Consider the following 72,089-nt stretch of genomic DNA (forward strand, 5'->3'; position numbering starts at 1 on the left):
GGCCTTGGATTATAGAACTGAGAATGTTAAGCCAGCAGTGCAGTGAGTGTGGTGAATGAGGTGGACATGAAGGAACATAAGCCTATTGGTTGAGGATTTGGGGCCCTTGTGTGGAGATGAGGCAAATTAACTACATCAAAACCATAAACATGGAAGACGTAGCTGCGGGTGCCTGTGTTGCCTGCGTCCAGCCAAGAATTTCTGAATCAGTGATGCCAACGGGATTTGTCCTCATCAAAAACGTGGTAAATTTTGCCAGAAGTACCGGCTGTAATAGATGTGGTCGGCAACAAGCAACTGAAGCTAAGCTGATGAAAGCTCAGTGCACTGAAACAGAAAAGACATTTTCAGGAAAGAACCCAGTGCTGATTACTTTTTTTTTTTGAAGTATAAGCAAATTTTTATTTGTCAACAATTATTTGTATTCTTTTTTTTTAATTTTTTTCCCTTTATTTTATTTTATTTTTTTAAAGTTGTAGATTTACAATTTTTTGTGCTTTGGTTTCAATTATACAATGATCAGATACCCATCCCTCCACCAGTGCCCATTTTCCACCACCTTGGATAATATCCCTCCCACCCCCATCCCCCCATCCCCCCTGTCTCTGTGGCAGGGCAATCCCCTGTGTTCTCTCTCTCCTTTTGGGTGTTGTGGTCTGCAAAAGAGGCATTGAGTGGCAAACATGTTCAGTCCAGAGTCTACTTTCGACATGCATCTCCCCTCCTGGGAGGATCCTCCAAACATCCTTTATTTGGTGCTCCCTTCTCTATCTGAACTGACCTTTCCTCTAGGATACCCGGCTGGCCTCTAAGTTATGGAGTAATCCTCCTGGTGCTGATCTCAGCTATTCTTGGGTATTAATCTCATACTTTGTTACTTTATATCCCCCAGATGAATGCAATCTTTCTATGTCTATCCCTATCTTTCTGACTCATTTCGCTTAGCATGATACTTTCCATATTGTACCACTTGTATGTAAATTTCATGACTTCATCTTTTCTAACAGCTACATAGTACTCCATTGTGTAGATGTACCAAAGTTTCTTTAACCAGTCATCTGTTCTTGGGCATTCAGGTTTCTTCCAGTTTCTGGCTATTGTAAAGAGTGCTGCCATGAACAAACAAGTGCAGATGTCACTTCGACTATACATTTTTGCCTCTCTGGGATATATTCCCAGGAGTGGTATTGCTGGGTCAAATGGGAGCTCAATTTCTAATTTTTTGAGAATCGTCCATACTGTTTTCCAGAAGGGCTGAACCAGTGGACATTCCCACCAACAGAGAAGGAGTGTCCCTTTCTCGCCACATCCACGCCAGCATCGGTTGCTTTTGTTCTTTTGAATGTGGGCCAGTCTCTGAGGTGTGAGATGGTATCTCATTGTGGTTTTGATCTGCATCTCCCTGATGATTAATGATGTAGAGCATTTTCTCATGTGCTTTTTTGCCATTCGGATTTCTTCTTTGAGAAAGTTTCTGTTCATTTCATTGCCCCATTTTTGGATGGGGTTGGATGTTTTCTTCTTGTGGAGTTTAACCAGTATTTTGTATATCCTGGATATCAACCCCTTGTCAGATGTGTATTCGGTGAATATCCTTTCCCATTCTGTAGACTGTCTTTGTATTTTGGTCACTGTTTCTTTGGAGGTGCAGAAGCTTCTTAGTTTAAGATAGTCCCATTTATCTATCTCTGTTTTCACTTGCTCGGCCAGTGGCGTGGCATCTTTGAAGATACCATTAACTTCAATGTCATGGAGGGTTTTGCCAACTTTATCTTCAATGTACCTTATGGTTTCTGGTCTGATGTTGAGGTCTTTAATCCATTTTGATCTTACTTTTGTACATGGTGTTAGGCAGAGTTCTGAGCCTATTTTTTTGCATGTAGCCGTCCAGTGATGCCAACACAATTTATTAAAGAGGCTTTCCTTACTCCACTTCACATTACTTGCACCTTTATCAACGATTAGATGAGCATATGATTGAGGAGAGATGTCAGTGTATTCAACCCTGTTCCATTGGTCTGCAGTTCTGCCTTTGTTCCAGTACCATGCTGTTTTAATTATTACTGCTTTGTAGTACAGTTTGAAGTTTGGGAGGTTGATTCCTCCCATTTTCTTTTTCCCAAGAATTGCTTTAGCTATTCGTGGGGGCTTATTGTTCCATATAAATTTCAGGAGTGTTTGCTCCATTTCTTTGAAGAATGTCATGGGTATCCTTATAGGGATTGCATTGAATTTATACAATGCTTTCGGTAGTATTGCCATTTTGACAATGTTAAGTCTCCCGACCCATGAGCAGGGGATATCTTTCCATTTCCTCATGTCTTCTTTTCTTTCCTGAAGTAGCGTTTTGTAGTTTTCTTTGTACAGGTCCTTTACTTCCTTAGTTAAGCTGATTCCTAGGTACTTGATTTTCTGGGGCACAATTGTGAATGGGATTGTTTTTTTCATGTTGCTTTCTTCTCTCTCACTGTTTGCGTATAGGAAAGCCATGGACTTTTGGGTATTGATTTTATAACCTGCAACTTTACTATACGAGTCTATTGTTTCTAGGAGTTTTTTGGTGGAAGTTATTGGGTTCTCTAAGTAGAGTATCATATCATCTGCGAATAGTGAGAGCTTGATTTCTTCCTTTCCTACCTGAATGCCCTTAATATCTTTTACCTGCCTAATCGCTATTGCAAGTACTTCCAGTACTATATTGAACAGCAGTGGAGAGAGTGGGTATCGCTGTCTCGTCCCTGATCTTAGAGGGAAGGCTCTCAGTTTTTCCCCATTGAGGATGATGCTTGCTGTAGGCTTGTGGTAGATGGCTTTAATTATGTTGAGGAAGGTCCCCTCTATACCCATTTTGGCTAGGGTTTTCATCATAAAGGGGTGCTGGATCTTATCAAATGCTTTCTCTGCATCTATTGATATGATCATATGCTTTTTATCTTTTCTTTTGTTGATATGGTGGATTATGTTGATTGATTTCCGAATGTTAAACCATCCTTGCATCCCTGGGATGAATCCTACTTGGTCATGGTGTATGATCTTTTTGATGAGTAGTTGGATTCTATTTGCTAGTAGTTTGTTGAGGATCTTTGCATCTGTGTTCATCAGGGATATCGGCCTGTAATTCTCTTTCTTTGTGGTATCTCTGTCTGCTTTTGGTGTCAGTGTGATATTTGCTTCGTAGAAACTGTTCGGAAGTGTTTTTGATATTTCAATTTCGTGGAAAAGCTTAAAGAGCATCGGGAGTAAGTCCTCTTTAAAGATTTGGAAGAATTCACTAGTGAATCCGTCTGGGCCAGGACTTTTGTGCTTGGGGAGACTTTTTCTTACCATTTCAATTTCCTTGATGGTGATAGGTCTGTTCAGGTATTCCAGGTCTTCTTGGTTCAGCCTTGGGAGTCTGTAGGAGTCTAGGAATTTATCCATTTCCTCGAGGTTTTGATGTTCCGTGGCATAAAGCTTCTCAAAGTACTCCCTGAGGATCCTCTGAATTTCTGTGGTTTCTGTTGTAATGACCCCCTTTTCATTTCTGATTCGGTTTATTAGGGTTTTCTCTCTCCCTTTCTTTGTGAGTTTTGCTAGAGGCTTATCGATCTTGTTAATTTTCTCAAAGAACCAGCTCTTGGTTTCATTGATCTTTCAGATTGTTTTTTGGGTTTCCATCTCGTTAATCTCTGCTCTGAGTTTTATTATTTCCTTTCTCCTGTTCGGGTTGTGCTCCTTTTTTTGGTCCTTCTCCAAGCTCTTAAGCTGTGAGGTTAGGTTACTTATGTGTGCTCGCTCCTCCTTCCTGAGGAATGCTTGTAGAGCTATAAACTTTCCTCTTAACACAGCCTTTGCTGTGTCCCATAAGTTTTGGTAACTCGTGTTCTCATTTTCATTCGTTTCTAGGTATCTTTTGATTTCCTCTTTGATTTCCTGTCTAATCCACTCGTTGTTCAATAGTGCACTGTTTAATTTCCAGGTGTTTGATTTAGTTTTCTGTTTTTGTGTGTGATTTACTTCTAATTTCAGCGCATTATGGTCTGAGAAGATTGTTGATACAATCTCTACCTTCTTAATTTTATGGAGGCATGTTTTGTGGCTCAGCATGTGGTCTATCTTGGAGAATGTTCCATGTACGCTTGAGAAGAATGTGTATTCAGCTTTTTGTGGATGAAGTGTCCTGTATATATCTACTAAGTCCCTTTCTTCCATTGTTTCCCTCAAATGAAGTATGTCCTTGCTAAGCTTGAGTCTGGTTGATCTATCAAGAGGTGACAAAGCAGTGTTGAAGTCTCCCACTAATATACTTTTTAAATTTTTTAATTTAAATTTTTTTTAAAATGTTGCTCAAAGTATATGATTAAATTTAATAAACATCAATTCTACCACCGTCACACCTTCCCACAATCGTATTTCCATCCTGAACCAGAAACTCTGTCCCCAAAACAGAACAAAGTAATTGATTTTGTAATGCATGTTATGACTATCCACTAAAAATGATTCAAAAAGTTTCCTTAGAGGAAAGTAGATTGTTCTATTTAAGAAGCCATTAATTAAGCCTTTCTATAAGAGATTAGCAACATGTTGTTAAAGGTTGAAACTTGTGTGTGTGTGTATATGTGTGTGTGTATCTGTATATATATATATATATATATATATATATATATATATATATATATTTCCCCCTAGCATTGGTTGCCTTCCACTTTAAATCCCGTCAAATGTGATGTGCTACTCTTGGCATATCAGTCGTTTAAAATATATGATGTCCAGAGCAGGATCACTCATAGGTGAGAGTCACCTGAGCGTTTGGAGAGCAGTCAGGTGCATGGTGGTGGTTGAGTTCTGGAGGTTTTCAGCTGCTGGTTCTAGCTCTTTTGTGTTTGCGAGGGGCCTCTTCCACTCTCCCCACCTGGGTTGCCCTGAATGAAACAGCTTGGTGCAAGGTATGGCAGCCTGGCTATGGCGTATCCCAAAGGCCTGTTTAGTACTAATGACTGGTAGTGTAAAACCTGTAGGAATGTGAATTGGAGCTGAAGAACAGAGTGTAATGTGTAAAACTCCAAAGTGTGCATGATCACTTGAACACTTGACATCCCGTTACTCATTGATTTGCTCAAGAGGGCACCAGTAATGTCTCTATTTGTCTCTGTCTCATGCTAGTGTAGCCCAGTGGCATCTGCTCGCTCCAGGAACACGAAGAGCCTCAAACCGATTGTTCAGGGTCTTGACGATGAAGTCTGACCCTCGTGTTGGTGGGTGGCCACATAATCTTTTTTTTTGTTTTAAATATTATTGAATCACCATGAGATAGTTATAAGCGTTCATGGTTGGGTTACAATCACATGGTAATCAAACCCCCATCCCTCCACCAGTGCACATTCCCCACCACCAATATCCCCCTTTCCCACTCTCCCTCTGCCTCCATTGCAGACATGATTCCCCATAATCTCTCTCTACTTTTAGGCATTATGGTTTGCAATACACGCCCTGAGAGGTTATCATGTTTGGTCCTTTATCCACTTTCTGCACACATCTCCCATCCTGATTGATTCCTCCAGTCATCTTTTTCTTAGTGATCCCTTCTCTATTCCAGCTGCCTTCTCCCCTTTGCTCATGAGGCAGGCTTCTAGCTATGGAGCAATCTATCTTTCCCGTGGATCTACTGTCCTTAGGTGTCAGCCTCATGTTATGTTGTTTTATACTCCACAAATTAGTGCAGTCCTTCTCTGTCTGTCCCTCTCTTTCTGACTCATTTCACTTAGCATGATACTCTCCATGTCTATCCATTTTTAAGCAAATTTTATGACTTCATGTCTCCTGACAGCTGCATAGTATTCCATTGTGTAGATGTATCAAAGTTTCTTTAACCAGTCATCTGTTTTAGGGCACTTGGGTTGTTTCCAGATTTTGGCTATTGTGAACTGTGCTGCAATGAAAATAAAGGTAAAGATGTCATTTCTACGGTGATTTTTTGCATTCTTTGAATATATTCCCAGAAGTGGTATTGCAGGGTCGTATGGAAGCTCAATTTCTAGTTTTTGACGGACTGTCCATATTGTTTTCCAGAAAGGCTGGACCAGTGTGCATTCCTACCAACAGTGAGAGAATGTCCCCTTTTCCCCACATCCATGCCAGCAGTGGTTGCTTTTCTTCTTTTGAATGTATGCAGTCTCTGTGGTGTGAGATGATAACTCATTGTTGTTTTGATTTCCATCTCCCTGATGACTAGCGATGTGGAGCATTTTTTCATATGCCATTTGGCCATTTGTATTTCTTTTTTGAGGAAACTTGTGTTCATTTCTTCTCCCCATTTTTTGTTCATTTCCCGGAATCTTTTGATTTCTTCTTTAATTTTCTTTCTAAGCCACCAATTGTGCAACAGTGAGCTGTTTATTTCCGGGTGTTTGATTTAGTTTTCTGTTTGTGTGTGTGATTTACTTCTAATTTCAGTGCACTGTGGTCTGAGAAGATTGTTGGAACAAACTCTATCTTCTTAATTTTATGGAGGTATGTTTTGTGGCTCAGCATGTGGTCCAAGAGGAGTTGTTCCAGGCACACTTGAGAAGAATGTGTATTCAGCTTTTTGAGGATGAAGTGTCCTGTATATATCTACAAAGTCCTTTTCTTCCATTTTTCCCTCAGATGAAGTATGTCCTTGCTTGAGTCTGGTTGATGTACCAAGAGGTGATAACGCGGTGTTGAAGGCTCCCACTAGTATTGTTTAGCTATCGATGTCTTTCTCCAAGTCGGTGAGCAGTTGTTTTAAGTACACTGCTTTTCCCTCATTAGGTGCATATACATTTAGTATTGTAAGTTTTTCCTGTTGTACTGATTCTTTGATCAATAAGAAATGGCCTTCACTGTCTCTTGTGACCTTCTTCAGTCTGAAATCAATGTGGTCAGATACTAGGATGGCTACTCCAGATTTTTATGGGAGTTGTTTGCCTGTAGGATTTTTTTCCAGCCTTTGATTCTGAGCTTATGTTTGCTTTGACTATTGAGATGTGTTTCTTGGAGGTAGCAGAATGTTGGGTTCAATTTTCTAATCCACCCTGCCACTCTGTGTCTTTTCATTGGTGCACTAAGTCCATTGACGTTGAGAGATTATGGGGTTTGGTCCCATTTTTCTGTTAATATTTGGTGTATTTGAGGGGACTGTCTTGTCTTAAAGTAGCCCGTTTAGTTGCTCTTGTAACCATGGTGTTGAAACTATGAAGTTCCAGAGCTGTTGTTTGTCTGTGATGTAGTTTGTTTTTTCTTCTGTTATGAATGAGAGTCTCGCTGGGTAAAGTATTTTTGGTGAGGCGTTTATTTCATTGAGTTTTTTCACTATATCCCACCACTGTTTTGGGGCCAGGAGGGTTTCATCAGACAAATCAGCTGTGAATCTTAAGGTTGCTCCTTTGAAGGAAATTTCTTTCTTTGCTCTTGCTGCTTTCAGAATTTTGTCTCTATCTAAGGTTTTGGTCATTTTGATCAGGATGTGTCTTGGGTTATTTTTATTCGGATTTCTTCTAGCTGGTACCCTTCGGGCCTCCTGAATGTGGTAGCTTGTTTTCTTCATCTCTGGAAACGTCGTAGCATGATGTCTCTGACAGTTTCTTCTTAATCAGGGTTTTCTTCCTGTCCCTCTGGGACTCCAATAATTCTTATGTTACTCCTCGTGGCTTCATCACGATCTTCTGTTGCCATCTTTTCCCAAATTGTGAGTCTCTTTTCCTTTTTCTCCTCTTTTCTAGAGAGTCTCTGGACTTCATCTTCAAGCTCACTGATTCTGTCCTCAGCAGCTGTTACTCTGCTGCTGAGACCTTCCACTGAGTTTTTCAGTTTGCCTACCAGGATTTTCAGGTCTGACATTTCTGTTTGTAATTTTGTTTGCATTTTCCTCATTTCCACCTTCAAATCCTATTGCTTTTTATTGGCATTGTGATCCATGTTTTCTTTTAGCTCCCTAAGCATCCTTAGTAACTCCCTTCTAAATTTCTTTCAGAGAGGTTGTCTAGTACTTCATTGCTGTTGGTGTCTTCTGGCTAACCTCTTTAGTAAGTAAGCTTGGTGGGCTTCTGCATTGCTTTGCCGTTGTGACCTGTGTAGTTTTAGATCTTCACACTCAGCGTTACTATTCTGCTTGAGATGCAAAATGAATTGAGATGGGCTTAATAAATATTTGGCTAATGTGTTTCTGGTGGTTAAGCTAACCCAGTGAAAGTTCCATCTAAGTGGGTAACTTATGGTTCCTATGAGATATGTAGGGGGAGAATAACTTGCAGCCACCTTAGTAGCCGCAGGTCCGGGAAGGGGTCCTGCGTTGCTGGGTACCTGGATGAATGAATGAGAAGAGGGTGCCCGGAATGTTTCATCTTTGGTTTTGCACCCTGTGGTTCAATTCCCATCCCCCGCAGACAAAGGGTGAAAACCAGCCATTCTCAGGGGAACTAGTTAGCTACGCATAACCAGGAAGGGGCCTTGCTACCGGGCGGGTACCTGGATTAATGCTACGTGATCTTTTGACATCCCTTGGAATCCAGTCAATAATGACTCTAGTCCAGCAGTCGTCTCCAAATCTCATTACGTGTTTGGCCCATCCGATTTTGGATGTCTCGGAAAATGAGACAGCATCCCTGATTCTAGATTGTCGACAGATGTCGATCTCCAGACTCCTTTTCTCATTTGAGTGAAGCATGATACTCCAAGAATAGCTCTTCCTATTCCTCTTTGGGAGACCCAAATAGTGTTCTCATCTTGTTTTTGTAGGGCCCAGGTCTCTGAGGCATATGTTAATGCAGGAAGAACTGTCTAGTCAAAGAGATGTGCCCGATGCCGGAGATTTTCATCCTCTTCACTATTTCTTTGATGCTCTTAAAGGCATTCCATGCCTCTCTCTTCCTCCTGTGCAACTCAGGTGTCAGGTCATTCGTCACGTTGACTTCTTGACCTAAGTATACACAACTGTTGCATTCGGAGATGGTCGTTTTGTTGAGAGTGAATGGAACATCAGGAACAAGACTGTTTCTCATGAACATTGTCTTTGTAAGATTCAGCTGTAATCTGACCTTTCCAAACTCACAGTCGAAGTCAGCCATCATCTTGCCACTTGGCTAATGTTTGGTGTTATAAGAACGTTGTCATAAGCAAAGCGGAGGTGGTGTAGTAGTCCGCCATCTATCTTCAATCCAATTCCTTTCCATTCCAGTCATTGCATGACATTCTCAAAGGTGACACTGAAGTGTTTCAATGAAATGGTATCGCCCTACCGAACCCCTCTCTTTACTTTTATGATCACTTCCTTGTAGATTGGTGAGATCGTGGTGGTGAATCCATAATATAGCTCACCTGGGATCCTGATGTATTGAGTTTGAACGACCTGTTTGGCTAGGGCTCGATGACCACTTCAGTCTCAACAGAATCAAAGGCCTTCTTTGAATCAATGAACATTAGACAGAGCAGCATCTTCGACTCCCGAGATACCTCAGTGAGCTTAGTAACCATGTCCTTTTCAGAACCCGGCTTGCCAGCATGGTTGTCCTTCATCTAGTGTTCTGTCAATCCTATTCAGGATGACTCAAGTGAACAGCTTGCATATGACAGACAACAGAAAAAGTGTGCTATGTTAGAGGAAAGAACAGGATATAGTGGTGGTTTTAATGAAAGAGAAAATGTCAAATATACAGAAAGAGAAGAATCTGATGGTGAATATATCTTTGCATGGAAGAAGAGAAAATAGAGAAAAAAGAATGAATGCAAGGTTCCGTCCCAATGGAAAACCAGCAGGACCGTACTACTGTTCAAGAAGGGAGACATCCATGACATTGGCAACTATCGCCCGATCTGCCTATTGTCTGTCATCTACAAGTTGTTCACTCGAGTCATCCTGAATAGGATTGGCAGAACACTAGATGAAGGACAACCATGCGAGCAAGCAGGGTTCCGCAAAGGATTCAGCACCATCGACCATATCCACACGATAACCAAGCTCATTGAGGTTTCTCGGGAGTTCAAGATGCCGCTCTGCTTAACGTTCATTGATTTAAAGAAGGCCTTTGATTCTGTTGAGACCGAAGCGGTCATTGAAGCCCTAGCCAATCAGGGCATTCAAGCCCAATACATTAGGATCCTCCGTGAGCTGTATTGCGGATTCACTACCAGGATCTCACCATGCTACAAAGAAGTGATCGTTGATGTCAAAAGAGGGGTGCGGCAGGGTGATACCATTTCACCAAAACTCTTCAGTGCCACCCTCGAGAACATCATGCGACGACTGGAATGGGAAGGAATGGGAGTGAAGATAGATGGTCGGCAACTACACCACCTCCGCTTTGCTGATGACATTGTTTTAATAACACCAAACATCAGCCAAGAGGCACAAATGCTGGCCGACTTTGACCGTGAGTGTGGAAAGGTAGGACTACAGCTGAATCTTACGAAGACAATGTTTATGAGAAACAGCCTTGTTCCTAACGCCCCATTCGCTCTCAATGGAACGACCATCTCTGAATGCAACAGCTATGTGTACCTAGGTCGAGAGGTCAGCATGACAAATGACCTGGCACCCGAGCTGCGCAGGAGGAAGAGAGCGGCTTGGAACGCCTTCAAGAACGTCGAAGAAATAGCTAAGAGGGCGAAGAACCTCCGGCTCCAGGCACATCTCTTTGATTCCACTGTTCTTCCTGCATTAACATATGCCTCAGAGACCTGGGCCCTACGCAAACAAGATGAGAGAAAAAAGGATATTCAATCCTAATCCATCCAAGACTATTTCATATTCTGCGGATCTGTCTTCATTCTTATATTATGCTGTATTAATTGTTACTGCTTTGCAGTACAGTTTGAAGTGGTCACCCCACACACTTTATTTAAACACTGTGGTTTACAGAATTGTTCATGAAGATTTTTTACAGACATTCATCCCTCAAGCCTATCACATACAATCATCAAACACCCATTCACTCAGCAGACCCACGATAATTTACTTTATATGACTTGTTACCACTATATGGATGATCATAAATTGTATCTGTGAAAGAAAATTTGTGAAAAATGTTGTGTCTCAGTTCCTTGTCTGAACTTTTATTTAGCTATTGCTACAAGTTAACTTCAATGTTAATGCTTTTGTTAGTCAAATTTGGTTGGTTTCTATATAATATCTCATCCATCCACTACTGGAAGTCAGTGTTGTAGATATTGGAGATATTCACATGGTCGTGTGCTCCAGAAAATCCAGAAATTTTAACTGGGCAGTTCGGCCAGAGTTACATATCTAACTAGACAGTGGCTTTGGAGTGTGGGAGCTGGTCTAACCTACTCCAAGAGTGCCCCAGAGGTCTCAGCTGGCAATGGTGTCTGAGAAAATTTTGAAGGTAGTTGATCTCTTTCAAGATATATTTATGTGTCTTTGGAACAAGGCCGGTAGATGAGCTTACATGATAGTGGTGGTGGACATGGGTGTGACTGCTAGTTCTTCCAGAAGTTTGGGGAGGTAGAGGAGGTCACTCATCTTGACTCTGAGTAGGTCTGAAGTTTTCAGCCACATGGTCCCATGTACCTGAAGTTTTCCACAGATCAAGTTCTTTCTGATACTCATTCTTAAGGTGATAAAGTATGACTGAAGTCATGACAGTGGCTTTGGAATGTGGGAGCAACTGCCGGGGACTTAAATCATGTAAGTTTTGGCTAATGGATATTATTGTAGGTTAGCATGCTGAGCAAAGTCAGAATTAGAAGAGATAAGACTGGGGGAATGACACAGAGTTTTCTGGATGTTACATTCTATCCATAACAAGCAACACAAAACAAATTGTCTAGCATTTCCTTTTTGAGTGGTGGTGAAGCTGGTGTCGAAATACCAAATGTAGCCGAAGTAGAGAGAAAGTATGGGGGAAATTGTCTGCCACACAGGCAGGGGAAGGGTTGGAATTTGGTTGCGGGTGAACACTGGGGATTTTTGAGGTAGGAAATGTGCACTGCTCAGGGGATGGGTGTTCGATGATTGTATCACCATAGCTCAAACATGAGAGCTTTGTAGCTGTATCTCATAGTGAAACAAAAAAAAAGTTCGTAAAAATCACTTGATCACTTGATCACTTGACTTCCCGTGAATCATCGATTTGCTCTAGCGGGCGCCAGTAACATCTCCATTCATCCCTGTTGCATGCTATTATAGCCTAATGGCATCTGTTCATTCTAGGAACACGAAGAGACTCAAATCAATCATTCATGATCTTGATAAAGAACACTGACCATCTGGTAGGTGGGCGGCCACGTGGTCTTTTGATGTCTCATGGAATCCAGTCGGTAACGGATCTAGTCCAGCGGTCGTCTCCAATCACATTACGTGTCCAGCTCATCTGATTTTTGACGCCTTGGCAAACTAGACAGCATCCCTGATTCTTGATCATCGACGGAGGTTGGAACTCTGGATTCTTTCACTCATTTGAGTGAAACATGATACTCCAAGAATAGCTCTTTCAATTCCTCTTTGGGGGACCTGAATAGCGTTCTTATCCTGTTTGCGTAGGACCCAGGTCTCTGAGGCTTATGTTAACGGTGGAAAAACAGTGGAATCAAAGAGATGTTCCCGGAACCGGAGGTTCTTCGTCCTCTTAGTTATTTCTTCGATGCTCTTGAAGGCGTTCCAAGCTGCTCTCTTCCTCCTGCGCAACTCACATCATGTTGACTTCTTGACCTAGGTACACATAACTGTTGCATTTGGAGGTGGTCATTCCATTGAGAGTGAATGGAGCGTCAGGAACGAGGCTGTTTCTCAAAAACATTGTCTTGTAAGATTCAGCTGTAGTCCAACCTTTCCACACTCACAGTCGAAGTCGGGCAGCATTTGTGCCGTTTGGCTAATATTGGGTGTTATTAGAACAATGTCATCAGCAAAGCGGAGGTGGTGTAGTTGCCGACCATCTATCTTCACTCCCATTCCTTTCCATTCCACTTGTCACATAATGTTCTCGAGGGTGGCACTAAGAGTTTCGGTAAAATGGTATCACCCTGCCGAACCCCTCTCTTGACATCAATGATTACTTCTTTGTATAATGGTGAGATCCTGGTAGTGAATCTGTAATACAGTTCATGGAGGATCCTGATGTATTGTGTTTGAATACCCTGATTGGCTAGGGCTTCGAAGACCACTTCCATCTCAACAGAATCAAAGACCTTCTTCAAATCAATGAACGTTAGACAGAGCGGCATCTTGAACTCCCGAGAAACCTCAATGAGCTTGGTTATCACGTGGATATTGTCGATGGTGCTGAATCCTTTTTGGAACCTGGCTTGCTCTCATGGTTGTCCTTCATCTAGTGTTCTGCCAATCCTATTTAGGATGACTCGAGTGAACAGCTTGTAGACGACAGATAATAGTCAGATTGGGCAGTATTTGCCAATGCCGTGGATGTCTTCCTTCTTGTATAGTAGTACAGTCCTGCTGGTTTTCCATTCTTCTTAACAACGAACCAATAAAATAATCTCATACAATAACAATTTTTCTTTAAATATATGCACATAAAATATTCTCAATCAGTATCAGTGTAGAAAGAATGATGTTTAGACAACAAGCTCTTGACTTTACTTCTGCTTATTTCTCTGACTTAATGCTACTAAGTTCTCCCAGCAGAAGGAAAGTGGAGAAAACGTAATATGGCATGATTTTATGTGGTAAGTGTTCTCAACTACCTTATTTCTTGAGGGCTCTTAAGAAAAATAAATGCATATAGTGAAATGATTGATACAAAGTGAGAAGAACAGGAAACTGTTGTAGGATAAATTTCACCTATATATTTTTTCTTTTTTTGCTTTTTTTGGGGTCACCCCTGGCGATGTACAGGAGTTACTTCTGGTGCATGCACTCAGGAATTAATCCTGGTGTTGCTCATATGGGATGCTGGGAATCGAACCCAGGTCAGCCATGTGCAAGGTCAATGCCATACCTGCTGTGCTATGCTCCAGCACCTAGCCTTTAGATATTTTTAACAGATCATTTCAGATCTGGAGAGACAGGTCAGTGATAAAATGAAAATCTTTTCATGGCTGATGTTGGATTGATCCCAGGTACTTTATATGTTTCTCAGAGCACTGCTGGTTGTGGCTTCAACTCAGTGTCTGGTGGTGGCTCCCATTAAACCAACAAACCATTAAAGAAACACTTAGAACATTTTAAAAGCATTTAAAAAATTTTAACAAATTTTAAAACTTAAATTTTCTAAGTATTGGAAAATTACGTGGAAACAAAAGAAGTTAGTAACATTCTCAGTAACTATGTGAACTTATATTCGTTTGCTATAGAAATGAAGAAAGTAATGCTACTGTAGAAAACAGATGAATACTGTCCTTTTCACGCTAGTGTTATTACAGAGCAGTCTAGTCAGAGAGAATCTGCAAATTCTTTGATATGCAAATGGTCTCTTAAGCATTAGTTTTCATGAAAAAGTATATCAAAATCAGATATTATGAACTAATCTGTTTATTTTAATAACCTATTCTTTTATGTAATCCCATAAAATCGCATTTTAAATGTTTTAGTAGGATTTTATATGGTGAAAAATATTTGAGGAATATTGTTGTACAACGCTTGTGCAAAAGCTGTAACAGTAATATTTCCACATTTACTTCCAATGAAATATTTTCCCAAAAGAGGACTTTTCCATTTAAAGTTTCCAAAGAAATTTTTCAGTATTATTTTCTTAGGTAATATCTACTATTTTCATACTCAACTTATGCTTCTCAAAGAGCATTTAAGATAATTTGTTTCTTCTCATGTTCTCCAATGATTGGCATTAGCAATAATTTGTGTATCTTTTAGTTTTAATAAATTAGAAAGCAATTTTTGTAGATTTCTAATCTTTTAAGTATTATTTCTACTATTGTGCTATTTTTCTTAGCTTGTCTTTCCCTTTATGGTTTTTAGAAGCATTTCAATGATGCATCTATTTTGCCAGTTTGTGTTTTGTTTAGAGATTATGCAGACTTATTGGTAAACTGTCTTTACTGTGTTGTTTGGAAGCCCAGTCTATTAATCTTATTTCATACCTTTTAAGTTCTTTTTGTCTTGCTGGAAAATACTTCCCCCATCATAGTAGTTGTACAATTTCTCCAGCTTTCTCTATACATGTTCATTATATACATAGTTTTGCTTTGTCCATAGCACTGTCCTCACACACTTCATTGATTTGCCAGGAAGCCAAGTAACATCTCCATCGTGAGACTTGTTGTTACTGTGTTTGGCATATCGAATATGTCACAGGTAGATTGCCAGGCTTTGCTGTGCGGGTGAAATACTCTCGGTAGCTAGCCGGGCTCTTCGAGTGGGGCAGAGGAATCGAATTGGGGTCAGCTGTATGGGCCGTGTGCAAGGCAAATGCTCTACCTGCTGTGCTATCCTTCCAGCCCACTTTTTACATAAAATTATAATTTGTGTAATGCTGCATTTTATTTAAAATATGGTTTTTGCGTGCTATTTTGTAAGAGCATCAGCGTATAATTTAAGTAGTTTTTGCTACTGTTTTTGAAATCTACCTTTTTACATAATAAATTTCCACAGTCTTTCCCTTTGATTTTCCAATATTTCTATTTCTGTAGTTGATACAAAGTATGCATATTTTTAAAACAAGAATTTGTACCAATTTTTTATGAAACAACAGTTATATAAATTTTTTGCCAGTCATTTTCCCAATGATATTTAAATTTCCTCTTCTTATATTTTAATTTTCAACTAACTATGATTATATGATTTAGTTTGTATTTCTCTAATGATTAATGAGATTTAGAATAGTTTTGTATGTTTGTTGATCGCAATTTCTTATTAAATAGTATTTTTGTTTATTTTTATCTAATTTATTATATATTTATATTACTGATGTGTTTTACGTGCATATCCTGGAAACCAATCTGTTACTAATCGTATGGGCTGATTTGTTTCACATCAAGCTTCTTTTCACCAGCACCATCTATTTAAACTTAATGTATTCAAATAGAATAACTTTTTTAGTACAATCTTTTCTTGATTATAAAACACTTCACCAAAAAAACAAAATAACTTTAATATCAGTTTTACTTACATACTTAAATCCTTAATCCATTTGCAGTTTTTAATAGTATTTTATTTTTATGTATTTTATTAGTATTTTAAACCATCCTGTTTTTGTTTCTTTGCTTTATGGGCCACAGCTGGTGGTGCTCAAGGCTTACTCCTGTCCCTGCGCTCAGGGATCATTACCGAGGGGAGATCAGGAGACATATTGGGTAACAGAGATTGAACCCAGGTTGGACATATGAAAGGCACACACGCTAACCACTGCATCTATATTATCTCTTCAGCCCTTTTTGTACCTTTTAATTAGTTTTTGCTTTAGTCACTATTTTGCAATGAATCTTTGCATATTAAATCTAACTTAATTTTCTATGGGACTAATTTGGTATGTTAATAAAATTCATATAAATAATTTCACTTTTTGAAATTTGTTCTTGTACATATGAATTGATAAGTGACTGTCTATTTGATTTTGTCTTTAAAATAGTACTACCTATTGACAATATAAATTACCATGATTAAATGAAATAAATAATTATGCATTCATATCATGATATGTTATATAGGAGTTTAAGAAACTGGGCTTAAGTCAGGACATGCTAAAATTATTTTATTCTTCTCTTACAGATTGTATATATCTACAGAAACCCCAAGGATGTTATTACCTCATATTTTCATTTTTCAAATTTTGTGGCAGTATTAAAAGGATGTGAAAATATGGAACTTTTCATGCATAATTATCTAGAAGGGAAAGGTAATTGAACTTATTTAGTGTTAGCCAAATTTGTGAATTTAAGGAAAATATTTTGGAAGATGGAGAAAAGCAAATGATAGGTGGGAGGGATCTTATGTTACTACATTAGGGTAAATTAACCTGCCACCTCTTGATTTTTATCATCATCTCCTTATGATGGAGATTTTCAACCACGTCTTGCAAAGTCACGTGCTGCTGAAATAGTATTTTGACTAGATCATAAGAGAACTTCCCATGAACTTGCCATCCTAACTAGTTAAAGCCAAAGCTAGAAGGATATGTTTGTGCATAGCTATGAATAGTATTATTGTGCCTTTTGCAGTCTGTCATCATCCTGTGTAGGAATCACATGGTAGTGTGGTATGTTCATCTACTACAGAGTGCAGAATGATGCACAAAGCCTGTTGAATGTAGAACAGGGATGCCATTCATTTAGAAGATTATATTCAGGTTCTGTTTTATTATGGATAGCTGAAATTGTTTAGCACAGATTTAAAAATAAACATAATGAGGTGTTTGAATGTGGAAGAAGTAGTAAAAGGATCCTGCTTAACCTAAAGAAAATGTCTGTTTTGGGGGCTTACTATTTTTCACTGGTTTTTCATAGAGAGAGTGGCTAGCAAAAATAGGTTTTATAGTTAAGTCATATTATTCTTTCCCCAGACTTCATTTTAAAAGTAAACACAGTTGTCAAGAGCTGGTAACTTTCTTTAGAAAGCCTTCTGCTCAAAAAAAAAAAGGCAAAATTAGTACCAGGAATTTTGCTCCATGGCTTGGATGCCAGCCACACATCCTAGGGGAAAAGGGAGTTCAGTTAGAGATGGGAGCACCAATAAAGGGTGTTGGGAGGATCCTCCCAGGATGGGAGAAGCATGCTGAGACCAAACATGATTGCCACTCATTGCCTCTTTTGCAAACCACTACGCCCAATAGGAGAAATAGAACAAAAGGCAATTCCCTGCCACAGAGGAAGCGTGGGATAGGGGTCATGGGGGGTGGGAGCGATACTGGGATCTGTGGTGGTCGGAAATGGGGACTGGTGGAGGAATGGGTATTTGATTATTGTATAATTGAAACCCAAGCACAAAAATTTGTAAGTCTACAATTGTACCTCATGGTGTCTTACTAATAAAAATTTTAAAAAAAATTAAAAAAAGACAAAAAAATAGCAACACACCTTGCTATTTATTCCTATTTATTCATTTTCCTCACAGTGGTAGGAAGCATTTGGTTTGATCACATCGAAGGCTGGTATGAACACAGACATACATTTAATATTCTGTTTTTGTCATATGAGCAGATGAAAAAGGTAAGAGAAGTATCAGTAGTATATGTTTCTTTGAAACCTTTCTTATATTTGTACCAATGACCTACATTTACTCAGTTATAGTCATATCTAATAGACTTTTTTGTGAACTAATTTCCTGCTCAGCTCTCAATTATTGGTCCTTGTATGGGTTTTCTTCTCAATACATAGATATATTTTGTGATTAACTTTTCTGTAGGCAGTGAGAGCAAAATGGCAGGCTCACATTTCTAGGGCAGCAGTTTAATAAACAAGAGTGAGGGCACTCTGGAGCCCAAGGACAAATAGTCACTAAAATATGACTGATTAGCCAGAAGAGATTATAGGTACTGTGAATAAAATCTTGATTTTATTAAAATAATTATTATTCCTATTTTTCTTTTATTTAGACTGTGATTTACATAGTTATTTACATGAGTTTTAGGCACACAATGTTCCCACCTCCACTATACTACCCTGTTTTCCCATCCCAATAGCACTTACTCCAGTTTACAACTCCCTTGAAGTCTCATACCTTGACAGCAGCAAATCTAAGATTCTTTGCTGTAGTTTGGGTCCCCTGCTACAATAATGTGCAGTAAAGTACAGTGAACTACTTTATATATATATATGTATATATATATATGTGTGTGTGTATCTATCTATCTATCTATCTATCTATCTATCTATATATGGTTATATAGACACTTTGTTTCTATACCATAGATAAACAGATGACAAGTTGAGAAACTATGGCAGGTTTGAGTGGGGTGGGGGTTGTGCCATGGAAAGGAACATGGGAACACTGTTGAAGGGACGTTGACACTGTTGGTAGGATTTATGTAGGAGTGTTGTATGCCTAAAACTCATCTATTAATAAATTTTAAAATCACAGCTCTTCAAATAAAAAAATATATGTATATATTTAAGACTACAGAATATGTACACAATGAGATACACTCAGTTATAAGGAAAGATTAAATCATGCAATCTCCACCCACCAAACACACACAGTTTTAAAAATCTTTTTATTGAATCACTAGGTGATAGACCTTTTTTACAAAACTGTTCATGATTGGATTTCAGTCACACAATGTTCCAACAACCACCTCTCCACCAGTGTATATTTTCCAGCACCAATGTCCCCAGGTTCCCTCCCATCACCCCCACACCCACCCCTGCCTGACTATAACAGGCACTTTATCTCTCTCTCTCTCTCTCTCTCTCTCTCTCTCTCTCTCTCTCTCTCTTCTTTTGGGCATTGTGGTTTGAAATATTAATACTGGAAGGTTATCAAGAATATCCCTTTACTTTCTTTTAACCTTCAGATCTTGTCCAGCATGATCATTCCCAGCTATTATTGTCATACTGTTTCTTCTCTATCCTACCTACTCTCACCCTCATACACTTGTGGTTAGTTCCAACTGCTGATCAGTCCTCCTAACCCCTGTTTTCCCTGGCCATGGATATTAGTCTTCTACTATATATATTTTTTACATACCACAAATGAATGCAGTCATTCTATCATTCTATATCTGTCCCTCTCTGACTCATTTTCCTCAGCATTATACTCTCCATGTCCATCCATTTATAGGCAAATTTCATGACTTCACTTTTCCTAACAGCTGCATAGTATTCCATTGTGTAGATGTGACATAGTTTCTTTATTCATTCGTCTGTTCTTGGACACTCAGGTTGTTTCCAGATTCTAGATATGGTAAATAGTGCTGAAATGAACATAGAAGTACTGATGATGTTTCTGTATGTGTTTTTGGGCTCTTAAGGTATATTCTACAAAGTGGTATTGCTAGGTCAAATGGGAGCTCAATTTCTAGTTTTTTTTAAATTTATTTATTTTGAATACCCAACCCTCCACCAGCGCCCATTTCCCACCACCACGGATCCCAGTATCCCTCCCACTCCCCATTCCCCCCCCCATTTTATCTTGCCTCTGTGGCAGGGCATTCCCCTCTCTTCTCTCTCTCCTTTTGGGTGTTGTGGTTTGCAAGAGTTAAGTCTGATTTTCAAGGAGAAACGTTGGATGATTTACTTTCCATTGATCACTTTGTAGATAAGGAGGGGAATAAGCGGTCACGCGGTTTTTGAAAGAATGTCCTGGTGCCCGTTTGCAGGCTCACGGTCTTTAGGGTTCCATCTGGAGAAGGCGGGATGCAGCACCTACCCCATCTGCGACCTCTGGGTGATATCGGCTCTGTTTGGGAGCTGGAGCATTCTCCAAGAACTGTGGCGCCCCCCAGCCGGTTTTCTTCTTTGTTGCGCTGTAAGATGGCACTGAGGGGCAGGTTCTCAATTTCCAGTTTTTTGAGAAACGTTTATATTGTTTTCCAAAATGGCTGGACCAGTTGGCATTCCGACCAACAAAGAAAGAGAGTCCCTTTCTCCCCACATCCATGCCAGCACTGGTTGCTTTTGCTCTTTGGGATGTGTGCCAGTCTCTGTGGTGTGAGATGATATCTCATTGTTGTTCTGATCTGTATCTTCCTAATTAGTGATGTGAGATTTTTTTCATGCGCTTTTGGCCATTCGAATTTCTTCTTTGAGAAAGTTTCTGTTCATTTCATAGGCCCATTTTCTGATGGGATTGGATTTTTTTTTCTTGTGGAGTTTAACCAGTGCCTTGTATATCTTTGATATTACCCCCTTATCAGAAAAGTACTGGATGAATATCCTTTCTCATTCCGTAGGCTCCTTGTATCCTGGTTACTGTTTCTTTTGAGGTGCAGGTGATTCTTAGTTACAGGTAGTCCCATTTGTTTATCTTTGCTTCCACTTACTGGTCATTGGTGTTTCATCTTTGAAGATATCTTTAGCTTCAATACTGTGGAGGTTTTTGTTGAACTTTTCTTCAATGAACCTCATGGATTCTTGTGTGATGTTGAGGATTTGGATGTGACTTTTGTGCATGGTGTTAGGTAGAGGTCTGAGCCTGTATATGGAGAGCCCAGCAAGCTTCCAAGAGTATCTCGCCACCATGGCAAAGCCTGGCAAGCTACCCATGATGTATTTGATATGCCAAACACTGTAACAACAAGTGTCACCATGGAGACATTACTGGGCCCACTCAAGCAAATCGATGAACAATGGGAGGGCAGTGCTTGAGTGCTTTATATAGTAAAATAAAAGTAAAGTAAAGGCCCTCCTGTTGATCATCAATTTGCTCGAGCGGGCCCAGTAACATCTCCATTGGAGACTTTTTGTTGTTACTGTGTTTGGCATATCGAATACGTCACGGGAAGCTTGCCAGGCTCTGCCGTGCGGGCGAGATACTCTCGGTAGCTTGCCGGGCTCTCCGAGAGGGGCGGAGGAATTGAACTCAGATCGGCCATGTTGGCTACGTGCAAGGCAAACGCCCTACCACTGTGCTATCGCTCCAGCGAAAATATAAAGTTATATATATATATTGCACATATAGCTGTCCAGTTTTGCCAGCACCACTTGTTAAAGAAGCATTCTTTGCTACACTTCATATTTCTTGCTCCCTTATCAAAAATTAAATCATCATGTATTTGAGAGCATGTATAAGGATATTCAACCATAATCCATTGGTCTGCGGATCTGTCTTTATTCCAATACTATGCTGTTTTAATTATTGCTGCTTTTTAGTACAGTTTGAATTTGCCCCCAAATGCTTTATTTAGACATTGTAGTTTACAAAGTTGTTAATAAAGATTTGTTACAGGCATTCATCCCTGAAGCCTATCTCATCAGCAGACCACAATAATTTACTTTATATGACTTACTGTCACTAAATGGTTAACAAGTTGATCAAAAATGTTTCTGTAGAAGAAAATTTGTAAAACATGTTGTATCTCAACATTGGGGAGATTAAGTCCTTGTCTGAGGTTTTATTAAGCTGTTGTTGCAAGTTAACCTTCTATGTTAATGTTTTTGTTAACTGAGATTGGTTAGTTTCTATACAATATCGCATCCATCCACTACTGGAAGTGAGTGCTGTAGATATTGGAGATGTCATGTGCTTGTGTACTCCAGAAAATCCAGAAATTTTAACTGGGCAGTTCAGCTAGAGTTACATATCTAACTAAACAGTGGCTTTGGGGTGTGGGAGCTGGTTCGACCTACTCCAAGAGTGCCCCAGAGGTTTTAGCTGGGAATGGTGTCTGAGAAATTTTGAAGGTAGTTGATCTCCTTCAAGCTATATTTATGTGTCTTTGGAACAAGGCTGGTAGATGAGCTTACGTGACAGTGGTGGTGGGACATGGGTGTAACTGCCAGTTCTTCCAGAAGTGTGGGGAGGTAGGGAAGGTCACTAATCCTGACTCTGAGAAAGTCTGAAGTGTTCAGCCACATGGACCTATGTACTTGATTTTTTTGACAGATTAAATTCTCTGTGAGGCTCATTCTTAAGGTGAAAAATTCTGACTGGAGGCATGGCAGTGGCTTTGGGATGTGGGAGCAATTGCTTGGGCTTAAATCATGTAAGTTTTTACTACATGAATATTATTGTAGGTTAGCATTCTGAGCTAAGTCAGCCATTAATAGAAATAAGATTAATAAAATAATCTCTCTAATATGAGGGATATAAAGAATCATTGTAATGTAAATCGGTCACGGTCATGGTCCTCCCATTGTTCATTGATTTGCTCGAGTGGGCCCAGTAACGTCTCCATCATGAGACTTGTTGTTACTGTGTTTGGCATATCAAATACGTCATGGGTAGCTTGCCAGGCTCTGCCATGCGGGCGAGATACTCTCGGTAGCTTGCCGGGCTCTCCAAGAGGGGCGGAGGAATTGAACTCAGTTTGGCCGTGTTGGCCGCTTTTAACGCAAATGCCCTAAAGCTGTGCTATCACTCCAGACCAGTAATGTAAATCAAACTGATTAAATTTTTTAAAAAAGAAAACAATACAAAGCATCAAAGGAAGCAGAAGCTGGATCTTCAAAAGAATAAACAAGGTTGAAAAATCCTTTGACTAGACATGCAAAAGAGAGAAAACAAAAAAATGGATCAGGATGTAAGAGAAGAAATTATAAGAAATATCTCACAAACTCAAAATTCCTTATGAACTACTGTATGCTAAGCTGAAAAACTTAGAGGAAATGGATAAATCCCAGAAACATAAATAGCCTAAGATTGAATGAAGATGAAGAGGAAAACCCAGAATGATCAATTTAATTGAAGAAATTGGAATTAAAAAAATCTCCCCCAGTCCCGCCCCCAACACTGCTCCGCTGGTCTCCTCCCCATCCAGGTCAGTCCACCCACCAGCATTTGAATCCAGGACTTGGATTTTGCCCTGCAAAGGCCCAGGCGTCCTCTCAGATCCTGGAAAAAAAGCGGACCTCAACACCATCCTCCTCACCGGCCCCCAACGCTGCTCCGCAGGTCTCCTCCCCAACCCAGCCTTCACTCCTCACACACACCTGGCTCCCGTGGGGGCTTAGCCTTTTCAGAAGGGGCGTGGCTTCGGTAGAAGTGGACGTGGTTTAATTTTAGGCTGGCATCCACTACCGTGGCCGCACGTATTTTACTATACCAAGACATCTACTGTGACATCCCAGTTCCTATACCTACACAACAACATGAAGAAACAACGCAAATCCCCACCACATGGAGAGGACGATGTAAAGAGTCCAGAAGCCTCAGTAGGTGCTACTCACCTAAGGGACCTGTCTGACAAAAAATTCAGATATGAAGTCATGCGGATGTTCAATGAACTCAGTGAAACAGTCAGAGAGATATCCAGTAAATTCAAAGAGGACATGAAAGAAATAATGGATTGCACAATCGAGAAAATACAGGAAGAAATGAGAGCAGAAATTGGAAAGCTACGCACAAAAATGTCATGAATCAAAGATTCCATAGATGAAATAAAAAACTCAGTCTGTGCCCTCAAAAGTAGAATGACCCCGGCTGAAGAAAAAATCAGTGAGCTTGAAGATCAGCTGCATCAAGCCAACAGAAAACAACAAACAATGCAAGAGACCTCAAAATAGCTCAAGAGCGAATCATAGTCCTAGGAGATGATTCCAAGAGGAACGACATTAGAATCATAGGAGTCCCAGAATCTCAGGGAAACAATCCCAATGAAAAATCCATGGTCAAACAAATCATTGCCGAGAAATTCCCAGAATTCGACAATGCAGCCATTCCGATTCAAGGAGCCCGAAAGGTGCCAGCTGAAAGAGACCCTAACAAAAACACTCCAAGACATATCATAGTTAGAATGATGGATGCCGTCGATAGACACACAATACTACAAGCAGCAAGGTCAAAGAAGAAAATCACATACAAAGGAGTACCCCTTCGATTCACAGCAGACCTATCAGAGGAAACCCTCCAAGCCCGAAAGCAATGTTGGGATATAGTGAAAAAACTCACTGAAATGAATGCTTCACCAAGAATACTCTATCCCGCTAAATTCTCACTCAAACTCGAAAGAACGATACATTATTTTCTACATAAACAGCAGCTCAGGAACTTCATAGACTCAAAACAAAACCTAAACCAAGAGCTAAAGGGCCTGCTGTAAGACAAATGCTACAAGCACATCAGACCTTTACAGAAAGATGACAAAAAAACCCATAACAATAATATCTCTCAATATCAATGGTCTAAATTCACAAATTAAGAAACACAGAGTAGCAAAATGGATTAAGAAACAGAACCCAACATTCTGCTGCCTACACGAAACTCATCTCAACAGTCAGAGCAAACACAGACTCAAATGGAAAATAATCCTGCAAGCAAACAGCTCCCTAAAAAATGCTGGGGTGGCCATCCTAGTATCTGACAACATCAATTTCAGGTTGAAAAAGATTAGAAGGAACAGTGAAGGCCATTTTTTATTCATCAAGGGATACATACAAGGGGAAGAAATCACACTCTTAAATGTATATGCACCTAATGAAGGAACAGCTAAATATTTAAAACAACTACTAACATATTTTAAGGAGGACATTGCTAACAACACAATAGTAGCCGGAGAATTCAACATCGCGTTATCACCTCTGGATAGATCAACAAGAACGAAACTCAACAAGGAAACATAGGCTTTGAAAGAAGAAATAGAAGAGAAAGGGCTTATAGACCTATACAGAGCTTTACACTCCAAAAAGAAAGAATACACGTTCTTCTCCAGTGAGCATGGAACATTTTCCAAAATAGACCACATGCTAGGCCACAAAACATAACTCAATAGAATCAGGAAGATAGAAATAGTATCAACAATCTTTTCAGACCACGATGCACTGAGGATAGAAGTGAATCACATACAGACATGGAGAACCCAATCAAACACCTGGAAATTAAACAACTCAATGCTGAACAATGAGCGGGTCAGGAACAAAGTCAAGGACAAAATCAAAAGATACCTGGAAACAAATGAGAATGATGACACGAGCTACCAGAACTTATGGGATGCAGCGAAAGCCGTATTAAGGGGAAAATTTATAGCTTTGCATGCATTTCTTAGGACGGAAGAAAGGATGCACATAAACAACTTGACTTCACAGTTCAAGACCTTAGATAAGGATCAACAGAAAGAGCCCAAATCAGGCAGAAGAAAAGAGATCATAAAACTTAGAGCAGAAATCGATGACATGGAAACCAAAGAAACAATCTGAAAGATCAGTGAAACCAAGAGCTGGTTCTTTAAGAACATAAACAACATAGATAAACCAATAGCAACACTCATAAAGAAACAGAGAGAAAGAAGCCTGATAAATTGAATCAGAAATGAGAAGGGGGATATCAGAACAGAAACCAAACAAATTCAGAAGGAAAGAGATCATAAAACTTAGAGCAGAAATCAATGACATGGAAACCAAAGAAACAATCTGAAAGATCAGTGAAACCAAGACCTAGTTCTTCGAGAAAATAAACAGGATAGATAAACCACTAGCAACACTCACAAAGAAGCAGAGACAGAGAAGCCTAATAAACCGAATCAGAAATGAGAAGGGGGATATCACAACAGAAACCAAAGAAATTCAAAAGATTATCAGAAACTACTTTGAAAGTCTGCATGCCACTAAACAAGATAACCTAGAAGAAATGGATAAATTCCTGGACTCTTATCATCTCCCAAAGCTGAATCAAGAAGATCTAGAGTGCCTGAATAAAACTATTAACATCAAGGAAATTGAAACTGTAATCAAAAGTTTTCCCAAAAGCAAAAGCCCCTGAAGTTGTTTTAATTTTCAAGTTCATTTGTTATTTCTTGCACTGTAGCACTGTCCCCCCCCCCAGCCCCCTCCCCCCCCCCCCCCGTTGTTCATCAGGCCCAGTAATGTCTCCATTGTGAAACTTGTTGGTACTGTTTAGCATCTGACTACCATGGCCGTCCAACCTCACCAATTTGTGTTCTGTGTGAAAAGGAAGAGAGATGTTAAAAAGCACACACACACACACACACACACACACACACACACACACATACACACACACACAGTTTTTCACTCGGAAGCAAAAGCCCAAGGACCAGTCCTCTGGTGTCCGCCTGTTGTTCACTCCTCTTGGGAAGAAGCACAACTTACAAACTCTCTTTCTTGATGATGCTTTTCATCAGCATCTTTTATCAGCTGTGTCATATGCTGAAGTTTGGCATCCACCAGTTGCTGCTGCTGTTTTTATGATTGAACAGTTTGTCAATATGCTCCTCTAGTTTCCAAAGTTAAGTAATATGACTACCATTCCTCTTCATTACAACTTTTGAAACCTTATTTGTTCTGGAACAAATAATCAATAGGCTTCTATGTACGTCACAATGTGTTACTTAATATGTTAATCCAAACTGAGCTACCTGCTGACTACTCCAAACACTTCTCATTGGTCAAGAAAAGTCTGCATTGAGTATTTATATCTCTGCAATATGTCAATTCCTAATAACCTTAAAGTTGTAACCGAAGTGGATTTTGCTTCAGCAGATCTGCAAACAGTGAGTAATAAAAGGGTAGACTTACATACTGCCATTAAAGTCTTTCTCATCAGAATACAATAGAATGCATTTTCTTTCACCTTAACATTCTGTTTTTTGCTCACCTTTGGATTTCAACATAAGAATAAGAAGAGGGCTGGCAGATAGTAGTCTGGTTTAGGGTAGATGCCTTAGCATGTTATTGACCTAGTTTGAATATTGTGCAGCCCTGAGTACTGGTTGGATGAGAATCACCATCGGTAACCTCAGGCCTCCTGAGCAACACTTGGAGCTTCCTTCTCCCACCTACCTATTCCCCCCAACCTGTCCAAATAGCAGTGGTAAGGAGACACATGATATTCATTATCTCTGTAAATTTCTTTCTCATATGATCATCAGAAATGCATGAAATATGTGACATATCACTACCAAGAACTGCATGGTTCTACTTGTTACCCTATCTCTTTTGCCTTGTTTTATAAACACTACAGCGTTCTCTTGTGAGAAAAAACATGACAGAGAAAACATAATATCAAAATGCACTCTTAAGTAATGTTCGGATTATGTGGTCTACCTGGTGCTCTTTAATCTTTGCTTCCAGTGTCTAGAATTGATGACTTGAGGAGCATGTTTAGCATTGTGGAGTATCAGATACCATGTGATTATGACTGAGTCCCTTCTAAACAGTTACTTACACTTCAACTGATAGTGAGAGAATCTTTTGTAGTTAGTTGGTTCTTAAATAGATGCTTCACTAGAAGTTAAATAAAACCCTAAAAGGATTCTCTGAAGGTTGAGATAAAATATCTATCTAAATAAATTTATCCACTTTAACCAACATATATTTTTTGTGTGAGTACTAGAATTATTAAATGGTGTTACTAGGTCATATCATCCAGATCCTTTCATCCTGTTTTTCTGTTTATAAGTTAGAAAAATAAATGTATACTTAAAAAAACATGTGATTTCCACATAAGTGATTGCTTACTTTGATATTGCAAAACTTTAAACTAACTTTACTCTTCAATCAACTCTTTAGTCAAGTGAGTTATTATTTTTAAAGGCATTTGTAAGTTTTAATTTTTAAGTACTTATCTAAAATCTCTAATTTTCTAACCTAACATTATTCAAATTTCTGAGATTCTCTTACCTATTTCACATTAAAAAGCAGATTTCTCAGGCATAGCTAATAATTTTTTTTTGTTAAATTATGGAATGCTTCAGAATAATGTACCATATTTACACAGGAATAATACTAATCTTATTGGCATTCCAATTTTGGTATCTGTGCTACAGAAGGAAGTATTTATGCTAATGTGAGCAGATTTATTTTGTGCTCTTTGCTCCCAGTTTTTATTTTATTTTTTTATTTAAATTAACTATAGGTATGAGCAAATAAAGTTGTAATAAAAATATAGTGTCGTGGAACCATATGAGGGTAACATTTACAAGGTAAAACAATTTTGTTCATGAAGATATTGCACCATAATTCATTTGGAACAGTGAATCATATCCCAAAGCCTAAGATGTGTTTTTCAAGATAGATTATTTATGAAATAAAGAGGAAGGAAGGAAAGAAGGAAGGCAGGCAGGCAGGCAGGCAGGAAGGAAGGAAGGAAGGAAGGAAAGAAGGAGGGAAGGAAGGAAGGAGTGACAGTACAGCATGTAGGGTATTTGCCTTGTACATGACCAACGCAGATTTGAAACCAGCATTCCATACAACCCGCACCCCACACTCACCCAACCGTGCACCATCAGGAAAGAGTATCTTCTAAGTGCAAAGCCAGGAGTAACCTCGGAGCATTGCCAGTGTGACCTTAAAGAAAACAAAAAGAAAAGACAGAAGTAAGAACGAAGGAATGAAAGGAAGAATAAAAGAAGAAAAGACAGGTGGGAAAAAGAAAGAAAAGGAAGGAAGAAAATCCAGTAAACAATTTCCTATTTTTTTATGGGGAAGTGGCAAAAAGATGTAAAGTAGTAAGAAACTAAATGGTCAAGTTATTGGAGGACGTAGCACTGTAGCACTGTCCTCCTGTTGTTCATTGATTTGCTCGAGCAGGCACCAGTAACGTCTCCATTGTGAGACTTGTTGCTACTGTTTTTGACATATCGAATATGATACGGGTACCTTGCCAGGCTTTGCCATGTAGGCTGAATACTCTTGGTAGCTTGCCGGGCTCTCCAAGAGGAATGGAGGACTCGAATCCGGGTTGACAGCGAGCAAAGCAAACACACCAAAACAGCTATGCTATCGCTCAGGCCCTAATGAAGGATACTGACCAAATTGTAAGCAAAATCTGTCATCTACCACCAAGACAATTGGGATTAATTTTCTGATACTCTCACCTTTGGGATGTTGTGATAGCACAGTGGGCAGGGCATTTGTCTTGCACACTGCCGACACGGGCTGACTCCGTTTCGATTCTTACATCCCTCTCAGAGAACCCAGCATGCTACCTAGAGTATCGCACCTGCACAGCAAAAGCCTGGCAAGCTAACCGTGACATATTCGATATGCTAAAAACAGTAACAAGTCTCACAATGGAGACATTACTGGTGCTTGCTCAAGCAAAATCATGAACAATGGGAGGACAGTGCTACAGTGCTCTCACTTTTATTTCTTCATCAGACATTCAAAAACTGCAATCCTCTCTTGTGAAGTTTCAAAGGAGGCCTTTTAATTTTCTATTATCCTAGTTCCCTTCTCTTTCACATAGTAATAATAGTAATACTGCTATCAAACAGAGTTTCTATGTATGTTAAATGACAATGTATGGCCGGCTTCTTTTTTTTTTATTTGGATCACCACGCGAGACACCGTTACAAAGCTGTTCCTGATCTGGTTTCAGACATACAATGTTCCAGCACCCGTACCTCCACCAGTGTACATTTCCCACAACCAATGTCCCCAGGATCTCTCCTACCATGCCCCTCCCCGCCAGTCTGCCTCTATGGCAGGCACATATTTTCTTTCTCTCTTTCCCCTTTTGGGTATTTTGGTTCGCCATACAGGTACTGGGAGGTTATCACATCTGGTCTTATCCAGTGTGATCATTTCAAGTATCATTGTCATAGTGGTCCCTTTCTATCCCAATTGACTTCTCCCGCAGCATTAGATGTAGGCTTTTAATCTTGGACCATTACTCCTGGCCCTTGTTTCCACTGTCCTTGTTATTAGTTTCGTACTGTGTTTGGGTATTAGTCTCATACTATGTTGTTTATTAATATATCTACATATATGTATATACATATATCCCACAATTGAGTGCAATCATTCTATGTCTGATTCTCTCCTTTTGACTCATTTCATTCAGCATGATACTCTCCATGCTGATCCTTTTATTAGCCAATATTATGACTTCATTTTTCCTAATAACTGCATAGTATTCTATTGTGTAGATGTACCACAGTTTCCTCAACTAGACATCTGTTCTTGTAAACTTGTGTTGTTTTCAGATTCTGGCTATTGTGAATAATGCTGCATTTTATACTAAATGAGTTAAAACATATCTGACATTTAAATGGAGCTTGCCACAGCTTTAACACTCAGTAAGTGCCAACAGATTATTATAGAATTCCAAGAAAATGAAATAATTTTCTCTCTTTTTCACTTGTAGGTGAATAATTATGGACAGCGATGAGTATTTGCTGCACTTTAAAGGCTATAATTTTGAACGTTCCTTGATTGATATTGACTTCCTAGAGAATCTAGAGGATTTTGAAATTAGAGATGATGATGTCTTCATAATTACATACCCCAAATCTGGTAAGTTAGGAGTATGGGGCCACATGTTATTAGTCTTCCTTCTGGTTTTGTAATAAATATGAATGAATGTAACTTTTCCAGGGTATTTTATGTATGCATTTATTTGTTAAGCTTTGCAAGGAAAGAGTATGCTATGGTTTAATTAAAAATTAATGTATGAACGGGGTCTTGAGCTCTCAATTTGCCTATACTTTTGAAAGATTAAATTTCAATAAGGGGAAATACGAAAAAGAAACAGAAACAGGAAGCCACATAGAAGTATAAGAGAAAGTATGTGAAAAAACAGGAAATTGAGAAGTTTTAATATAAATCACTGTAAAGGAAATATAACAACTATGATTCTCCAGCGAGAAAAAGGAACTAAGAACTCTTGCTTTATTCTTTTCAATTTCAATGTAAGGTAGCAACAAACAGGTAAATTCACAAGGCTACTAAGAGCATAAAAGAAATTAAAAACTTCAAGTACTTTAGAGATGTGTGGCATTAAAAATGATATTTATTATTAAAAATTAACTTCCAAGCTTATTCTTTTTTTTTCTCAAGTATAGAAGTTTTTTTTAATTAGTGAAACACCATGAGGTATAGTTGTAGATTTACAAGTTTTTGTGCTTGGGTTTCAATTATACAATGATTGAGTACCCATCCCTCCACCAGTGCCCATTCTCCACCTCCAGTGTACCCAGTATCCCTCCCAACCCCTATTCCCCCATTCCACCCCACCCCTGTGGCAGGGCATTCCCTTTTGTTCTCTCTCTCCTTTTGGGTGTTGTGGTTTGCAAAATAGGCATTGAGTGGCAATCATTTCGATCTATAGTCTACTTTCAGCATCCTTCTCCCATCCTGGGAGGATCCTCCCAACACCCTTTAGTTGGTGTTCCCTTCTCTCTGAACTGCCTTTTCCCCTAGCATGTGTGGCTGGCCTCCAAGCCTTGGAATGAACCTCCTGGTAATTACCTCAGCTATTCTTGGGTGTTAGTCTCCTATTTTATTACTTTATATCCAGAGTCTCCTGCCCCCGCACCTGGCTGTCCTCACCGGGGACCCTTGGAGGGGGGAGGGTTGAGTTTCTTCCCCCCCCCCCCCGCCCCGAACAGAGCCCCAGCAGCTGAGGGCCTCCGGAACCAGCCACGGCCATGCTGGGACCACTCTCCACATGTCCGGATGGGCCTCATGCGTGAAAGAACTGGCAGAGGAACCCAGGCATGCAGGTCCCGGGACTGAGGTCTCCAAACCTACTCGGATTGGAACTGGGTCTTCTCCACCTAGACCTTCCATCTTCCAGTATGTAGGTGTCACACCCACCAGATGCTGCCAGCTCCAGGTTGATCCCATCAACGGCCAAAACGCAGAGACTATAAAACCCAGGTCCCGAAAGCACGCGGCCAAATTTGCAGCCGCACGGCATCTTATTATTTTATCTTTCCTTTGGAGAACCTGTTAGGCTACCAAAAGTATCCTGCCCACATGGCAGAGTCTGGCAAACTTCCCTTGTCGTATTCAATATGCCAAATACCAGTAACAATGATGGGTCTCATTCTCCTACTGCTGAAAGAGCATTGAAATGGCTCTTTTAAAATCTCAGGGCTAGGAAAAAGGAGACGTTACTGGTGCCTGCTTGAGGAAATTGACGAACAACAGGATGATCGTGATCGTGATTGTGATATCCAGATGAATGCAATCTTTCTATGTCTCTCCCTCTATTTCTGAGTCATTTCACTTAGCATGATACTTAGCATGATACTTTCCATGTAGTAGCACTTGTATGTAACTTTCATGACTTCATCTTTTCTAATAGCTGCATAGTACTCCATTGTGTAGATGTACCAAAGTTTCTTTAACCTGTTCTCGGGCACTCAGGTTTTTTTCCAGATTTTGGCTATTGTGAATAGTGCAGCAATGAATATAGAAGTGTGAATGTCATTTCAACTGTACTTTTTTGCCTCTCCTGGATACATTCCCAGGAATGGTATAGCTGGGTCAAATGGGAGCTTAATTTCTAATTTTTTGAGAATCGTCCATACAATTTTCCAAAAGCCAAGCTTGTTCTTCAAGTCCGGATTCTCCCTTAAACACATATTTCACTTGCTTTTCTCTATGTTCCTTCACTTGCTTATTTCCATTCTGGAGATGCCCATGTTCTCAAACATGTACTTTGCTTTTCTCTCACCTCACATGTTTCTTAATAAGTTTCAATAAAAGCTTCCTTGCTTCACCAAAAAATAATTAAATAAAAATTAAAATCAGTTAAAATGAACTTAGAGTTGAAAATGATTTCCTATTTTCACAGGTACCATCTGGACTCAGCAGATATTAAGTTTGATTTATTTTGAGAAATATCGTAATCAAACTGAAAATTTGAATACAGTTGACCTAGCCCCCTTCCTAGAATACAACATACGCAAGGTGGACTTCACCAAGAGACCATCCCCTCGCATTTTCTCTTCTCATCTGCCGTATTATTTAGTACCAAATGGTCTCAGGAACAAAAAAGCTAAAGTATGTCATGGAAATATCTTTTAGCACAAACAAAAATACCTGCAAGTCTCTTTCTCTATCTCCACTCATCCAAATCCTTTAAAAATTATTATTACATCCCTATATTATTATTTTATACTGTAGGGGCTAGCAAATGGTACAAGGGTTAGGTGCTTGTCTTAATCCCAGTGCCACATGATTCCCCAAAGGACACTGTAGAGTGATCACTGCAGTTCCCTGATTCTGTAGTAATGCTGTATGCTCAGGCCCCTGCATTAGACTGGTCACCTGATGCACTAATAAATCTCTGGAATAGACACTCTGGCCTCTGTAGAATCACTTGCTTGGGAGACCCCAAACATAAATAAGAGTAATGTGAAATTTTAAGCAATTAAATTATGTTATCATGCAGATTTTTTGCTTTGTAATCTTAAAACACATAGCAAATTTTCTTTTATGTATACCCATAAAATTGAATTTTAAATGTTTTAGTAGTATTTCATATGGTGAAAAGAATATTTAAGGAATATTGTTAGACAACGCATGTGCAAAAGTAGTAACAGCAATATTTCTACATTCATTTCCAATGAAATATTTTCCCAAAAGAGGACTTTTCCATTTAAAATTTCCAAAGAAATTTTTCAGTATTATGTTCTTAGGTACTTTTACAGTTTTCATAATCTAACAATTTATGCTTTAAAAAAAGCATTTAAGATAATTTGTTTCTTCACATGTTCACCAATGATTGGCTTTAGCAATAATTTGTGTATCTTTTAATTTTAATACATTAGAATGCAATTTTTATAGATTTCTAACCTTCTATGTATTGTTTCTACTATTGTGCCATTTATCTTAGCTTGTCTTTCACTTTATGGTTTTTAGAAGCATCTCAATGATGCATCTATTTTGCCAGTATGTGTTTTGTTTAGAGATTATGTAGACTTCTTATTTCTAAACTGTCTTTACTGTGTTGTTTGGAAGTCCAGTCTATTAATCTTATTTTCATACCTTTTAGCTTTTGTGTCTTGCTATAAAATACTTCCCCCATCATAGTAGTTACACAATTTCTCCAGCTTTCTCTATACATGTTCATTATATACATAGTTTTGCTTTTTACATAGCACTGTTCCCCTATTGTTCATCGATTTGCTTGAGTGAGCCCGTAACATCTCCATTGTGAGACTTGTTACTGTGCTTGGCATATAAAATATGTCACGGGTAGCTTGCCAGGCTTTGCAGCGTGGGTGAGAAACTCTCGGTAGCTAGCCTGTCTCTCCAAGAGGGGCAGAGGAATCGAACTCGGGTCAGCTGCGTGGGCTGTGTGCAAGGCAAACGCTCTACCCGCTGTGCTATCCTTCCAGCCCACTGTTTACATAAAATTACAATTTGTGTAATGCTGCATTTTATTTAAAATATGTTGTTGCATGCTATTTTGCAAGAGCATCAGTGTATAATTTTGGTAGTTTTTGCTACTGTTTTTGAAATCTTATTGTTACATAATAAGTTTCCACAGTCTCTCCCTTTAATTTTCCAATTTTTCTATTTCTATAGTTGTTAACTATAGAAAAATATAAGTGTTTATAAAAATATTCTCCATTCATCCATTGCTTTAACATATTTGCCATTTTTTTTAGTTTTTCTTTGTTTGCAATGGACTTTAGGAACATATATGCTGATAATTTCTCTACTCTTTTTTTAGTTGAAGCGTACTTTTGTTTTTGTTTTTGCTCTTTTTTCAGAAAAACCCTGATGTGAAATGACTTTTTTTTGCAACAATGAAGAAAACCAATATTTCACCCACTTTATTCTTGAATGCAATAAGACTCACTAATAATTTAATCACTTTCTGCTTATGGATTAACTCCAAACTGCCTGTAATACTTATTTTAACACACCACTAAAAATTTTGTAATTCTTCTCATTAATTTGTTATTGTAATATATTAAAATTTTAATTGGATTAATTTTTATAAGACAATGCTTTAGAATTATAATTTCATACCCATTTAGTGTATGATCCAAGAATAAAATTGCAAAGTCACAAAGTATGCATTTTTTTTTTCTTTTTGGGTCACACCCGGCGATGCTCATGGGTTACTCCTGGCTCATGCACTCAGGAATCACTCCTGGCGGTGCTCGGGGGACCATATGGGATGCTGGGAATCGATCCTGTGTCAGCCATGTTGGCTGTGTGCAAGGCAAAAGCCCTACCTGCTGTGCCATCACTCCAGCCCCGATGTATGCATATTTTTAAAATAAGAATTTGTACCAATTTTGCATGAAACAACAGTTATATAATTTTTTAAGTCATTTTTCCAATGATATTTAAATTTTCTCTTCTTATATTTTAATTTTCAACTAACTATAATTATATGATTTAGTTTGTATTTGTCTAATGATTAATGAGATTAGGAGTATTTTTGTACATTTGTTGATTGCAATTATTTCTTATTAAATAGCATTTTTGTGAATTTTTATCTAATTTATTATATATTTGTATTATTGATGTGTTTTACATGCATATCCTGGAGATCAATCTGTTACTAATCGTATCCGCTGATTTGTCTCACATTAAGCTTCTTTTCACTAGCACCATCTATTTAAACTTAATGTAATCAAATCGAATAATTTGTTTTTAAGTACAATTTTTTCTTAATTACAAAACACTTCACCAACAAAGCAAAATAACTTTAATATCAGTTTTACTTATATACTTAAATCCTTAATCCATTTGCAATTTTTAATAGTATTTTATTTTTATGTATTTTATTAGTATTTTAAAACATCCTGTTTTTGTTTCTTTGCTTTTTGGGCCACAGCTGGTGGTGCTCAAGGCTTACTCCTGTCCCTGTGCTCAGGGGTCACTACTGAGGGAGGATCAGGGGACATATTGGGTAACAGACATTGAATCCAGGTTGGACATATGAAAGGCATGCATGCTAACTACTATACCATCTATATTATCTCTTCAGCCCTTTTTGTATACCATTTAATTAGTTTTTGCTTTAGTCACTATTTTGCAGTGAAACTTTGCATATTAAATCTCACTTAATTTTCATGGTAGGAAAATTTACTATGGGACTAATTTGCTATGTTAATAAAATTCATATAAATAATTTCTTTTTGAAATTTGTTCTTGTACATACGAATAGATATGTGAATGTCTATTTGATTTTGTCTTTAAAATAGTACTACCTATCGACAATATAAATTACCATGATTAAATGAAACATATGATTCTTCATTCATATCATGATATGTTATATAGGAGTTTAAGAAACTGGGCATAAGTCTGGACAAGCTAAAATTATTTCATTCTTCTCTTACAGATTGTATATATCTACAGAAACCCCAAGGATGTTATTACCTCATATTTTCATTTTTCAAATTTTGTGGCAGTATTAAAAGGATGTGAAAATATAGACCTTTTCATGGATAATTTTCTAGAAGGGAAAGGTAACTGAATTTATTTAGTGTTAGCCAAATTTGTGAATTTAAGGAAAATATTTTGGAAGATGGAGAAAAGCAAATGATAGGTGGGATCATATGTTACTACATTAGGGTTAAATTAACCTGCCACCTCCTGATTTTTATCATCATCTCCTTATGATGGAGATTTTCAACCACGTCTTGCAAAGTCACGTGCTGCTGAAATAGTATTTTGACTAGATCATAAGAGAACTTCCCGTGAATTTACCATCCTAAATAGTTAGAGCCAACGCTAGAAGGATATGTTTGTGCATAGCTATGCATAGAATTATTGTGCCTTTTGCAGTCTGTCATTGGCCTGTGGAGGAATCATATGGTAGTGTGGTATGTTCATCTACTACAGAGAGCAGAATGGTGCACAAGGCTTGTGGAATGTAGAACTGGGATGCCACTCATTTAAAAGATTATATTCAGGTTCTGTTTTATTATGGATAGCTGAAGTTGTTTATCACATATTTTAAAATAAACAAAGGCAAAAATAATGAGGTGTTTGAATGTGGAAGTAGTAGTAAAAGGATCCTGCCTAACCTAAAGAAAATGTCTGTTTTTTGGGCTTACTATTTTTCACTGGTTATTCACAGAAAGAGTGACTAACAAAAGTAGATTTTAGTAAAGTCATATTATTCTTTCCCCAGACTTCATATTAAAAGGAAACACAGTTGTCAAGAGGTGGGAATTTTCTTTAGATAACCTTCTGCTTAAAAAAAAAAAAAAAGACAAAAAAAAATAAAGCAACACACTTACCTTGCTATTTATTCATTATCCTCACAGTGGTAGGAAGCATTTGGTTTGATCACATCAAAGACTGGTATGAACACAGACATAAATTTAACATTCTGTTTTTGTCATATGAGCAGATGAAAAAGGTAAGAGACGTATCATTAGTATATATTTCTTTGAAACCTTTCTTATCTTAGTATCAGTGATCTACGTTTACTCAGTTATAGTCATATCTAATAGATTTCTTGTGTACTAATTTCATGCTCAGTCCTCAATTACTGGTCTTCTTAAGGGTTTTCTTCTCAATACATAAATATATTTTGTGATTAATTTTTATGTATGCAGTAAGAGCAAACGGCAGGGTCACATCTCTAGGGCAGCAGTTTAATGAAAAAGAGCGAGGGCACGCTGGAGCCCAAGGACAAATAGTCATGACTGATTAGCCAGAGGATATTATGGGTACTGTGAATAAAATCTTGGTTTTATTAAAAAAATTATCATTCTTATTTTTCTTTTGTTTAGACTCTGTGATTTACATAGATATTTACATGAGTTTTAGTTACACAATGTTCCCACCTCCACTGCACTACCTCCATTCCCCATCCCAATAGCACTTACTCCAGATTACAACTCACTTGAAGTCTCACACGTTGACAGTAGCAAATCTAAGATCCATTGCTGTAGTTTGGGTCCCTTGCTACAATAATGTGCAGTAAAGTACGGTGAACTACATATACATATACTGTCCTCCCGTTGTTCATCGATTTGCTCAAGCAGGCCCAGAAACGTCTCCATTGGAGACTTTCTTGTTACTGTGTTTGGCATATCGAATACGTCACGGGGAGCTTGCCAGGCTCTGCTGTGTGGGCGAGATACTCTCGGTAGCTTGCCAGGCTCTCCGAGAGGGGCGGAGAAATCGAACTCGGGTCAGCCATGTTGGCTGCGTGCAAGGCAAATGCCCTACCGCTGTGCTATGGCTCCAGCCCCATATATACATGTATGCATATATATACATATGTATGTGTATATATATGTATATATATGTATATATATGTATATATAGACACTTTGTTTCTATACCATAGAGGGACTCAAGGTCCTGATCTTTGTCCCTCCAGACCTCCTCTTCTTGTTTCCCCTTCTTCATGTTTCTTTCCTTGACAATTTTGGTTTTGGTAACAAATGATCTAGAACTAGTGTTTCTCTGAGCTTTATTGTATATCACTCGGTAGGCATAATATTCTATGACTTGTGTGAGAACATCCAGGCTTGACCTTTTTTTTCTGAATTATTTCACTTAACATAAGAACCTGCAATTTCATTTATGTTGCAGAAAATCGCAGGGTTTTATCTCTCCTTGTGGCTAAGTAGTACTCCATGTATATGTATACCACAACTTTATTATCCACTCTTAAATTTCCAGGCCTTGGAGAGCTATTTTGCTAAGTACCACAATGGGTACTGGTGTCTCCATGTCTTTATTTTAGTATCTTCTGGTAATACCATGCACTGGGATCTCTGGGTCTTATGAGAGCTCTATTCTTAAGTTTTTGAGGAATCTCCATATTGTTTTCCATAAGAACTGAACTCTTATGATCTTTTGTATTGCTGAGAAATCTATTGTAATTTCTCCCCTTTCGTTTGTGATCCAATTTATCCATTTACCCATTTATTAATCCCACCCACCCTTATGACAAGCTAAAGGTTGGGTTTGTACATCTTCTTTATTCTTTCAAAGAACAAGATCTTTGCTTCCGTGTACCGATATATTGTTTTCTTAATTTCTATATTAAATTATTTTATCTCTCATTTTTATTATCTCCATTCTTTGTCTAATTTTGGGACTCATACTTTGCTAGGTTCTTAAGATGAGTGTTTAGGACACTGATATGAGCTTTTTTTACCATTTAAAATAAATAGGCTTGCATTTCTATAAATTTCCTCTTAAATATTACATTTGCTGTGTTTCATAAATTCTGGTAGTTTGCATCTTAATTCTAAATAGTTTCAAGAAAGCTTTTAATTTCTTCTTGATTTCCTCTATGACTCAGTTGCTATTTAGCACCATTCTGTTCAGTTTTCAAGTATTGGGGCTTTCCCCTATCTTCTCCTTTGCTGTTTAATTTCAACCTTCATAATGTTATCTGAGATGCTTGATAAAATTTCTATTTTTGTGACTTTCTCTATTTTATTTTATGTCCTAGTATGTGATCTATCCCGAAAAATGCTCCAGGAACACTACAAAAGACTGTATTCAGCCTTTTGAGGGGATACAATCCTGTAGCTATCAATAAATCACAGCTCTTCCGGATGCTCATTTCGGGCACTTTATACTTACTGATTTGCCATCTGGTTGCTTTATCCAATGGTGAAAGTGGAGTGTTGAAGTCTTCAACTATGACTTTGTCTCTATTGATGTTTTTATTTCATCCATGAATAGTATCTTTGTAAACTTTGTTGCCCCATCTTTCAATGCATATATGTTGGGTATCAGGTCAGAGAGTTCTCAACTGGTTGCTTACCACCGTAAAGTGATTATTCTTATCTCTTATTATATAGCAAAATAAGCTATTTGATCTGAGTAGAGCTGTCCCAGCCTTCCTTTCCACCACCCCCAACACACACCCTTAGCTTGTGTGTTGTTTCCATCTTTTCACTCTGAGTCTGTGTTTAATTTGGAAATTCAAGTGAATTTCCTTCAAGCAGCAGAGTTTGGGTCTTACTTCCTGATCCATCCTGCCACTCTATGCCTTTTAATTGAGGGTATTTCAGTCTATTGACTCAGAGAAATTATTGATATGAAGGACTATGTTACCTTTTTCCAATGTGGTTGTGTTGTTTTTGCTTTTGACCATTTGCTTTTTCTTTGCAATTTTTTCAGTTATTCCTCTCCCCAGTTTACTTCAACAACATGGTTTACAAAATTATTCATGAGGATTTGTTACAGGCATTCAGTATTTCAACACTAATCCAACTACCACTGTCACCGTCCTTCAGAATTTGGTTCTTGTGACTCACAATTATTTTTTAAATTCCGTCAATAATACATTGCTGTTTCTGCCTGTTTTTTGTTCTATTTCCATTACTGTTAAGGTTATTTCAACAGGAATTCAGGAGTGAATCTAGTTCCTGCTTTTGTGATGGACTTGTGTGAGGCATTCTGCTACAAAAGTAAGAACCTGTAGTTTCCAAACAGCCCTTAACATGCATTCTCTAAAATGGGTATCAAGCTAAAGCTTCTAAATAGAAGGATTTTGGAATTATTCCATCTTCAATTTTTTGAAAGTGGTACTGCAAGGCTTATGTTAAATCTTTCTTAAACATCACAGCTTTTCTTTCTGGATACATACAATTATTAAAGATGGTCCCTAGCATAACTCCATTTTTCCTTTCGATTGTTGTGCCACTATTCTGTGCTGAGGGAAAATTTTTGCCAATGCTATAAGGACCATTTGTATTGCTGGGAGCTGAATCCTGGTTGACACATTGCCTTATCACTGTACCTTCTCTCTGGACAGCATGATGATTTTTAAACTTTACAATGGTACCACAACAATATCAATCTAGTAGAAATAATCTTTGTAGTTGGGGAATAATATTTTTAAAATATATATTTGAGTGTAATTGTTAATAAATTATAATATATTCAATATTTAATTATAAAAGAAAATGCATTTGATCATTTACTTAATTGTAATCACTTCACTTAATCACTTAACTTCCCGTTAGTCGGCGATTTGCTCGAGCGGGCGCCAGTAACGTCTCCATTTGTCCCTGTCGCGTGCTAGTGTAGCCCAATGGCATCTGTTCGCTCCGGGAACATGAAGGGCCTCAAACCGATCGTTCATGATCTTCACGAAGAAGTCTGACCATCTGGAAGGTGGGCGGCCACGCGGTCTTTTAACATCCCGTGGAATCCAGTCGGTAACAGCTCTAGTCCAGCGGTCGTCTTTAAATCTCATTACGTGACCAGCCCATCTGATTTTCGACACCTTGGCAAATGAGACAGCGTCCCTGATTCTTGATCGTGGACGGATGTTAGAACTCCGGATTCTTTCTCTCATTTGAGTGAAACGTGATATTCCAAGCATAGCTCTTTCTATTCTTCTTTGGGAGACCTGAATAGCGTTCTCATCTTGTTTGCGTAGGGCCCAGGTCTCTGAGGCATATGTTAATGCAGGAAGAACAGTGGAATCAAAGAGATGTGCCCGGAGCCAGAGGTTCTTTGTCCTCTTAGCTATTTCTTCGAAGTTCTTGAAGGCGTTCCAAGCCGCGCTCTCTTCCTCTTGCGCAGCTCAGGTGCCAGGTCATTTGTCATGTTGACCTCTCGACCTAGGTACACATAGCTGTTGCATTCAGAGATGGTCGTTCCATTGAGAGCGAATGGGGCATCAGGAACAAGGCTGTTTCTCATAAACATTGTCTTCCTAAGATTCAGCTGTAGTCCTACCTTTCCACACTCACGGTCAAAGTTGGCCAGCATTTGTGCCGCTTGGCTGATGTTTGGTGTTATTAAAACAATGTCATCAGCAAAGCGGAGGTGGTGTAGTTGCCGACCATCTATCTTCACTCCCATTCCTTCCCATTCCAGTCGTCGCATGATGTTCTCGAGGGTGGCACTGAAGAGTTTCGGTGAAATGGTATCACCCTGCCGCACCCCTCTCTTGACATCAACGATCACTTCTTTGTAGAATGGTGAGATCCTGGTAGTGATTCCGCAATACAGCTCAGGGAGGATCCTGATGTATTGGGCTTGAATGCCCTGATTGGCTAGGGCTTCAATGACCGCTTCTGTCTCAACAGAATCAAAGGCCTTCTTTAAATCAATGAACGTTAAACAGAGCGGCATCTTGAACTCCGGAGAAACCTCAATGAGCTTGGTTATTGTGTGGATATGGTCGATGGTGCTGAATCCTTTCCGGAACCTGCTTGCTCGCATGGTTGTCCTTCATCTAGTGTTCTGCCAATCCTATTTAGGATGACTCGAGTGAACAACTTGTAGATGACAGACAATAGGCAGATCGGGCGATAGTTGCCAATGTCATGGATGTCTCCCTTCTTGAACAGTAGTACGGTCCTGCTGGTTTTCCATTGGGACGGAACCTTGAATTCAGACAGGTAGCGAGTGAAGAGCCGAGCCAGTGTATTGATGAGTACTGACGGCAGGTTCTTCAGGTGTTCAGGTCTGACCTTGTCTGGGCCGGGTGCTGTTTGTTTCTTTACCAACGAAATGGCGTGTCGGATTTCAGAAGGGAGAACGTTGGGAACGACATATCCATCCTGTGGAATTTGGTATGTTGGCAAGTGGACATGGCTATCGAAGAGATTTGAGTAGAAGTCATGGATAATCTTCTCCATTGCCGTTCTGGAGGATATGATGGATCCATCAGGACGTCGGAGGGCAGTCATCTTGGTCTTGTAGTTGGCGAAGGACAGGCGGGCGTTATGAATACTTTTCCCAGCTTCTGCCGCATCTACCAGTACTTCTGCTCTTCTCTCTTTGAGTTCTTCCTTGATTGCATCTCTGCACTGCTTTACGTGTTCATCCGTTAGCTGGCGGTTGCCTGAGGCATGCGCCAAACCATGCTGGCGAATTACCTCAAGAGTTTTCGAAGATAGGCGATTTTTTGTGGCCAAGAGCATTGATTCATTCGAATGCCTAACAACCCGAATCGGACGTTTACATTTGAATACATGTGGCTCACTGCCTGCAGTTTCTATCTTCCTTGTCTACGCACCAACATCTCATTATGATGAAAGAGAAATCGAAAAGTTCTACATGGAGCTAGAGAAGTTCTATATAGAAGACCACACCTTCTACAAGATCATTGTGGGTGATTTTAATGCCAAGATAGGACCGAGAAGATCATCTGAAGAACTTCACATCGGGACCCATGGCCTAGAATGGAACGAACAGGGTGAGAGACTATCTGAGTTCATCATGTCGACCAAGACCATTCTTGGTAACTCACAGTTCCAGAAGGCAGAATCTAAACGATGGATATGGGAGTCTCCCGGTGAATGATTCCACAACGAAAGAGACCACATCATATACAATCGATGGTTTTGCCTGACTGATGTCGCTGTTGTCCCAAAATTTCGAACGGGATCGGACCACCGTCTCCTTCGTGCAAAATTCTACTTCAGAGAGCGGGGAGAAAGGGCTGCAAAGTTCAAAAAGAGAACTCCCAGAATGACCACCAACTGGGAACTCTTTGGTACTATTGCGGCAACATGGGAAGATGCCATTGTTGACAACATTGACGAGGAATATGATCGACTGGTTCAGCACCTCCATGAATGTGCAAGGAACACTAAGAGAGAGATAGCCACAAAAAATTGCCACTTAATTGTAAAATAAAACAAATAATTTGAGTGTGTTTGTGTTCAAGTAGATAATATTAAAATATACTCTATTATATAAAATCATTGTTGACTTGAGATATTTTCAATTTGTATGGATTTGTTGGAACATCACTGTCACTGTCTCTGTCCTTCCGTTGTTCATCGATTTGCTCAAGTGGGCCCAGTAACGTCTCCATCATGAGAATTGTTGTTACTGCTTTTGGCATATTGACTACATCACAGGTAGCTTGCCACGCTTTGCCATGTGGGCGAGATACTCTCAGTAGTTTGCTGGGCTCTCCAAGAGGGGCGGAGGAATCGAACTCGGGTTGGCCATGTTGGCCGCTTGCTAGGCAAGTGCCCTACTTTCTGTGCTATCGCTCAAGCCCATTAAAGCATCATCCTTTTGTAATTCAAGAAAGACATAATTATTTTAGTTTTTTTCTTATTAAAATGTAAGCTCAGTACACACAGGTAGCATATACTTACATTTCTCATTAGGTTGCGCACCAGCTAAAACATAAGACATCCTAAAAGTATTGGTTAAATGAATGAATCAATGAATAAAATAAGGTGTTTTCATGAAATTAAAGGACTGGAAGGTATAACAAGGCAAGAACCTGCCTTTCTAGATAAAACTGGGAAGCACTAGATCCTTTTTAAACTCCAGGCTTAGAATAAGAACAATTAGATTTTGTAAAATGTGAGAGAGATACTAATCTGTATCTTATGCATTCCTTATAAACTGAATAGGCTTTCAAACTCAAAACTCTTTCAGGATCTCAAAAGTGCTGTGCAAATACTCAGCAACTTTCTTGGGAAAGAACTCAGTGAAGATGATGTGGATGCTGTTGTGAGACAAGCTACATTTAAGAATATGAAATCTGATTCACGAGCAAATTACAATGATATACTCAAAAATGAAATTGGAACAAAAAGTGAAGGGCATTTTCTGCGCAAAGGTAACAATTAGTGGTTTAGGTTTTGGCATTTGCTTGAATCCTAGTTATTTATTAGGCTAAATATATTATAATTCCTTACTGTCACAGTCACTGTGCTCCTGTTGTTCATCGATTTGCACAAGCGGGCCCAATAACATTGTGAAACTTGTTACTGTGTTTGGCATATCGAATACATCACGGGTAGCTTGCCAAGCTTTGCCGTGGGGGCGAGATACTCTCGGTTGCTTGCTGGGTTCTCTGAGAGGGTCAGAGGAACGAACTTGGGTCGGCCGTGTTGGCTGCCTGTAAGGCAAATGCCCTAGCCTCTGTGCTATCGCTCCAGCCCATAATTCCTCAATAACGCTCAAAACATAACAAATTGTGCTTTTAATCAAAATCAAGATCTCAGCTGAAAATAATTAAAAAAATCCTATTAATCTAAATACATTTTTGAAAAAAGAAAATTTATAACTAAACTTAATATTAAAGTTTAGCTTTTAGTTATTTTTCTTCTATAAGAGCTTTTAAAATATGCCAGAAAGTCTTTCCTAAATATATTTGGATATATGTGACCAAGAGAATTTCTATCAATTTTTCGTTATTTCTCTTTGCTAGTTTAATAGTACTTTTAAATTTATATTTCAGTTTTATTTTAAATTTAATTTAGGAGTGTTATTTTAAATCTCTCTTATCCAAAACATATTTAAGGGACATACAGAGAGAGGAAAAGAGTCTTTTACATTTTGATGTGGCTGGTACATTGCGTACCACAAGCATTCACACTACAATAAATAGGCTACCTCAACTACAGTATAAATATAAAAAATACACAGAGGTATCAGACTTTGTACAGGAGAGGAAATTTGGATTAATATATTTCCTTGTCAACATTTTTATGTTGAAAAGAGTGATGATATTAAACCAATTGAATGAGTTCTGGTGGCAGCAAATATTGTAACCAAATTGGCTATGAATTTCATTAACATAATCTGCTATAAATTCCATTTTCCAGTAAAATTACACCAATTGAAGTTCTGGGAATCATTTTCAATATGACGTTGTTGCTTAAATATCTCTGTTCTGTTTACACAGATTAAAAAATACTGATTTATTTATAAAAATTTAAGACATACTCAATTGTATGTTTGTGTTGCAATTATGTGATATATCAACTATAGCTTGATGAGAAGTATATTGCCTGAAATTTATTAAAATATATCTTAAAATTTTATTCAATTCATATTTATTTTTCTCTAAAGTAAGGTCATAATTGGTTTATGGTAGTTGATGAATTTATGAGAGGAATAATTTGACATACTTTCATAAGGAAATGTGAATTCTTAAGCTTAATTGACAATGAATAATTATTATCTTTTCTTAGAAAGGAGAGTAAACAGTGTTGTGGAATTTTTTACCTTGAAAAATCTAATTTCTCAACTAGAATCTAACATGTAACTATCACATTAGGTACCATTGGTGATTGGAAAAACCATTTCACTGTGGCGCAAAGTGAAAGATTTGACATGATATTCCAAAGGAAGATGAAAGACATACCATTGAAGTTCATCTGGGATATAAATGAGTAGTAGAAGCAGTGTGAATGAATCATGTAACAATCTATCAAAGGACACATTTTAGATACATTTTCAATAGTGCTTCCCATAAAAAATTAGTCATAAAAGTCAATTAATAAAAATGAACTGTCACTTCATAAATGTGCTGCCTGTCTGATGCATAGTGAAACTTTCAAAATTAAAGCACTTGGAACATGCTGTGTATTGTTATCATGTACAAAAAAGAGTCATGGGAAACTTTCAACAGTATTCGGAAGAAGTGTCTTGAATTTTCAGTAGTATGCGTTTTTTCCCTTGTTTACTATTATGTTTCATATCAATAAAGATTAAAATCATTGAATCCTTATATTTAGGTTTTGATTATTTGATATAAATTCTGTGTCAAAAAATGAAGTATCTCTTTGATAGTTCATTAGATCACAAAGTTTGCACCCAATTCCAAAGATGAATCAAGCATGTAATTGACCCGGGTTCAATTCCTCCGTCCCTCTCACAGAGCCCAGCAAGCTACTGAGAGTATCTCGCCAGCACAGCAAAGCCTGGCAAGCTACCCGTGATATATTCAATATGCCAAAAAAGTTATAAGTCTCACTATTTGTTGTGAGACATCACTGGTGCCTGTTAGAGCAAATCGATGAAAAACAGGAGGACAGTGCTACAGTGCTACTTTAATACTTCGCTAGGAAAACTGTGTTCATTATGCCTTTCAATGACTAATGTAACAAGTATATAATAGTTTAAAGTTGAAGTCAAACTGCTCTGAATAACTAGGAAAGGTAGGAGAATATTTACCATTCTCAACTGGTGAATAAAATTGAGTCACAAAAGTAGTTCGCAAATAAAACAAAGAGAATGTGAAACCAGAGCATATTCGTTTTTTAAAATGCATTTTTATTTTAATGTCGGAAAAAGTCACAACTGTTAATATAATTCTAAAGTTGAAATTGATTAGATAACAAAGCTCCATTATTAAAATCATTAAGTCTAAAATTAATCAACTATTTAGTGATTATTGTTATATATCAGGGGGTTGTTAAGTTCTTGTCTAAGAATTTACTAAGCTGTTTTTGACTAGTCGAATCAACTGTGTTATTGTTTCTGTTAGTTAAATTGCCTTCTGTGCTACTTTTCCATCTAATTTGGTGTACTCCTACTGGAATTTCATTACAGAGGAATTAGGAGGTATCACATGGCCTATGCTGCTCTGTGGTTCAGAGATTTCAGAATCTATGGTCTGAGCCAATGAGTTGACATGGCAGCAGCTGTGGGAAGTGGGTGTCCCTTCCAGGGCTTCAGGAAATATGGAGCAGGGAAGGGAGGTTTCCCTCCCTACTCCAAGAAGACACAAGAGTTCTCAGGTTGGGCACTGGGATATTTGAAATTATTCACAGTCTGGAGTCTCTGTAGAGATTATTACTGAAGTAATGGAGTTGTACCCTGCACATGGGTGCAGTGGTGAGTTGTGTGTGCAGCTATGGGACTTGAGTTAGGCAGTTACTATGTCCCCTACCTCCCAAGGTTCCCATAGAGCTGCAGAGAATTGTGTTTCCATAAATTTTAACTGATTGACTTGCAACTCTTTGCAGATTTAGTTGGGAATTGTTAGCGCAGGACCAATGGGTGAGTCAAATTGGCAGTTCTGGGAATTCCCAGAACATATGTATATATCCGCGCCAGGCTGTTTTCACTCGGGTCTCCCAAGAGCAGGATGGGTGAGAACTCTCCACGGCCCAAGGGAACCAACCCTGACAGCCGACCTCCATTACCCAACTTCCACCACACTCCAGGCTGCTTTCCGAACACTTGGGCAGAACTTCAGAAGCAAATGAAGTTTCATGGAACCCAGATAATGCGGAACTTTGTGACCTTTGACTCCAGACTCAATGGGACCTGGGAGCAGAGATCCTCCTACTGCTTCCCCCAGTTCTGGTGATCCAGGGATCACAACCATAAGCCACACCCTGCCTGCACCAGATAATCTCATGGGCCACCCTCCAGAACTCACGGCTGCTACTCTCAGACGGGAGTATAAAATGAGGCCCCCATAACAATGCTACTGGACTCTGCGCCATGCTGTTTCCAAATGGGGTGCCCAAGACAGGGGCGGGTGAGAGCCCTCCCCGCCCCAAGGGACCCAGCTCCCACAGCTGAACTCCACTACCCAACAGCCGCCATGCTCCAGGCAGATTTCTGGACCTACCCATTTTCCATAATTACCACACTATATTTGATGGGTTCAGAAAGTAGACAACAAATTTTAGAGAGAAATATATAAATATATGACTCACAGAGAGCAAGGCAAGCTACCAAATGTTTCCCACCCTCATGGGCACTGCCTGACAAGCTCCCTGTTTCATATTCGATATGCCAAAAATGGTAATGACAACAGGTCTCATTCCCCTGACCCTGAAAGAGCCTTCAGTTGTTGGGAAAAGACAAGTAAGAAGAGGCTGCTAAAATCTCAGGGTTCAGAGGAATAGAGATGCTACTGGTACCTGCTCCAATAAATCGATGAATAATGGGATGACAGTTATATAGTGATATATATATATGTATATGTATATGTGCAATATGTGTGTAAATACACATGTATATATACGTTTTTTAGTTTTTCTCTTTTCTTATAAATTAAGCCATCTATCTATCTATCTATCTATCTACATGTATATATTACATATCTCTCCCTGTCCTCCCATTGTTCATCGATTTTCTCGAGCGGGCCCAATACTGTCTCCATTGTGACAATTGTTGCTGTGTTTGGCATATCTAATACATCACGGGTAGCTTGCCAGGCTTTGCTGTGTGGGCGAGATACTCTCAGTAGCTTGCCGGGTTCTCCAAGAGGAGTGGAGGAATTGAACTCAGGTGGGCCATCTTGGCTGCTTGCAAGACAAACGACCTACCCACTATACTATCGCTCCATATATATGTATATATATATATATATATATATATATATATATAGAGAGAGAGAGAGAGAGAGAGAGAGAGAGAGACTTGTATCTAGATTCACACTAAAAGAAAACAAAATAAAATGGATCAGGCATGAAAGGAGAAAGATTACAATAGATATTCCAACCTCCAAATGATCATAAGAGGACATTATGATTGACTCTATGACATCAAACTGGAGAACCTAGACAAATGGATGAATTTCAAAACAACTTTTCAAATTTCAATCAAGAGTAAGAGGAAATTTAAATATACTGATCTAAGATAGGAAATTAAAATAGTAATGTAAAAAAATCTCCTCAAGAATAAATTTCAACAGGAAATAGGTTCACTAGTGAGTCTAACTAAAACTTAAAGAAAATGTACAAGCTGTACTTGTGAAAATACTTCAAAACCTTGAAGAAAACTAATATGTCTATAAAGACATCACTGTAATACCTAAAAGCAGAGGTTTCTAAAAAATACAAAAGAACATTACAGATCTATATGCCTGATAAACAACACAGAAATCTTCAAGAAATTCTAAATGAATGGAATCCAACAATAAATCAAAAGGATGATACATCACAATAAAGATTCGCTCCAGGAGAGCAGATTGTTTTGAGATATGCAAATCAATTAAAGTAATGTGCCAAAACATCAACAAAAGTTAAGATAAAAATAATATGATATATCAAGTTTTACTGAGAAATATTTTAACAAAATTTAGCATCAGTTCATGACCAATAAAAGCCCTCAACAAAACTGGTATAAAATAGACATTCTTCAAGACAGTAATAACTATTTAAAACAAACCCACAGCTAAATCTTTCCTAAAATAACAAATGAAAATATCCCCTCTGAAGTACAAGGCAAGAATATCCACTTTTATCACTATTGTTCAATATTATCTTAGGAGGACTTGCAACAGCCAGTAGACAGTAAAAAAGAAGCCAATGGGATACAAGTGGAAAAAAAGTCAAATTATCCTTTTTTTTAATAAACCAGGATAGCAAAATAACAGGCTAAAAAATAAATACACAAAATATATTCTATTTTTATAATTCAAACAATGGATCAAAAGAGATAAAGATCAGAAAATCTATTCCTTTTAAAGTCGTGGTAAAACATTAAATATCTAGTAATCAATTAAACAACAGGTACGGAATACCTAAGCTATAAGAGTTATGAAATGAATAGAAAGGACGATTCCTTAAGAAAGGGATAGAAGAAAACAGAAGATGGAAAAAACAACATCCCCAAACAAAAAATGAGGAGGGCTAGAGCAATAGTACTAAAGGAAAGCTGTTTGCCTTGCATGTGGCCGAGCTTGGTTCAATCCCCGGCACCCCATATAGTCCCAAAAGTACCGCCAGGAGTAATTTCTGAATGCAGAGCCAGGGGTAACCCTGACCATGCTGGATGTGACCCAAAATCCAAAAAAAAATGGGGAGAAGGGATAAATATACATTTCTGTGAAGAATTTATCTGAATAAGAAGCTTATAAAAAAAAGAGGTCATTTTCTCTATTAGAATGATGGAAGCACAAATCAAAATGATAATGAGGATGGCATATATCAAAAACAAAAGAAACAAGTGTTTACAGGGGTATAGGAAAAAAAGAAAACTTTTTCACTATTCGTCCTGTCACTGTCACTGTCCTCCCATCGTTCATCGATTTGCTTGAGTGGGCCCAATAACATCTCCATTGTGAAACTTGTTACAGTGTCTGGCATATTGAATACATCACGGGTAGCTTCCCAGGCTTTGCTATGCGGGTGAGACACTCTCAGTAGCTTGCCGGGCCCTCCGAGAGGGGTGGAGGAATCAAACTCGGGTCGGCCATGTTGGCCACTTGCAAGGCAAACGCCCTAGCCGCTGTGCTATCTGTTGGTAAGAATGTTTTATGGTACATCCACTCTGGAAAACAACATGGAGGTTTCTTGAGAAAACTAATAATGGCACTCCCATTTGACACACCCAATCCATTTTTAGGTATCTACCCTGAATAAACAAATACACTAATTTGAAAATATTTATGCTCATTGTATCACTTAATACAATAGTCATGTACGAAAGTAACCCAAATGCTCAAAAACCAATGAATAAAATATAAAAATTGTGATGAACATACATGATAAAATATTGTGCAACCACAAAAAAATCCATACAGTTTATGGTAAGATGAATGGAATTGGAAGACACCAAGATTAATGAAAGAAAAAAGTGTAGAACAACTAAAAGATGATCTCACTAATGAGTGGTATAGAAAATAAATCAAGTATATGAATAATATCACTAGAAAGTAAATCTTGTACACTAGATTTCAGAATTGATAGTACCATGTTGGAGGGGAGAGGATAAGGGAACACTATCAGGGTGATGGAAGTTACATGGGAACGTAAGTTGAGGGTCTGGAACATGAGTAGTGGCCATGGGAGTTAAAAGCATACAACATGGTATATTCCAGAAGTGGTATTGCTGGGTCAAGTGAGATCTCAATTTCTAGTTCTTTTATTTTGTTTTATGGAATGTCCATATTGTTTTCCAAAAGAGCTACCAGTAGGTATTCCCACCAACAATGAAGACAAGTTCCTTTATCCCGACATCCACACCAGAACTGGCTTTGCTTTTCTTTTTCTTTTAGATGTGTGCCTTCTCTGTGATGTGATATGGCATCTCATTGTTGTTTTGATTTGCATCTCCCTGATGACTATTGATGGAAAGCATTCTTTCAGGTACCCTTTGGCAATTCAAATTTTTCCTCTGAGAAAGTTTCTGTTCATTTCATTGCCCCATTTTCTGATGGGGTTAGATGATCTTTATAGTAGAGTTCAACCAGAACAACACTTACGCTTTGCTGATGACATTGGTCTAATATCACCAAATATAAGCTAAGTATTAGCACAAATGCTGGCTGACTTCAACCGTGAGTGTGGAAAGGTTGGACTGCAGATGAATCTGACCAAGATAATATCCACGAGAAATGCACTAGTCCCTGATGTTCAATTTGCTGTCAACAGACCGAACTTCTCTGAATGCAGCAGTTATGTGTACCTAGGTGGAGAACCAAACATGATGAATGACCTGGCACCTGAGTTGTGCCGGAAGAAGAGAAAGGCATGAAATGCCTTTAATAGCATTCAAGATGTTGTTTAAAGGATGATATGTCCAGCTCTGGACATATTTTTTCAACTCCACCTTTCTTCCTCCACTAACAGATACCTCAAAGACATGGACCCTACAAAAACAGGATGAGAATGCTATTAGGGTATTCCAAAGAGGAACTGAAAGAACTCTGCTTCGAATATCACATTTCACTAACCGAAAGAAGGAATCCGGAGTTCCAACTTCCATCGGTGATCAAGGATCAGGGATGCTGTCTTGTTTGCCAAGGCATGGAAAATCAGATCAATCAAACACGTAATCCGATTTAGAGATGACCTCCGGACTAGAGCTGCTACCGACTGGATTCACAGGATGTCAAAAGAATGTGTGGCGTCCCACCTATGAGATAGTCAGACTTCGTTGTCAAAACCCTGAATGAATGATTTGAGGCTCTTCATGTTCCTAGAGCGAGCAGACGCCATTGGGCTACAGTAGGAGTTATAGGGAGGAATGGAGACCTTATTGGCGCCTGCTCAAGTTAATGAGCAAGGGGAGGACAAGTGATACAAGTGATATTTACACAAATGTCATTTTAAAATGTAACAATGACCTTAATATCAGATCCCCACCATAAAGTATATTGAGGGAAACATAGGTGAAAATTGAATCAAATCTAGCTTCATCATAACATCAATTTAAGCTTCTGCACCACAACAGACAAATCAAAATGTTGATGACTAGAATAAAACAATGCCCACAGAATGGGAGAAATATTTATGCATAGCAGTCATATGACAAAGAATTAATATCCAAGATAAAAAAAAAAGCACATGTAAAACTTAGAAACACACACAGACACATACACACACATAAACAAGTTACATCAAAATATGGGGAAAAGAAGAGATGAGTAGATCCATTTCAAAAGAAGACATATAGATGGGCACTGGGTGTATGAAAAAAAATTCCCCGCATTTGTGATCAAGAAAATGCTAATGAAAAAAATAAAATGGTATCTCACAACAGTGAGGTTGGTGCATACCAAAAACCAAAGTAATTAGAGCTTGCTAGATGTCAAGGAAAACAGGAAGCCTCATCCACTGTTGATGGGAGTGTTGACTTGTCCAACCTTTTGGAAAACACTACTCAAAAAAAACATCATAAAAACTAAGAATTACAATTCCAAATGACCCAGCAATTCCACTTCTAAGCATATATTGCAAGAGTTCCCAAACATTCTCTAATAAGGCATTTGTACTCCTATATTTATGACAGCACTATGCACCGTTCACAATAGCCTTCATCTGGAAATCACCCAAGTCTCTAAGAACAAATTTCTAGGTAAAGAAACTGGTATATATACACCTATTAGAAAACTATTAGGCTAGAAAGAGAGATGAAAGCAAAAGTAAATAGTGACAACTTGAGCACAAAATAATATAATTAAGAAGAAACCAACAGAGAAATTTATAATATAAAAAGATATATATATATATATATATATATATATATATATATATACTTAGAGGGAGCTTAATCCTACCCTTCTAGATGTCTTGGCATTGCATCCTTTGTGCTGCCTTTGAAGTTTATAGTTAGATTATCAACCAACTTCTGTTATCTAAACCTGTTTGGGACATTTTGTCCTTCATTTTCTTGCCAACTGAAACTTCCTTATACATGGAGATACTGTTTTCCTCATGTCTCAAGTACTGGCTGTTTTCTTATTTGTAAGTGGGGTTTTCTCCTGAATTCTTTGTTGTTGTTATTTTCAGACTGTTAGGCCACAATTCTTTATAAATAAGTACAGCTTTCAGTTTCATGTCATTTACACATTATCCCCAATTTTCCATATATTATTTTTGGTTTGAGGTTGTCACACCCTGCAGGTTTGAGGGGGTCACACTCTGCAGTACTTCCTTCTGGTTTTGTGCTCACGGATGACTTTGGCAGGTTTAAAGGGGTATCTGGGTGCTAGGCATCGAACTCCAATCAGCATGAGTAAGGCAAGTGCCTACCTCACTGTACTCTCTCTCCAGTCATGACTTTAGATCATTCCTTGAAGAGAGTTAGAGAGAGAGTAGAGAGTGAGTTGTGGAGTGAGTTGGGAAGAGAGTTGTGGCCAAATGATGACAGAGTTGTGGAGAGAGTTTGGGAGAGATGAGAGATGGAATATCCAGTCACGATTATCAATGTTTAGTGAAGTTCTCTAACGAACTTTGGATCATTCCTTGAAGAGTTTTGCTCCTTCACCATTGTACACAGACAGAAAAGTACATTCCACTTTGTAACGTCACAGTTCTATCATATTAGTTTCCTCGTAGATCTCAACATCTCCGAAGTCTCAGTTCTCCTCCTCATCTTCAATGTTTCGTCTGGACTTTCTCATCCTCAATTTCTAGTTCTCAGCTGTAGGATTACATTGGTTTGCCCTTCCTCCCTGGCCACAGGGAGCTTAAGCTTGTTGATTGCTCCCCCAACCTGTCAATTACATTTGTCTCCTGATCAGGCTCTGTTGATTTGTAAATATTATTTTTCTCTTCTCCTTAATGTCTTTCGCATGGTTATTAACTTCAGAGAATTGCTTTTTATATGAACAAAGGAAGGCAGATAAAAAGAGATGCTTTGAAACTTGGGAGCTAATTGACTCCAGAATATATTACCTGCTGGACATCTGCTCTCTTACCTTAAGCCTCAGTTGCCCTTTCTTCCTAGATTCCAAAAGCAGGATCCTGACGAGAGACTGGATGGACCCAGGGCAGGCTGTGTGCTACCCTGGCATCACAGTGGGCCAGAGCAAAGTGCCATAATTCTTAACTACAAGTTAAGAGCATTGTCGTGCGCAAATTCTGTCATGATCCCAAAAGTAAGTGCTAGATTAGGGCTCTGCTAGGGTTAGATGATTAATGTGGCAGGAAGAAGAGTCAAGATGTTTGGTGAGCACAGAACATCTTGCTCTTTACTATAATTGTGCTGTGCTGTGTTAATACCATGAAAATGTTTTACCAGTTTTATGTAACTAAGCTAACATTGACTATCAGAATTTATAAGTTAATGTTACCATTTTTTTTAAAAAGAGCATGAAGGAAATTAGGAACTTGGGACCACAAAATTTTTCTTTATTCCCTGTATCTAGGAATAAATCATTAACATTTAAAAATAGATGGTTGGTGATCAGTTTCTGTTTATTCCATCTCTCATCTCTCCTAAACTCTCTCCCACAACTCTCTTCCCAACTCACTCCAAAAGTCTCTCTCTCTGTCTGTCTGTCTCTCTCTCACTCAATGCTCTCTCTCTTTGCCCACTCAGCCTGATTCTGTGGCGAGATGTCTCCAGGAGAGGCACCCTAGAAGCCTAAATGTGTCTATTAGTGTGTCCTTACAGAATGGCAAATGTTAGGAAGTAGAATTAAGATGTTAATTAAGTCACTGTTCTAAGGAGAGAAGAAACACACCTTAAGTGATGTTTTTCCCTTGTGGGCTGCAGGTGGTCAGAAAGGCTTGATGAACATGTTGATTGCATTTCCCAGGGAGAGGGCTTGGTTTGGGAGATGTGTTTAGAGAAGAGGTGGTTGAGGTGTTGGCAGCAGTGAGAGTTATGTGGACTTGGAGAGAGGTGATTGTTGCAGGCTGAGCAGAGAGAGAGAGAGAGAGAGAGAGAGAGAGAGAGAGAGACAGAATTGAGAAAGAAAGAGTTGTGGAATGAGCTGGGGAGAGCGTTGTGGCCGGAGAGGGAGAGAGTTATGGAGAGTGTTTGGGAGAGATGAGAGATGGAATAAACGGAAACTCATTACCAATCATCTTGACACTGGTTTCTCCTTGTCCACCCATGGCAATTGGCATCCCAGGTGGGGAAGCGGTTCGAGAGCACCAAATGCGGGTGCAAGAGAGAGCTACCAGAACGCTGGCAAACATTTGATAGTGTATGATCACTCCTAAAGACACCTGAGCCAAAGAGTTTATACAGCTCCTCATGAAGGTGATTACATATTCAGCATCTAGTCTTCAGCATCTAGTCCTGACTGTCTCTCCCCAACATCTAGTCTTCAACTTCATCACCTCTATCCTAGAGTCTAGTCCTCACTTTCTCCTTCTCAGTATCTCCTTCCCAGAGTCTAGTCCTCTCTTACGCCTTTCAGCATAGTTATATAGAAATCATGAAATGTGGGGACACAAAGGTGGGGTTGAACATTATAACCACAAAGAGAGGAAAAGTCTTTCTTTCAGGATATTAGCTCAAGAACAAAATATCGTTTGAGGATTTAGCACTCCAGATTACTAGGAGATCCGCTCAAGGGCGGGAGTCCATCCAGGGTGTATTGCTTTCTCCTTTCCTCTTCTTGTAATCCATTTAAAGAGTCATAGTAAATTTACTTCTTATCCTATTTCTAGCAATGTCATTTTTATGAATAACATAAGAAATATATTAAGCTCAAAGCTTTGCTCTTCCTGGGGACTTCCTAACCCTAGCAGGGCCCTTATTCAGTTATTTGTTTTTGGATCATGACAGAGCTTGTCCATGACCATGCTTAACTTATAGTTAAGTATTATGGCACATTCCCTGGCCCATTTCAATGCTAGGGTAGCCGACAGCTTGCCCCCTGTCCAGGCAGTTCCTCCTCAGCACCCTGCTCTTACAGTGCCCGGAACTAAGGGCAACTGAGGCTTAGGTCAAGTAAGTATGAATGCCAAGGAGTACATATTATTTTGCAGTCAATTAACTCCCATGTAACATTGCATCAACTGTCTTCCTGTGTCTTTACAAAAATGACATGGCTAAATAAACCATGCAAATGACATAAAGTAAAGAGAAATGCAATACGGGATTATTAGTGCCTGATGGAATTGGTGTGCCTCAGCAGAACTGTTGTGGGAGTGGCTCAGAAACCTTAAACTTACTGTAGGAGGAGCAAAGACAACCCAGTGTGATCAAACACCACTTTATTGATTCCCTAATAATTTATAAGTATTGTAAACAAGTAGTGTGACACTGGAATAAAGATATACATTCAGACCAAGACAACAGATAGTAAAGAGATAAATACTCAGATATATGGACAGTTAATCTATAGCAAAGCAGCTGTGTGCACAAATTGAAATGAGGAAAAAACCCTCAACAGAAACAAATGGTGTTGGAAAACTATAGTTACACAGGGAAAGAAAAGGAAACAGGAAAACTGTATTTATATATCACACCATACACAAAAGTAAATAGAAAGTGGATTAAAGACCTTGAGATTAGAGTAGAATTTTTTTTAAAAAAATGCATCGAAGAAAGCAATGACTCTCCAGGACATGTACCTCAATAGGTATTTTCAGTGATTTGAATCTGTAGGCTAGGAAGAGAAAAATGAAAAGAAAATACAAACTTCAATAAATTAATTTTTTCCCATGGTACAAGAAGTTTGGGCTAAAGTTAAAAGACCTGCCTGTATCCTGTATCTCAGCATCCCCAACCCCCACACCCCCAGTTTCCAGCAACTCAGCAGTCATGCCCCTAAGTCACCTCTGTGTGGTGCCAGATAGTCTTGTCATCAGCCACCATCCAGACCGCATATCCTTCTCTCCTGGAAGGGAATATACAACATAACCATGCTGCTGTCCCCCGTGCAGGGCGGTTCCATTCTTGGCGCCCCAGAAGGGGACGAGTGAGATCCGTCCCAATCCCTAAAGACCCAGCCCTGGCACCAGAAAACCTCCACAACTCAAGAGCCCCCCTGCTCATGGCCACTCTCCAGACACTTTGGCCGAGCCTCACCCACTAGTGAACCTCTTCCTGGATCAAGTGGCACCAAGGCAACACTTGATAAGACATAACCTACCCTTTCTCCAAGAGTACTGCATCAGTTTTGATGGGATTCAAAGTAGGAGACAGCCAAACTTAGAGGGGAATATATTATTTCAATTCTGCTTTGAGCCAGGGATTGGGGTATAGATGGAAACACCCGAAATATGGTGATGGGAAAGTGTATGGTGGTGGGATTGGTGTTCGCATATTAAAACTAATCAAATATTGTGACCTATTTTCTAGCACTGTAGCACTGCCCTCCCGTTATTCATTGATTTGCTGGAGTGGGCCCCAGTAACATCTCAATTGTGAGACTTGTTATTCTTTCTGGCATGACGGATATGCCATGGGGAGCTGCCAGGCTCTGCTGTGTGGGCAGAATACTCTCTATATCTTGCTGGGTTCTCCGAGAGGCATAGAAGAATCGAACCTGAGTCGGCCATGTGCAAGGCAAACACCCTAACCTCTATGCTATCATTCAGAATTACATAAAAAAACAAAACTAAACAATTCACTCTTTTGCTTTTTCTTAGGTCCTCAATGGTAGTGGTCAGGGGGACTCCCAGTGAGGGCCTAGGACTGCTCCTAGATTTCAGAGCTGTACTTAGGAGATGAAGCCTGGCTAGGGTGCAAGTGAGGAGTCCCGTGTGCAACCAGAAATTCCAAAGCCCAAAATACGCAATCGAGTGGTCAAACATTACCTGAACAGGCACAAGGCTATTTAGTCTTTTAGGGCTGGGGAGCCGATTGGTCACAGGCCATTTGTGAGGCCCTCAACTCAATTTCTGATAACCCCTCAAAGAAACAAACAACTAACCAATAAACAGTCTACAACTTTGACTTGGTGTGAATGTCCTTATTATATTGCACTGTAGAATTCTAGGGTTTGACTGAAGTGCTCAAATCATGCTGCCGGGAATATGTATGCAACATTTCAAACCTCCTGAAAAACCTGAATCTACAAAATCTCCAGGCTCTCAGAGTGTGGAATGGATGAACTCACCCAACCCCCTGTTCTTCCAGGAGCCTGGCAGTGATACCCATGAACTACTTCTGACCCCATAGAAGCTCATTAATCAGCCATGATCCAGATAGCTCATAAATAAATTTTTTTTTCTGAAAATTCCACTTTTTTTTCCCCTTTATTTTATTTTATTTTTTTTTAAAGTTGTAGATTTACAATTTTTTGTGCTTTGGTTTCAATTATACAATGATCAGATACCCATCCCTCCACCAGTGCCCATTTTCCACCACCATGGATAATATCCCTCCCACCCCCATTCCCCCACCCCCCTGTCTCTGTGGCAGGGCAATCCCCTGTGTTCTCTCTCTCCTTTTGGGTGTTGTGGTCTGCAAAAGAGACATTGAGTGGCAAACATGTTCAGTCCAGAGTCTACTTTCGACATGCATCTCCCCTCCTGGGAGGATCCTCCAAACATCCTTTATTTGGTGCTCCCTTCTCTATCTGAACTGCCCTTTCCTCTAGGATACCCGGCTGGCCTCTAAGTTATGGAGTAATCCTCCTGGTGCTGATCTCAGCTATTCTTGGGTATTAATCTCATACTTTGTTACTTTATATCCCCCAGAGGAATGCAATCTTTCTATGTCTATCCCTCTCTTTCTGACTCATTTCGCTTAGCATGATACTTTCCATATTGTACCACTTGTATGTAAATTTCATGACTTCATCTTTTCTAACAGCTACATAGTACTCCATTGTGTAGATGTACCAAAGTTTCTTTAACCAGTCATCTGTTCTTGGGCATTCAGGTTTCTTCCAGTTTCTGGCTATTGTAAAGAGTGCTGCCATGAACAAACAAGTGCAGATGTCACTTCGACTATACATTTTTGCCTCTCTGGGATATATTCCCAGGAGTGGTATTGCTGGGTCGAATGGGAGCTCAATTTCTAATTTTTTGAGAATCGTCCATACTGTTTTCCAGAAGGGCTGAAACAGTGGACATTCCCACCAACAGTGAAGGAGTGTCCCTTTCTCACCACATCCACGCCAGCATCGAATGCTTTTGTTCTTTTGAATGTGGGCCAGTCTCTGAGGTGTGAGATGGTATCTCATTGTGGTTTTGATCTGCATCTCCCTGATGATTAATGATGTAGAGCATTTTCTCATGTGCTTTTTTGCCATTCGGATTTCTTCTTTGAGAAAGTTTCTGTTCATTTCATTGCCCTATTTTTGGATGGGGTTGGATGTTTTCTTCTTGTGGAGTTTAACCAGTATTTTGTATATCCTGGATATCAACCCCTTGTCAGATGTGTATTCGGTGAATATCCTTTCCCATTCTGTAGACTGTCTTTGTATTTTGGTCACTGTTTCTTTGGAGGTGCAGAAGCTTCTTAGTTTAAGATAGTCCCATTTATCTATCTCTGTTTTCACTTGCTCGGCCAGTGGCGTGGCATCTTTGAAGATACCATTAGCTTCAATGTCATGGAGGGTTTTGCCAACTTTATCTTCAATGTACCTTATGGTCTCTGGTCTGATGTTGAGGTCTTTAATCCATTTTGATCTTACTTTTGTACATGGTGTTAGGCAGAGTTCTGAGCCCACTTTTTTGCATGTAGCCATCACAATACTAGTGGGAGACTTCATAAATAAATTTTGAGATCAACAACAGAGATGCTTCCGGAACCCAAAGTCACCATCCAGTTAAAATTTTAACTCCAGCTGTATCACCCCATTCAAACTTTTAGAATTCCTGGAGCACAAGACTCCAAATCACATGCTCTACACCATTGATATACCAGGAGTAGCACACCTCATTGAATGGGATGTAAAGTAGAAGGCAACAAATCTTGGTTAAGAAAATATTAATACACAAGGCTTAACCTGTAGCAACATGTTAGTAAATTTTTATACAATGGTTCAATTGCTCCACGGTAAGACACATTAATCTTCATACATTTTATTCTAAGAAAAACTTTTTTTTATCATTTTTAGCAATTATTCATAACAAGAGATAAAAAATAAATTATTAGGGCCTACTATTGGGCCAGGTTTAAATAAATAAATTAAATTATGACACCCTGTACTCAGTGGGAGAAAGTATTTGTGCACAATACTTCAGATAATGGGGTTAATATTAAAGATATAGAAAGTGCCCACAAAGTATAACGAAAAAACTGAAACACCTAATAAAAATGGAGAGAGGGATAAACATTTTCCCAAACAGAAAAAACAAGTGGCCAGCATGTTATGAAAAAGTGTTCATAGTCACTATTATGTAATTACGAATCAAAATGAGAAATCGTCTCACACCAATGAAATGGCATGTACCAAAACACTGGTAACCCGGGTGAGAAGGGAGTGATGTGGAGATTTTGACATAATGTTATCTGGTTCAGCCTTTATGAATAACAATCAGTTTCTCCAAAAATGGAAGAATAGGGGTTTCATATGAACCAGGTATTCCATTTCTTGGCACCTGACTCCTCCAACACTAAAACGTTGTCACTGACACTGTCCTCCCATTGTTCATCGATTTGCCCACGTGGGCCCAGTAACGTCTCCATTGGAGAATTTGTTGTTACTGTGTTTGCCATATCAAAGACATCATGGGTAGCTTGCCAGGCTCTGCCGTGCGAGCGAGATACTCTCGGTAGCTTGCCGGGCTCTCTGAGTGGGGCGGAGGAATCAAACTCGTGTTGGCCATGTTGGCTGCATGCAAGGCAAACACCCGACCGCTGTGCTAATATATGCATACTGTGTTCATTGTGCTGCTTAGTAAAATAACCAGGATATGAAAAAAACACAAAGGTTCAATGCAAAATGACTACTTAATGAGCCTGTGGTATATATTCACAATAGAATATGATACAACCTTAAGAAAAGAAGAAATCATGCACTTTACTGCACCTGGTATATCCTATTCAGCAAAATAAGTTAGAAGACAAATACTGGATGATCTTACCCACCTACCAGTAAACAGAGAAATAAAAAATGAGAAATAGTATCAAATAGTAACAAATCCTTGGCCTTGGATTATAGAACTGAGAATGTTAAGCCAGCAGTGCAGTGAGTGTCGTATTGAGGTGGACTTAAAGGAACATAAGCCTATTGGTTGAGGATTTGGGGCACTTCTGTGGAGATGAGGCAAATTAACTACATCAAAACAATAAACATGGAAGACGTAGTTGCGGGTGCCTGTGTTGCCTGCGTCCAGCCAAGAATTTCTGAATCAGTGATGCCAACGGGATTTGTCCTCATCAAAAATGTGGTAAATTTTGCCAGAAGTACCGGCTGTAATAGATGTGGTCGGCAACAAGCAACTGAAGCTAAGCTGATGAAAGCTCAGTGCACTGAAACAGAAAAGACATTTTCAGGAAAGAACCCAGTGCTGATTACTTTTTAATTTTTTTAATTTAAAATTTTTTAAAAATGTTGCTCACAATATTTGATTAAATTTAATAAACATCAATCCTACCACCATTACACATTCCCACAATCATATTTCCATCCTGAACCCAAAACTCTGTCCCCAAAACAGAACAAAATAATTGATTTTGTAATGCATGTTATGACTATCCACTAAAAATGATTCAAAAAAGATTTCTTAGAGGGAAGTCGATTGTTCTACTTAAGAAGCCATTAAGCCTTTCTATAAGAGATTAGCAACATGTTGTTAAAGGTTGAAACTTGTGTGTGTGTGTATATGTGTGTGTGTATCTGTATATATATATATATATATATATATATATATATATATATTTCCCCCTAACATTGGTTGCCTTCCACTTTAAATACCGTCAAATGTGATGTGCTACTCTTGGCGTATCAGTCGTTTAAAATATATGATGTCCAGAGCAGGATCATTCATGGGTGAGAGTCACCTGAGCGTATGGAGAGCAGCAATGTACATGGTGGTGGTTGAGTTCTAGAGGTTTTCAGCTGCTGGTTCTGGCTCTTTGTGTTTGGGAGGGGCCTCTTCTGCTCTCCCCACCTGGGTTGCCCTGAATGAAACAGCTTGGTGCAAGGTATGGCAGCCTGGCTATGGCATATCCCCAAGGCCTGTTTAGTACTAATGACTGGTAGTGTAAAACCTGTAGGAATGTGAATTGGAGCTGAAGAACAGAGTGTAATGTGTAAAACTCCAAAGTGTGCATGATCACTTGAACACTTGACATCCCGTTACTCATTGATTTGCTCAAGAGGGCACCAGTAATGTCTCTATTTGTCCCTGTCGCATGCAAGTGTAGCCCAGTGGCATCTGCTCACTCCAGGAACACGAAGAGCCTCAAACCGATTGTTCAGGGTCTTGACGAAGAAGTCTGACCCTCGTGTTGGTGGGTGGCCACATAATCTTTTTTTTTTGTTTTAAATATTATTGAATCACCATGAGATAGTTATAAGCGTTCATGGTTGGGTTACAATCACATGGTAATCAAACCCCCATCCCTCCACCAGTGCACATTCCCCACCACCAATATCCCCCCTTTCCCACTCTCCCTCTGCCTCCATGGCAGGCATGATTCCCCATAATCTCTCTCTACTTTTGGGCATTATGGTTTGCAATACACGCCCTGAGAGGTTATCATGTTTGGTCCTTTATCCACTTTCTGCACACATCTCCCATCCCGATTGATTCCTCCAGTCATCTTTTTCTTAGTGATCCCTTCTCTATTCCAGCTGCCTTCTCCCCTTTGCTCATGAGGCAGGCTTCTAGCTATGGAGCAATCTATCTTTCCCGTGGATCTACTGTCCTTAGGTGTCAGCCTCATGTTATGTTGTTTTATACTCCACAAATGAGTGCAGTCCTTCTCTGTCTGTCCCTCTCTTTCTGACTCATTTCACTTAGCATGATACTCTACATGTCTATCCATTTATAAGCAAATTTCATGACTTCATCTCTCCTGATAGCTGCATAGTATTCCATTGTGTAGATGTACCAAAGTTTCTTTAACCAGTCATCTGTCGTAGGGCACTTGGGTTGTTTCCAGATTTTGGCTATTGTGAACTGTGCTGCAATGAAAATATAGGTACAAGTGTCATTTCCACTGTGAGTTTTTGCGTTCTTGGGATATAATCCCAGAAGTGGTATTGCAGGGTCATATGGAAGCTCAATTTCCAGTTTTTGAAGGACTGTCCATATTGTTTTCCAGAAAAGTTGGACTAGTGGGCATTCCTACCAACAGTGAGAGAATGTCCTCTTTTCCCCACATCCACACCAGCAGTGGTTGCTTTTCTTCTTTTGAATGTGTGCAGTCTCTGTGGTGTGAGATGATATCTCATTGTTGTTTTGATTTGCATCTCCCTGATGACTAGCGATGTGGAGCGTTTTTTCATATGCCATTTGTCCATTTATATTTCTTTTTTGAGGAAACTTGTGTTCATTTCTTCTCCCCATTTTTTGTTGGGGTTGTTGGTTTTTTTTCTTGTACAATTCTACTAGTGTCTTATATATACTGGATATTTATCCCATGTCAGATTGGTATTATGTAAATATTCTTTCCCATTCTGTAGGCTTTTTCTGTATTTTGTTCACTGTTTCCTTTGACGTGCAGAAGCTTCTTAGTTTGATGTAATCCCATTTTTTTTTGTTTTGTTTTGTTTTGTTTTTCTTTGCTTTTTTTGGGTCACACCTGCCTATGCACAGGAGTTACTCCTGGTTCATGCACTCAGAAATCACTCCTGGCAGTGCTCAGGGGACCATATGGGATGCTGGGAATTGAACCTGGGTCAGCTGCATGAAGGCAAATGCCCTACCCGCAGTGCTATTGCTCCAGCCCAGTACCGTTTGTTTATGTCTGCTTCGACTTGCATGGTCAGTGCTGTTTCGTCCTTAAAGATGTTTTTAGCTTCAATGTCGTGGAGAGTTCTGCCTACATTTTCCTCTATGTACCTTATGGATTCATGTGTGATACTGAGGTCTTTAATCCACTCTGAGCTGACTTTTGTGCTTGGAATTAGGTCAGAGTTCTTTTTTTTTTTTGCAGGTAGCAATCCAGTTTTCCCAGCACCACTTATTGAAGAGGCTTTCCTTGTTCCACTTCACATTTCTTGCTCCCTTTGTCAAAGATTAAGTGGTCATATATTTGGGGGTCTGTGACAGAATATCCACCTCTGTTCCATTGGTCTGCAGGTCTGTTTCTAGCCCAGTACCATGCTGTCTTAATTACAACTGCTTTGTAGTGCAGTTTGAAGTTGGGGAGGGTGATGCCACTCATCTTCTTTTTCCCAAGGATTGTTTTAGCTATTTGTGGGGGTTTATCATTCCATATGAATTTCAGGAGTGTTTTGTCTCTTTCTTTGAAAAATGTCAGGGGTGTTCTGCTCTGGACTGCATTGAATTTGTATAGTGCTTTGTGCAGTATTGCCATTTGGTAATGTTAATCCTCCCTATCCATGAGCAGGGAATGTATCTCCATTTCCTAGTGCACTCTTTCACTTCTTGAAGTAGTGTTTTGTAGTTTTCTTTGTATCGGTCCTTCCCCTCTTTTGTTAAGCTGATTCTGAGATACTTGACTTTTCTGAGGTACTATGGTGAACAGGATTGTTTTTCAGTGTCTCTTTCTTTTCTTTCATTATATGTATTTTATTATTTGAATCTCACGAAGACAATGTTTATGAGAAACAGCCTCGTTCCTGACTCTCCAAAGCTCTCAAAGGAACGACCATCTCCGAATGCAAGAGTTATATGTACCTAGGTCAAGACATCAACGCGACGAATGACCTGGCACCTGAGTTGCACAGGAGAAAGAGAGCGGCTTGGAAGACCTTCAAGAGCATCAAAGAAATAGCCAAGAGGATGAAGAACCTCCGGTTCTGGGCACATCTCTTTGATTCCACTGTTCTTCCTGCATTAACATATGCCTCAGAGACCTGGGCCCTACGAAAAAAGTATGAGAAATCTATTTGGGTCTCCCAAAAAGGAATTGAAAGAGAGTCTCACTGGGTAAAGTATTTTTTGTGAGGCGTTTATTTCATCGAGTTTTTTTCACTATATCCCAGCACTGTTTTTGGGCCAGGAGGGTTTCATCAGACAAATCAGCTGTGAATCTTATGGTTGCTCCTTTGTAGGAAATGTCTTTCTTTGATCTTGCTGCTTTCAGAATTTTGTCTCTATCTAAGGTTTTGGTCATTTTGATCAGGATGTGTCTTGGGTTATTTTTATTCGGATTTCTTCTAGCTGGTACCCTTCGGGCCTCCTGAATGTGGTAGCTTGTTTTCTTCATCTCTGGAAACGTCATAGCAGTGATGTCTCTGACAGTTTCTTCTTCATCAGGGTTTTCTTCCTGTCCCTCTGGGACTCCATAATTCTTATGTTACTCCTCTTGGCTTCATCACGATCTTCTCTTGCCATCTGTTCCCATATTGTGATTCTCTTTTCCATTTTCTTCTCTTTTCTAGAGAGTCTCTGGACTTCAACTTCAAGCTCACTGATTCTGTCCTCAGCAGCTGTTACTCTGCTGCTGAGACCTTCCACTGAGTTTTTCAATTTGCCTACCAGGATTTTCAGGTCTGACATTTCTGTTCGTAATTTTGTTTGCAATTTCCTCATTTCTACCTTCAAATCCTCTTGTCTTTTATTGGCATTGCTTCCGTTGTTTCTTTTAGCTCCCTAAGCATCCTTAGTAGCTCCCTTCTAAATTTCTTGTCAGAGAGGTTGTGTAGCACTTCATTATTATTGGTGTCTTCTGGGCTAGCCTCTTTAGTAAGTAAGCTTGGTGGGCTTCTGCGTTGCTTTACCATTGTGACCTATGTATTTGCAGACCTTCATACTCACTGTTACTATTCTGCTTCAATTGCATAATGAATTGAGATGGGCTTAATGAATAATTGTCTAATGTGTTTCTGGTGATAAAGTATGACTGAAGGCATGGCAGTGGCTTTGGAATGTGGGAGAAACTGCTGGGGATTAAATCATGTACGTGTTTGCTACATGGATATTATTGTAGGTTAGCATGTTTAGTGAATTCAGAATTGGAAGAGATAAGACTGGGGGAATGACACAGAACTTTCTGGACATTATATTCTATCCATAACAAGCAACACAAAAGAAATTGTCTAGCATTTCCTTTTTGGCAGGTTTGAGTGGTGGTGAGACTGGTGTCGAAATGCAAAATGTAGCCAAAGTAGAGAGAGAGTATGGGGGAAATTGTCTCCCACACAGGCAGAGGAAGGGTTGGAATTTGGGTGCAGGGGAACACTGGGGATTTTGGAGGTAGAAAATATGAACTGCTCAGGGGATGGATGTTCGATGATTGTATGACCAAAGCTCAAACATGAGAGCTTTGTCACTGTATCTCACGGTGAATCAAAAAAAGGTTTTGAAAATGAAACAATCAAATAAAATTAACATTCAGAATAGTATTTAAAAAATGAAATGTGGAGCTAATGCCCAATTCAATCAGCTTATCCAATGGCTGAATCAATAGCAGTACTCCTACATTATGTAAAATTAAAAAAAGAGAAAAGACTTATAAAATAATCTCTCTCATATGTGGAATATAAAGAATCATAGTAAGGCAATAAAAAGTAGTCAATGACAATAGAAATTGAAAATTGATCTACAAAACTGAGCTTACTGTCGTGGAGAGATATTGGGGTTGGAGCTGGAGTGCTGAAACAACAGTAGAGGGAAGCCGTCACTCTGATGGAGAATATGGGGTTAGAATATTATATCCATGCTACCCTATTGTTAACAGTATTATAAATCAGGCTGATTAAAATTTTTTTAAAAGAGAACAATACAAAGCATCAAAGAAAGCAGAATCTGGGTCTTCAAAAGAATCAACAAGATCGACAAATTCTTTGGCTAGACTTGCAAAGCAAGAAAGAGAAAACAAAACAAAAAAATGGATCAGGATGTAAGGGCAGAAATTATAAAAAATATCTCACAAACTCAAAATGTCATAGGTCCTTATAAACAACTGTATGCTAAGCTGAAAAGCTTAGAGGAAATGGATAAGTTCTGGAAACATAATTAGCCTAAGATTGAATGAAGAATAAGAGGAAAACCACAAAGGACCGATTTAAATAAGAAAATTGGAATTAAAAACATCTCTCAAAAAAAGAGTGAAAATACACCATTTAGATACCACAAACAAAAAGTAACTTAAAGTCAATTAAATACTGCATGTAAGATGCAAAGCTGTAAAAGTCCTTGGAGAAAATACAGGCAGCATAGACCTTGATATATATCTGGTTTAGATGGAACAGTAACGAACTCTACCTTATTATTTTTTTTAATTTTACTAGTGAAACACTATGAGGTACAGTTGTAGACTTACAAATTTTGAAAGAGCTTGAAAAATACAAGTAGTGTTTCTTTAAAAATAAGGTAGAATAATATTAAGCAAAATGAGTCTACCTTATTTTTAAAGAAATATTACCAGTACTTCTCAAGCTCTTTCAAAATATTTAAGAAACAGCAGTCACTTAAAACAATTTTCAGGAAGCTAACATACCTTAATGACAAAATCAAAGATGTTATTTTGAAAAAGGAAATTATACGTGATGTCCTGGATTAGCATTGATGCAGAGAGAGAGAGAGACAGACAGACAGAGACAGACAGACAGACAGAGAAAGAGACAGACAGAGAGAGAGAGAGAGAGAGAGAGAGAGAGAGAGAGAGAGAGAGGAATCAGGGGCTTGTGTCATAGCACAGTACATAGGTTGATCAGAGTTGGATCCTTAGCATTGCATATGGTTTCTCAAGCCCATCACAACCGATCCCTGAGTGTATGACCAGGAGCAAGCCATGAGTTCTGCCAGGTATGGCCCCTAAACAAACAAAAAAGACATTTATATTTCGTGTCAGTGTCAGTGAGTGTTCTCACTGTCTATACAAAATTCTCCGGAAGCTAAACTGGTGAGATAGTACCCTTGTCAAGATACTTGCTTGGCACTGAGTCAAGGCCAACACTGTGTTTAACCTGTGGCACTTCATATGGCTATGTCAAGCTTCACTAGGAATGATCCCTGAGCACAGAGCTTAGAATAAATCCTAAACACAACTGGGTTTGTCCCTCCCTCTCCAAAAAATTAAAAATAAAAACAACAGACTCTAAAATATGGAATAGAATAGAGATCTTTGGAAAGCATATGAATAGGGTCAATTAAGCTATAAATACTAGCTACTTATATGCAAACAAGTAGAGGAGTGAGTCTCTCTCATGAGGGCTGCTGGAAAACTTGGTAGGCAAGGAAAACAGGGTAGACAAATGTAAAAAAGTGAAAATGATCCATTTAGTTACCACAAAGAAAAAGCGACTTAAAATCAATTAAAGACTAAATGTAAGACATGAAGCTGTGAAACTCCTGGGAGAACACACAGGACTCATGTTCCTTGATAAAGATCTGGTGAAAAAATTTTAATCTCAAAACAAATGCCAAGTAAACTGGCAGGATAACATTTTACATCAAATTATAAAAAAGAAACTCTGCATACCAAAGAAATTAATCATTATTTGTCAATATTCAAATTCTTCCAGACTTAGCGAGATATCACAAATTCAAGCTTTCACTGGCACATTTTGACAAATCTCCAGTGTCCTTTGAGTAGTTTTTCATGTTAGAATATAATAAGACTTTATAAGATCACTTTTGCTTTCCCCCATCTTTCCCTGCTCTGTAGTCAACAATTTATCCTGACTCCACTTCGTTTGTTGTTTGTTTGTTTTTCTGATTCTTTCTTTCTTTCTTTCTTTCTTTCTTTCTTTCTTTCTTTCTCTCTCTCTTTTTTCTTTCTTATACACTTTATTTACTATAATCTTTATTTATTTATTACTATTTATTTTAAACAAATAGTAAATCAATAAATTTTGTTAATGTGTAATTTTTAAAATTTAAGGCAAAACACAACAGTGATTTCTTCTCTTTTTTTAAGCTTAATGTTTTTATTTTTTTTTCCTTAAATTTTTATTAGTGAAACAACATGAGGTACAGTTGTAGACTTACAAATTTTTATGCTTGGGTTTCAATTATACAATGATTGTATACCCATCCCTCCACCATTGCCCATTCTCCATCATCACAAGTCCCAGTATCCCTCCCACCCCCCTTCCCCCCATCCCATCCTACCACTCTGGCAAGGCCTTCCCATTTGTTATCTCTCTCCTTTTGAGTGCTGTGGTTTGCAAAGGAGACATTGAGTGGCAATCTTGTTCGGACTATAGTCTACTCTCATCACAAATTTCCCATCCTGAGAGGAACCTCCCAACACCCTTTATTTGGTGCTCCCTTCTCTATCTGAGCTGCCTTTTCCCCTAGCGTGTGCAGCTGTCCTCAAAGCCATGGAGTAATCCTCCTGGTACTTATCTTGGCTATTATTGGGTGTTAGTCTCCTATTTTGTTACTTTATGTTCCCCAGATGAATGCAATCTTTCTATGTCTGCCCCCCTCTTTCTGACTCATTTAACGTAGCATGATACTTTCCATGTAGTACCACTTGTATGTAAATTTCATGACTTCATCCTTTCTGAAAGCTACATAGTATTCCATTGTGTAGATGTACCAAAGCTTCTTTAACCAGTCATCTGTTCTTTGGAACTCCTGATTTTTCCAGATTCTAGCTATTGTAAACAGTGCTGCAATGAATAGACAACTGCAGATGTCGCTTCGACTATACTTTTTTGTCTCTCCGGGGTATATTCCCAGGAGTGGAATTGCTGGGTCAAATGGGAGCTCAATTTCTAGTTTTTTGAGAATCGTCCATACTGTTTTCCAGAAGGGTTGAACCAGTCAGCATTCCCTCCAGCAGTGAATGAGGGTCCCTTTCTCACCACATCCACGCCAGTACTAGTTGCTTTCGTTCTTTTGATGTGGGCCAGGCTCTGTGGTGTGAAATGATATCTCATTGTGGTTTTGATCTGCATCTCCCTGATGATTAATGATGTAGAGCATTTTCTCATGTGTCTTTTAACCATTCGAATTTCATCTTTGATGAAGTTTCTGTTCACTTCGTCGCCCCATTTTCTGATAGGGTTGGATGTTTTCTTCTTGTGGAGTTCAACCAGTACTTTGTATATCCTTGATATCAGCCCCTTTCGGATGTGTATTTGGTGAATATCCTTTCCCATTCCGTGGACTGTCTTTGTATTTTGGTCACTGTTTCTTTTGAGGTGCAGAAAGCTTCTTAGTTTAAGATAGTCCCATTTGTCTATCTCTGTTTTCACTTGCTTAGCCAGTGGTGTGACGTCTTTGAAGACACCATTAGCTTCAATGTCATGGACAGTTTTGCCTACTTTGTCTTCAATGTACCATATGGATTCCGGTCTGATGTTGAGGTCTTTAATCCATTTTGATCTTACTTGTGTACGTGGTGTTAGGCAGAGATCTGAGCGCATGTTTTCGCATGTAGCTGGCCAGTTTTGCCAGCACCATTTGTTAAAAAGGCTTTCGTTACTCCACTTTGCATTTCTTGCTCCTTTTTCAAATATTAGATAACTGTATGTTTGAGGGGAGATTTCAGTATTTTCAACTCCGTTCCATTGGTCTGTTGTTCTGCCTTTGTTCCAGTACCATGCCATTTTAATTATTACTGCTTTGTAGTAGAGTTTGAAGTTAGGGAGGTTGATTCCTCCCATTCATTTTTTCCCAAGAATTGCTCTAGCTATACTTGGGGGCTTACTGTTCCATATAAATTTCAGGAGTGTTTGCTCCACTTCTTTGAAGAATGTCATGGGTGGGTATCTGAATAGGGATCACATTGAATTTGTACAGTGCTTTGGGAAATATTCCATTTTGACAATATTAATCCTCCCGATCCATGAACAGAGGATATTTTTCCATTTCCTTGTGTCCTCTTTTATTTTCTGAAGCAGCGTTTTGTAGTTTTCTTTGTACAGGCCCTTTACTTCTTTAGTTAAGCTAATTCCTAGGTAGTTGAATTTCTGGGGCACAGTTGTGAACGGGATTGTTTTCTTCATGTCTTTTTCTTCTATCTCACTATTTGCATATAGGAAAGCCATCGACTTTTCTGCATTGATTTTATAGCCTGCCACTTTACTATACAGATCAATTGTTTCTAGGAGTTCCTTGGTAGAGGTTTTA

The 72,089-nt window shown here is 38.9% G+C and overlaps 1 protein-coding gene across 1 annotated transcript; it reads left to right on the forward strand.

Annotated features, from left to right (window-relative positions):
• Window positions 1-26,842: 26,842 nt before the first annotated feature.
• Window positions 26,843-46,603, forward strand: LOC130033551 (amine sulfotransferase-like). The gene is made up of 7 exons (XM_056125317.1): window positions 26,843-26,969; window positions 30,566-30,714; window positions 33,002-33,210; window positions 36,518-36,644; window positions 37,449-37,543; window positions 44,521-44,704; window positions 46,151-46,603. Exons 2-7 carry the CDS (start codon window positions 30,576-30,578, stop codon window positions 46,267-46,269), a joined length of 873 nt encoding a protein of 290 aa, XP_055981292.1. The 5' UTR covers window positions 26,843-26,969; window positions 30,566-30,575; the 3' UTR covers window positions 46,270-46,603.
• The last annotated feature ends 25,486 nt before the right edge of the window (window positions 46,604-72,089 follow it).

This window comes from Sorex fumeus, unplaced genomic scaffold, assembly GCF_029834395.1.
Source record: "Sorex fumeus unplaced genomic scaffold, SorFum_2.1 ptg000054l, whole genome shotgun sequence".
Classification (NCBI taxonomy): Eukaryota; Metazoa; Chordata; class Mammalia; order Eulipotyphla; family Soricidae; genus Sorex; species Sorex fumeus.

Coding starts and splice junctions, on each gene's coding strand:
- LOC130033551 (XM_056125317.1), top strand. CDS start 30,576: ATGGACAGCGATGAGTATTTGCTGCACTTTAAAGGCTATAATTTTGAA. Junction 33,211..36,517: donor TCAGGAACAAAAAAGCTAAA/GTATGTCATGGA, acceptor CTTCTCTTACAG/ATTGTATATATCTACAGAAA. Junction 36,645..37,448: donor TAATTTTCTAGAAGGGAAAG/GTAACTGAATTT, acceptor TTATCCTCACAG/TGGTAGGAAGCATTTGGTTT.